This window comes from Prionailurus bengalensis, chromosome A1 (genome assembly GCF_016509475.1).
Source record: "Prionailurus bengalensis isolate Pbe53 chromosome A1, Fcat_Pben_1.1_paternal_pri, whole genome shotgun sequence".
Taxonomy (NCBI): domain Eukaryota; kingdom Metazoa; phylum Chordata; class Mammalia; order Carnivora; family Felidae; genus Prionailurus; species Prionailurus bengalensis.
The window spans coordinates 225522415-225594503 of record NC_057343.1 but is presented as its reverse complement, the minus strand read 5'-3'; positions in this window follow the sequence as shown (position 1 = coordinate 225594503).

The window sequence follows — 72089 nt, the reverse complement described above, 5'->3', positions numbered from 1 at the left end:
GACAATATCGATATTGTAATGTTAATTTTAAATTATAAAACAATCTAAAGTTATATTTTGCATCAAACCTGCTTAAAATATTAATGAATGCGGACATATGTGTGAAGAAAACAATGGTGAAATTTATTTCAGAAAGCCTTTTTTAAGTCCTTTTTCATAGGCTAGAAATCTTGCCATTCAGAACACATTAATGGCTTTTTCCCAGTCTCTGAAAATGCTGGGACTAAAAAATCACAAACACTTCTCATTACTGTGTTCAGGTAGGTCCTAGAAAGATCCACACGTAGCTTTCTTCAATATGTGAATCTCAAATTACTGTAATAAATCGAACGTGAAATGCTTTTATTGTTCTGAAAATTATGCTAGCGTGCTGTCCAATGCTGATTCTAAATAACACAGAAGACGCTGCTTACTTAATCTTCGGCAAATGGGTAATGGAGTTATGATGGATTCTGATCACTGCCAATCACTTCTCCTTTAGAGAGGTTGGAAGAAAGTGGGAACACATACAAATGTGGTCGCTGGTGGGGAGTTACCAGCAAACGCTTGGTGTCTACCCCTTTGTGTCACGGAAGGAGGTTCCCTTCTGATTTGACAGAAAAATAACTCAATCTCAAAAAGAGGATGGAATGTCATAGGCAAAGGCCTGAAGCCACAGAGGCAGTACCCTCATATGATGACAGGGAATTTTATGTAAGAATACTGAGTAGAACACTAAATGTTCTTAAGGTCTCTTGGAGTCCTGGAATTTCTGACTCAGCACATATATTAAATGAACTAACATTGGTCCTGTCTGGGAGAAGGCATGCATTTCTAAATTTGGAATAGTTTAGTTTCAGTTAGGGATGAGTGTGGTGTGATTATAAGCATCTTTATTGTTTACAAGATGAGGTCCTTCTTCCTCCTTCCCACCACTGACTAGTTCTTAGTTACTGTGAATTGATAGAGTGTGTAAAAGATGACAGAACATCAGTGTTTGTTCTTAGCTCCATCATTAAAACAACCATCAACCTCTCCCAACCCTCTGTGTTTGTAAACATTATAACCCAAATCTCAATGCACCACTGATGATTCCCATCTTTACACTTTCCTTTGTTTTGGTTTTTAAAGAGAACATTTCAGTATCAAAACCAGAGCTGGGGAGAGTTCCCAGCCTCTGTGGATAAAAGCTTCTGGATGAGTGCAAACTCTCCTTGTGTCAGCCCCCCTCCCCCGTTATTCTCAACCTAGATGCCAGCCCATTTAGCCTACTAGGGGATCCACACAGTTCCCGTGTCCCCTCTGCCCTCAGAGGGGCTCGTCACTCTTCAGAATGCAGTTGCTTTACAACTCAGCTTTCTGGCGGATTCCATACAAGCTGCAATTTTGTAGATTTTCTGGCTTGTTATAAGAGAAGTGACATTTGCATCTGATTTGCACACAGAAACAGAACTGACCCCCTTTTTAGGTGACTTTTATGCACTACTTTTAAGAACAAGTTCTAAGGACAAGTTCTATTAACTGTTTAATAGTCACCCCTTCATTGTTTGTTCCTTCACTGGAATCTATTTCGTCACTGGATGTTCATCATGGAGCTCAGCACCCAAGGCACCATGGCTGTCTTCACACCTGACATTTTAGTGCCCTCTCTCCCCCCTTGTCTCTCCCCTTCGTTCCAAGTCATGTCACAACTTTTGGGTTAAATCAATAGCCAATGTTTAACTTATGACTATGCGTGTCATGTTTACATTGAGCCAAGAATGTATTATGATGTCATAGTCTCTCTCTCTCTCTCTCACCTCTTTATATAGTATTTCCTGAAAAAAACAAAACAAAACTAAGTTGCCTTTTTCATTTGCTTCATTTTCTAGGACTATTTCTTTTTTTTTGTAAATTAATTGGTTAATTCATTTTTAACCCAAGTATAATTACCATACAATGTTACATTCGTTTCAGGTGTACAGAATAAGAATTCAACCATTCTCTATGTTACTCAATCCTCATCATGATAACGGCACTCTTAATCTCCTGACCTGTTTTTCTCCTTTTGTTTTATGGGTATTTATAGTATAGGAAGCATATCTAAATATTTCACTGGCTGCCTTAAATGCAATTTTTCTGACATTGATGAGTGGTTATATGGTGTTTGTGTCAGCGTAATGAAAGAAGGCAGTGGAAAGGAACAGCTGTTCTTCTATGTTCTTTCCTAGAGATGAGACTACTCTGTTTCAGGAGCCAAAACACAAGTTAACCACCTTTCTTTTCATTCACTGTATCTCCATCCACTCTTTATCTTGGTGTATTTTTTTCAGAGAGCTGGATAATGAATTGCCTGTCTCACATGTCAGTGTCAAGAGAGATCATTTTTAATTGCAGTTTTCTGGATGTTTAGTAGAAAGGGAGAAAATTCCTCACCAAGGTGTATTACTGCTCAGTATTACAAACCAGACGCCTGTCTTAAAGGCATTTCATATAATTTCGAAATAAATTCAAATGCCACAAAACCTAGCTGAATATTTTCTGTTATAATTGAAAACATCATGGTTAAAATGACTAGGCCACTTAAACTGAAAAAAAACAATGATTTAACCATAAAATGTAAAAAGATTTAGAAAAGGAAAGAAAAATATTAAGAACCAATATTAACTAGTGGCAGACTACCAGATCGTGTAGGGGTCATGCTTTCTGCTTTAGTATTTGATAGGTGACCAGGAGAAGGTGATAGTTTGTGTTAGCAATTTGTGTTCAATACCCAGAAATTAAAGATAGACTTAACACAAGGATATTAGAGACATGACAAATGCTTTTATCCATCAAAAGTTTCCTGGCTCAAAATAGGGATGCAGAGAAGGAATAAAATGATTTGCACCGTGTTAGATCCCTGATTAGATGCATTTCTTTACTGGTTTCACTTTCACACATACCACATCATAAGGAAAAAAAAGAAAAGTAAGGGCTACGAATAAGCTGTATGAAATTGAAAATTATTTAACCTTTATTTTTTTAAAGTTTATTTATTATTAAGAGACAGAGCGTGAACGGGGGAAGGGCAGAGAGAGAGGGAGAAACAGAATCGGAAGCAGGCTCCAGGCTCTGAGCTCTCAGCACAGAGCCTGACGCGGGGCTCAAACTCACAAACCGTGAGATCATGACCTGAGCCAAAGGCGGGCGCTTAACCGACTGAGCCACGCAGGCACCCCATAAACTACATGAAATTAAATAACTATCAGCTACTTAATTTATATGGATTACTGGATAATTATTTAATACTTTACCTAAAGGATTTTTCTAGACAAATTTTCATATGTATTCACAGGACATGGGGCATGGTATCTGACTTTGTACATCATCAATAGCACTTTTAGTTTTTAAATGTTAATAATACTTTCAACTGTCTAGAGTGATTTATTGTCATCATATCAAAGTGAAATATAACATTTTCAAATGGAAGGATTAGAAAATAATCAAGAACTGTCCACTTTTTTTGAGAAAGCATTTGTTTCTGAAACTCCTTCACTGAGCAATAACTGTTCAGCAACAGAGAACTACCACGGAATAGCAATTCTCCTGTACAATCTCACAATACTCAATCTTATTGGACTTTCTCTGTCTTAAAACACACAATAGAAATAAATAGTTACTTAGCTGAAGCCTCTAATTTCTAGCAGAACACCAAAATCAAAACTTGCTAATTTGACATTCGAAAAAGTCTCAGATATTATAAAATTGACTGAATTGTTTAAATAAAAATTCAACGTTTATTTGGCTATATTGGGAATATTCTAATTTCTTTCAACTCGAAATGTCTGGCTGCAGACCTTAGGCCATTAGACAAGTATGTTTCTTATATTTATGTGTGTGTTTGTCTGTGAGTACTGTGTGTATATGTGCACACATATCTACGTTTAGACTTTGCCCAAGTTATCTTGAAACAAGGATTTTTAAATCGAGTTATTTATTTGGAAAAAGATCTCAGCAAACATCAGTAAGGTGTAGTAAGAGTGAGGGAGATGAGAGAAATAAGTCAGTGTCAGGGATACAATGAAGAGGTGACCAATGGAGACATTGTGGTCTCCACAGAACTGGGGACTTCTAGAAGATGGTTCAAAATATGCCCCAGAGTCACTCCACCAAAGGATGCAAAACCTGGGATTGCTAATCGACCAACTCAACTCTGCCACAGGTAGAGAGAACTGCTCTCAGGAGCACTACTCCCAGCATTCTTAGTCTGACCTTCCAGTAGCCTGGAGAAAAGTCTCAGAAAGAGGCACAGGTGTTCGCAGTAAGAAGATATATTAGCAAAGAATACCCAGGCTGGACAAGCAGGGCACCAATAGGTCCTAGAGTATATACTTGTGTATTCACACATGTTGATTTGATTTGACTTTTAAAGTTTATTTATTTATTTTGAGACAGATAGAGACAGCACAAGTAGGGAAGAAGCAGAGAGGGAGGGAGGGAGAGAATCCCAAGCAGGCTCAGGACTGTCAGCACAGACCCTGGACACAGGGCTTGAACCCATGAAACTGAGATCGTGACCTGAGGTGAAACCAAGAGGCAGACGCTTAACCGGCTGGAGCCACACAGAGGATGATAAGAGACACTAACACAAATGAAAGCCACTTTAATATCTCCTCGAAAATAATGTAAAGAAAATCATCACCATATGAATGTCAATGATTTAATAATTAAGATAATGAGGTTTTATATTAATTTCATAAAAATATTTGACCTACAGGAGTGCAAGACGAAGAAGGTCGGACAGGCGACAAACATGAACTTCAGCTTTAGGATAAGTGGCGACAAGACCAAGTAGGGACATAGAGGTCAGAAGCTGAGAGCCAAACTCTAAATATGAAATCACTTAAACAGAAATAGTTAAAAGCAATCAGGTCTGTTTTGCAGGCTTTGAGGGAACATTGATCTTACCTCTGAGCCAGACATATGCAGACCAGCTAGGGCCACACCACTGAGTTTCCTTATTTTACTACTAACCTTCTCTTCAATCTTGGAAAAGATACTTAATGCATCCCAAGTTTTCTCAGTTATAAAATAACATGGTCACCTGGAGTAATTTCTAGTCGTCACCCTGCAATATTATTTTCTGATTCTAGGTATTGTCCACATATGTGAGAATACATGTATACAATTAAACGATCCTATGAGAATCACTTAAGAGGGGTACAGTGGTTGGAATGCACATACTTGACCCTCTTTTCCATCACCTTCTTGGGATAAGAACAAGACAATGAGACAAGGCATCCACTGGAACATGGGATGTTTACAGAAGGCTGGGGGTTCCTCTGAGTCACTGGGCAGGAGACCAAGATAAAGGCTTATCGACTCACTGGATCTAAGCAAAAAAAAAAAAAAGGGGGGGGCTCATCCCAGAAAAGAAGGCCTGTTTCTGCTCATAGAATGAAGCCAAAGTAATAAACTTCAAATTTTTAGGGACTTAGGCAGAAAAGGCCATCGGGTCATATCAGGAAAGGACAAAAAAGAGAAAGATAGATACTTAAACAACAAACAAAAACAAAAACAAATGATAATACATTTGGAGATGAACTTGGAGTTCAAAACAGACACTGAAAACTACCGCAAAGAAAAATGATTTTCCTTTTTATTTTTTAAAGAATCAATCAAAAAATAAAACAGTCACTTTAAGGACCAAATGAATGTTCTGGATAATGAAAAGGAGAAACAATAAATGAGTGAAAATTCAAAAGTTAGAGTTTAAAAGATGAGACCTGGATGTAGAGTAGAATTTCAGAGGGAGAAACAGGAGCAGATAGAGAGGAGTCTATTGACTTTGTAAGACAAAATAATTTGGGACCCACAAACACGATCGTCTCTAACATAAAGGAAACCGCATTTTAAGTTTCCAGAGGAAAAAAAAAATACCGAACCGATTATTTATCTGTTGACTTATGATATATTACCTCGACTCATTTCCATTAAAAACTATTTGTAAAGCACAGGATATAGAGGACTTTAAAATCAATACTATGCAGTTGATTTGGAAGGACTTTTAAAGGGCAAGTAATAAATGCAAGATGCAGATAGTGGGTGTACTTGATTCCTTTTATCAAAACAGTAATGAAAATCATATATATATATATATACATATATATGTGTGTATATATATATGTATTCAAACATATATTTGTGAATATGTATACATACACATATGCATATATATGCATGTTTTGTGTGTGTGTGTGTGTGTGTCTTGTGTGGGATGGGTGAGTGTGCATATTTGTGTGCATAAACATAGTCAACATACTATGCTCGTGACAAGATATGAAAATATATTTACAATATTATTGGTATTTGTTGTTCTCCATAACAGGCAGGATTGCTGCCCTGCTCTCTGTCCTCTGCACTTGGAACAGAGGCTAAGACCAAAGCCTCTGCCTGTAAGATACGCGGACTCATGTCAACGGGAAAAGGGATTTGGTGAGCAAGCTTGGCTTATGGTTGGGATGATCTCTTTCACTTATGTTTCATTGACTAAATCAAGCTCCATGGCTATGTGGACATCAGTAGAATGGGAAAGTATAAAGGTTTCCCATAAAGGAACACTTCAGTGGAAAAATAATATGTGCTGAGTCGCAGTATCAATCTACTAAGGGTCACATTTACAGACATATATAAATTTGAATATTTATATTTATATGTCTATAATATGAAAACCAAGACCTTTTTTCCCCTAAAAAACTCTTGTATAAAGATTGCTTTAAAGGGAAAGAAAATCAACAAGGTGGAGATTCTCATATAAAGAACTTATACCAAGAAGACAATGGATGAATGACTAGAGATTACTAACAGAAAAAAACAAACAACAGATGTGTCCAATATGCCCAGACAAAAAATCATCTGTGTATCAGGAAAAAAAAAAGAAAGACAATTTTGGTTATACAGTGGCTCAGAGGATATACAACTATATATTCTCTGTAAAGACAAAAAGGCTGAAACAAAAGGAAGTGTTGAACTGGGGACTAGTACTTTAAATAATAGTATCAACTAATATTGCAGAATTTTTATAGCCAAATGCAAAAATAATTGTAACATAGTGAAACGTATTAAACAAAAAATTTTGAAACAGGATAAATTAAATATGTGTGGTAAGTGAATAGTTAACTGAAAAATATTCCAAATTATCTGAAGATAAATCTAAGAGATGAGGCACACAGATCGGGCTGATGCAAAGTTGTGGTGATAGAAGAGGTATAGATTTATCAAATATATTTCAAGAGGATGGTTGTTTGATATGTTATTACAATAATTCATAATTTACATTTAATTCTGAGTGTTAAAGAAGGTCACCTATATGCTGATGAAATGGAAATATTGGTATATTTCCAAAACTTAAGGAGGTGAGGGCAAGAGAAAGAGAAAGATTGAGATGGAAAGAAGGAGCAAGCATGCATTAAAGATAGGAAACACTAAAAGAATAGGACCTTTTAAATAATAACCATAAAACCGGAATTCAATTCCAATTAAACAAAATTTGTAGCCAATTAATGTTCAGTAACTTAGGTCAATCACTTTATCACTATAGACATTCATGTTTCTCAGATACAGGTGTTCTTTGATATTTCTGTAAATGATTTATGGCCAATTCCTGCAGTTCTTCAGTGGATTTAAAGATACATCATTATCATCTAAGAATGACAACAATGGTGTCGTTATTGCACCTGATGTAGTTAGCATCCCGTGTCTCCATAAACTGTGGACAGGCTGAAGGCGGAGTTTGTTCATAAAAAGAAAAGAAGGCAACACAACAGATAAGGTGTTTTTTTTTTTTTTTTAAGTATCACGTGGGTATGCGAATGCTGATATGGCTGACGTGCAGAACAATAGGACACAAGGAAGAGTCATCTTTGGTCTGGACAAATATCATTAATGCCATTCCCTCCTGAGGAATCTTGTCTGGATGACCTCATTCCAGAAGTAGTCAAGCTGCTGTTGAGGGTATTGTCACAGGTCAGTTTCCAGGAGGACAACAGTAAAACATTGCTTTAAAATTCAGGTTATTGGGTGGTTCAGTCAGTTAAGCTTCTGACTTCGGCTCAGGTCATGATCTCACACTTCGTGAGTTCGAGCCCCGCGTCGGGCTCTGTGACTGACCGCTCAGAGCCTGGAACCTGCTTTGGATTCTGTGTCTCCCTGTCTCTCTGCCCCTACCCTTCTCATGCACTGTCCCTCTCTCTCTCAAAAAAAAAAACCATTAAAAATTAAAATTCAGGTTATTAAATATCCCTAATTTTAACACAGGTGCCCAAAAAACATGTTATGGGAATCATCATATAAAATGGTTGATATAATCAATTTAGAGCATCTCAGTACAGTTCTAAACCATCATGTTTGGGTAATCAGAAACAATGAGCTAAGTTTTTCTATCAAAAGACAAAGAGTTTGTAAAAAATATAAATACAAAAAAAGAGTTTGTTTAAAGCCCCAAATATGAAGTTGTGTATTTATTTTTTTGTTCTCTTTCGTTTCATTTTTTAATGAGAAACCTAACCAAGGCAAAGTTACAAAAAAGATTTAAAATGATTAGGCTTCAAAAATGTTCAGCAACAATAATAGTACTATTTTATTGAGAAAATGTTTACATATAAGAGCATTAAATACTTAATGTGATTAGAAGCTGATATTTCAACATAAGGAGTGAGAGACATAAATTAAAATAAAATAAAACACTTTGTTACTAAACTTGAATTGGAACGTAAGTACAAACTCAGGATGATTTTTTTCTAGAAATTCAATAAAAGAAAATTCAGAAAATAAATACATGAATGAGTGAATAATAAATAAAATGTATGAATAAATGTCCATATATAAATAGACTCATATCTATAAATAGATATAAATATTTATCACCAGGAAATTTCATTTTGTTATATTCTGGACATCGTACCTATAACATTTCATTCCTCAGAGCGATCCCATTAATTGTCAGTAATATCTCACTACGGACACAGGAAAACTTAGATTCAGGGGGCTCTGGTAATTGAAACTCTCACTGCTACTATGCAATGGTAGAATAATGCTCTGCAGAATTCCTGTTATCCATTTAATTAAAGTCTGAACATCCAATCAGGCTACCAATTATAAGTAAATTGAAGGCAAAGGCTTATAAAATGGCTAATTCTTTAAAAAAAAATCAGAAGACAAGTCAATCTGTTGTTAACCAACATCGTTACCATGACCACAACAACAGGTAGTTTATCCATATAGTTTTTCTCTTTGTTGTACCCAAAACTTAATTCCATTGATATTGATCCTAATAAGCATTATTTTCTACTGTACCTTCCAATTCACAATACAATTACCTATATAAACCTCTTGTCCTATAGCAGGACACTTCCGTGATAAATGGATCAAACTCTGGTGACCATGTCTTTTTTGTATATACATTACCAAAGTGCCAAGAGCTGATTCATACCCTGTACATAATTGGTTTCATCCAAGTGTAAAGCAAAAAATCTGTAGCCAGACAAATGTGATAGTAGTTGGGTGAGGCCCAACATGTTGTCTGATAAAAGAGTTTTGCCAACAGCTCACACTGCTTTTCTCAGTGCCTGATATTTGTCATAACATTTGCGACTATTTTTTACGAGCTTTAGAGAAAGTGTAATATAATTTTTTTTCCTAAACTAGGAATGCAACTTTCCATGATGCCTCAGTTTTTATGGTCTCTTCTCTGCATTTAGAAATACAATTCATCAATGTTAAACATGCAAGTGTTCTTTTGTGCCTATTCTATATAAAACCAAAATTGCTTTCTTAACACAACAGCAAGCAGTGCTGTTTTGAAAATGTTAGGAAACTTTAGTGGCTTCATGTCACTGTGTATATGGTTGCCAAGAAAAGACTGGGATCTGGAGCAAATGAATCTCCAGCTCAATGAAGTCCTTTTTCTCCATATCTTCATAATCAGGTCCATATTTACCTTTTTATTTCTCAGGTGACTGGACAACTTTTTGGCAGCCCAGACTTCATTATCCTAGCCGACCCTGGAGTTCCGTTGACCATTTTACATTTATGATGTTATTTTTCTGTTACATTTTGTTTGTTATTCTTCCCATCACTCATTTTTATGCTATAGTGAAACCTTGCTAAATCCTGCTCAATCCTTGGGTGTTGAAATTATAATGCAGCACCAGAACAACAAGGAAATAAGCAACCCTAACAAGTCTAACAAACTCTAACAAATATGTAAATACTACCGCCTGCTATGCCAGGGTAAAACCAGTTAAACCACATTGTTATTGTAGAGCATGGGCCCCTGCAGAGCATGTGATATAACCATTGCAGGATTCTTATGAAAGGTATTATCTGTGTTTTATTTCAAATCGGTGAAATGTAGATACAATAATAATTTCTTAACTATTCAGAAAATGTGAATCAATATTTACAAGGTATTCAGAATATATTTATTCTAAGATTTTTCATAAAAGAATTATTTCATTATGTATATGAAGTATTATGTATAAATGGCACCCCCCTTCATACTATATATTGCAGAGCATTAATGCCGCTATCAGCCCCCGAACAAAATCTTGAGATCATACAGAGTTCGGGCTGATTTCAATGGTGTATTAAAAGTCTGTGCTCTTTCCACCGTACCATGGAAGTGCAAAGTGCTTAGAAATTTTGCAACAGAAAGGAGACCCAAATTGTTTACAAACTGGGTGTTTGCGTGTAGAGGGAAATACAGTGAAACTCTGGTTTGGGAGCATAATTTGCTCCAGAGTTGGAGTCTTCCCTTAGACACAATTGAGAGTAATGTCATATTTTGTTTCGTGACACGAAGGAAAACAAGAGAACTATTCCGTGAGATATAACCCGGTACATAGGTGATCGATGTTTACATCACTGCTGTAATATGCACTGTAACAAAGAGAATTAACCCGAAACTTTAATATTGTCTTTAAAAGATATTTATCATGGTCGTTTAACCAGACTGTAAATTTGTATCTGAAATGAGTAACCTGAGTCAGCAGTTAGGTACCATAATTTCATTCATGTCCTTAAAGTACCTTGGAAAGATATTAAAGCTGTATATTCAGAAATATTACCTGTGCCTCAAAACCTGTTTTCTTTCAATAGTGGTCTGAATTACCAAGTTTGGGACTGCTTGTGATTATGAGCAAAATGTAAAAGGGTTATAAATTCCAAATACACCTGTTTGCATTTTTTAATCTGTTTATAAAAATCCTGTCCTATGTCAAAAATTTTCAGCCTAATTAATATATTTACAAATCACATAGCAGATTTGACCAGAAGTATCACTGTAGGTATCTTTCATGTAATATAAATACATACATATTATATGTATGTATATGCATAATATATACCACAACATTTTAAGATGTTCCTCAGTGATGCCTATACTTTACATATTCTTTTATATAAAGAATTCAAGTGTTTTAGATTTTATTTTCAAGTGTATAAAATACATTATTAAAAAATAGTTAGGGGCGACTGGGTGGCTCAGTTGGTTAAGCGTCCGACTTCGGCTCAGGTCATGATCTCACGGTCTGTGAATTAGAGCCCCACGTTGGGCTCTGTGCTGACAGCTCGGAGCCTGGAGCCTGCTTCGGATTCTATGTCTCCCTCTCTCTCTGACCCTCCCCCATTCATGCTCTGTCCTTCTCTGTCTCAAAAATAAATAAACATTAAAAAAAAAAGTTAGGTCTTAGGGCACCTAGGTGGCTCAGTTGGCTAAGCGCCTGACTCTCGATTTCCACTCAGGTCTTGATCTCAGTTTGTGAACTGACAGCACAGCCTGGTTCATATTGTCTCTCCCTCTCTCTCTGAACCTCCGCTGCTCATATGCACATGCTCTCTCTTAAAAATAAATAATCTCAAAAAAAGTTAGGTCTTTTTTCATGAGAAATTTGACAAATGTTAATGTAGTTTATATTTAAATTATTTTGAAAAAATAATTCTGTAGAAATATTGGACCTGTTTTTCATAAAACATTGCAAAAAGAATATGAATGCCCATACACACATGTGCACACACACATACAAAAAGCCACAGAAAATCTATAAAGTTATCTGGCTTTAAAACCCTTTGGTGATGGCCTATGATCTGTTACCTACATTGGAGATATTACTAGTTACACACAAAAATCATTTCTTTTTTTAATTAATGTATTTCTCCTTGGGTAACTAAATAAAAGTTATATAATTAGAAACATGCCAGTTCAAATATGATGTTAAAACACTTATTTTCTCCTCTTCATGGCAGCGTTTTATAGTGTTTGGGGAATGACATTTAGAAATAATCTCTGATATCATTCCAAAGTTTCAAGCATTCCCTCTTATAATTGCAGTTTTCCCATATGGTTATTGTCTTTTAATCATTTTAAGTGAAAAGGTCATGTGTCAGTTTATTAAATATTGTTGAATTAGTGTCCAATAAAGACCTCAAACAAATCTATAGGTTGTGAACAAGAAACTATTTTCTATTTTCACTGTGCCACACTACACATTTGAATCAACTTACGTAGGCTACATATATGAATTACTTAGAGTTGTGTATTCTTTCTATGTCCAAAGATAAGTTTTTGACAATGGCTTCTAACTCCCATATAAATATTAATGAATAAGTAAGAAGAAAATATGTTTTACGGTGAAGGTGGCTTTCCACCATTACAGCATTTGGTTGATCGCATATTCCATGGAAAATTTCCTAATTACAAAATATCTGATAATGTCACCTATCATAGATAATGGGTAATGAATAAAATGTTGGTGACCATCTTCCCCCTATGTCTCATCACACGGTATTTTCTGTGTGTGTGTGTGTGTGTGTGTGTGTGTGTGTGTGAGAATCTATGTGTCTGTCTCTGTGTATGAAATTTCCTCTTTTTATGAGGATACCAGTCGTATTGAAATAGGGCCCATTCTAAAGATCTCATCATTTTTCTAAGTAAGGTCACATCCGCAATCCTGGAGATTAGGACTTCAACACTGTTTTAGGAGGACAGAACTCAATTTACCACATTCAAGAATCATAACATATGTGTGGTATACACAAGTCTCTCCGGATACACATGAGCAGTATCGGCTGCTTTGCTGGAAGAATCAGAAAGAAAACAATGGGACTCTGATGGTTGAGGACTGAAGAACATGAAAGTATCTAGCAGGTTGTCACTAAAGTGCACGTGGCATAATGTGAGCATGACAAATAAAATTGACAGAATTTTGCAAGTGCCAATTTATGGGTGTTTTAAAGCAGGACCAGAGGTTTGGAAAGAACAAATGCAGACTAGGGAATATGAATCCTTGAAATATCCCTTTAGGACAGCTCCTGCCTTGAAGTGATATTGTTATGAGTATAATCTAAATTAGGTAAGACAAAGACAACAAGGAGAAAGAAAAGAGATGGAACAGATAAAAAGTGGGAGAGTAAATCAGAGGAGGCGAATAACAGGAAGTGTTAAGACATATTTTATCACTTCTTTAAAACAATTGAAAAGGAAACTCTGAGTCCCTGAAGCTAAGAAAGCAATTCTGCACTCTAATCTCTGTTGAAAGTGCAAAATAATTCATATCACCTAAACATAAGAAACAGGAAAACGATTGCAATTTCATCCTATATAAAGCTATTATAAGAAAGAAAAAAAAAAAGACCAAGAGGCAAAAGACCTACAGACCTACAGACAATGAGGGCTGATGACAAAAATATGCCCACGAACAGAAGAAAATTGTAACCGGTCAAAGAAAAAAAAACAAAACAAAACACATTACTCATCACTCGGGGAGGGGGTATTTTATTTAAGTTTATTGCAATAGGGGGAGATCAGAACCCAGTCTGAACTCAACTCTCTGTGGAATCAAAGGGCCAGAGAATTTTTAAGAGCTGTGGGTAAGGCTGTTTGGTTGTCTACTTTTACTAATTGACCTTACTTAAGGAAAAGTAAACTTTCTCTCTTCTTTCTGATAGGCTTATAGCTTGGAGCAAGGAGCCACTGGAATTAGGCTTCTACCCTCTCATAGAAATTGGGAGAGAGGGCCACTGTATTCCTGTTTTTAAGTTTATTTATTTATTTTGAGAGAGAAAGAGAGTGCAGGAGAGACACAGAAAGAGGGAGAGAGAGAGAATTCCAAGCGGGCTCTGCACTGTCAGCACAGAGCTGGATGTGGGGCTTGAACTCAGGAGTGAGAACATGAGCTGAACCGAAATCAAGAGTCCAGAGCTAAACCGACTGAACCACCAGGGCAACCTGGCCACTGTATTCCTAGATGGCATATTTCAACGGGCTAGCTTCCAGGTTTCTGAAAAAAGATAGGCCTGGGTTGTAAAATTGGCAAGAGGTTCTTAAAAAGATTTACGTCTTAAAAGAGCAGACCAAGAAATTACAGGACTTATTTTCTATAGCAAATGATCTGAAACCCAGAAAGAAGGGACCTCTACGGACAGAGGCCATCTAGATACTCTAATGGCCAGGATGGAAGGGAGGTCAAAAGCCTTGGGGTAGGAAGAGGCCTGTCTAAAGTTTAGTCAGACTGAGGGGAATGTTAAGGTCCTCTCACGGACACCTAATATTGTGTGGAATCTGGCTACCCTTTCTGACAAGGAAGCATGGTGAAGGCGCCCAACCTAGGCTCCCTGATTCCGTATCTAAAAGCATGGGCCATACCTCTTAGCCTCTTTGTCACCTTCTCCTCTGGAGAAACATCTTCACCCCTAGAAGGCAGTCTCCCAACAGCTCTGAGGACTGAATCAAAACAGGACCCTTGCTCCTCACTCACAGAATGCGGACCTGGAGCCCTAAAATATTTTCAATGGAAATTCCTTCCTGCCCCACTCACTCCCACTCCCGCTGAAGGTGTGTGAGCTTTGGGAGGACAGGGGTTCCGGCTTGCAGACCTCCCAAAGGGCAAGAGAGGGAGACTGGGTCACACACTAACCCAAGTCCTGCACATCTGTGTCTCCACCCCCTGGGCTGCTGCACGCATAGTACCCCTTGAAATGTCCTCTGGACTCCTGCCCTGACCCTCCCCACACACTTCTTTGACCTCAGGACGTCTCTCCCAGGATCTCAGGCTTAACCACCTACCCAGCCTGGCCTTCAGCCGCACCCTTGGGCACTGGATCTGGTGTGCACCCAGACCCTACTCACTTTGCCCGGGCTCCACACACAGATTGGGCCCTCCTCACCTTTCCCCACTCCCCGAGCTTGAAGCAGACATTCATTCCCCTGCCTTCTGGAGTGTCACATGTGAGTATTGTGGCCTCAGTGGGCCAAGGCAGGCTGTTGCTCAAGAGACCAGGACTAGAAAAGAACTGCCTTCTCAGAAAGGAAAGAAAAAAACTTGGGAGTTAATGGGACCGTCTTCTCCTGGTGACATCAATAAAAGTGCCCTGGAAAGGGCACAGGTGTGGGGAGGGAAGCCAATAGAAGTGAACGAAACCCAGAAAGGGAAAGGACCTGGAAAGGTATTATCTCCAACATTCAGTAGTGAAGTGATTTCAGGAAAGGAAGAGCTGAAAGAAAAGTGACAAACACGAGGTAAGACGATCTATAAACAACTCCTGGATTACAAAAGGAAACTTTCACACCATTTCTCTGAAACAAATATAACATTGGTGTCAAAAGCCAACGCATGTTGCTTCAGGAAGAAATAAAGTCTGATCTGACTTATAAGTGTCAATGGCAAAAATAAATATATTGGCAAACAAAATATTGGCAAATAAAATATTGGCAAACAAAGTTCCAAGGCATTTCACAATAATAACTAGATCACGGCCGATTGCAGCTTATTCTGAGAATGCAGCTGTGAAACTCTGTTAGTATAATCCATGACATCCACAGAGCTAAAAAGAAAACTGTACTGTCACCTCCGTAGATATAAACAAAACATTTGACAAAAGTCATAACCATTCGGGTTAAAAATCACTTCAAAGAATGCTCACAGACGCTCCTCAGTCCAATTGACATCTTATTTCACAAGGAAATATCAGTGTCTTCCCCAGCAAACTCTAGAGCAAGACAAAATTGTCCTGTATCTTTCTTGATGTTCAATATTGTGGTCAAAGCCCCACAGAAAATTAAGTATGTGTTGGTTATTTGAATCCAGCCGACACTGACAATTTTGAAAAACTGGGTATGTGCGAGGTTGTTTACTGTAATATTAATGATTACTGTAATATTAATATTAATGTAATATTAATGATAAAAGATTTGAAGCAGCTTGAATATCCATTAAGAGGAGTCTAGTTAAATGGTTATCTTGCATCCACACATTGGAACACTCTATCTATAAAACCCAATGAAGAATATCTCTCTACTAATATTTCTAACCATATGCAAGATACATTGTTATGTTAAGTAAAGTTAAATGTAAACAGGATGCTGCTTTTTCACATAAGAAACATACATCTAAAATATAAATTAAAATAAAAATATATGGAGGATAAGATGGTAGAGGGTGGAAGTATAGTTAAAATTTAGATATTTTTAGGAGTTCCTGGGTGGCTCAATTCGTTAAGCATCCAGCTTCAGCTCAGGTCATAATCTCACAGTTCGTGGGTTCAAGTCCAGCATCGGGCTCTGTGCTGGGACCTCAGAGCCAGGAGGCTGCTCAGGAATCTGTGTCTCCCTCTTTCTCTCTCTTCCCCTCTCCTACTCATGCTTTATCTCTCTCTCTGTCTCTCAAAAAAGTAAATAAACGTCAAAAAATTAAAATACAGATATTTTTAAAACTATTTTGTTTGGTTGATTAGGCTTTGGATCCATGCAAAAATTTTACACAAACAAAATTAATTTTCAAAATCTAAAATTTAAAATTTCATGAAATAAATTATGTTAATAGTATGTTAATCATAATTAATAATTTTAATTAGAATTAGAGTTGTAAACTTACTATGCATTTTTTAAAATAAATCACACAGATTTCTTAATTCTGTCCATGGGAAATTTTCAGTGGCACTCAGATCGTGGTGTCTAAACTTCCCATAAGCTATTGGAGACTTGGATTTTCCAGGACTTGGGTTGCAACTTTAAAAAAAAAATGGAAAATGATACATCAATATGAATAAGAAGTGCAACAGATGAATATACGGCAAATATATTTAACTCCATCACTGATATAAGGAGGAAAAAATCATTGCTTAATTTTGGAGGAAGTAGAGAACCAACTTATGTTTCTTTGAAATCTCTTGGATAGACCCTGAATTAAACATATCTCCTGTATGAGCAACACCTCAGAGCAACCAAGTGGTTAATGAAGAACATTCATTTCGTACTTAGAGTTGCCCTAGATTATAATGGACATGGAATGAGTAATTAGAATATTACCATTTTTCAAAGTTTATTTTGAGAGAGAGAGTGCTTATGCATGTGTGCACACGAGATTGGGGAGACGGCAGAAAGAGAGGGAGAGAAAGAATCCAAAGCAGGCCCACGTTCAGTGCAGAGCCCAACACGGAGCTCGATCTCACGAACTGTGAGATCATAACCTGAGCTGAGATCAAGAATGGGATGCTTAACAGCCTGAGCCAGCCAGGCACCAGTAGAATATTATCATTTAACGGACATCTGGCTGGCTGTCAGTTAAGTGTCCGGCTTCGGCTCAGGACGTGATCCCACGGCTCATAAGTTTGAGCCCTAAATCGAGCTCTGTGCTGACAGCTCAGAGCCTGGAGCCTGCTTCGGATTCTCTGTCTCCCTCTCTTTCTGCTCCTCCCCTGCTCGTGGTCTGTCTCTGTCTCTCAACAATAAAATGTTCTTAAAAAATTTAAAAGCATCTAATAATTGTGGAGATTTTTGCATCTTTCAACAACAAAATGAGAGACAGCTAGTGGAAGGGAGGGTGAGAGGGAAGGAAAGAAAAGAAGGAAGAAGGAAGGAAGCAAAAAGAAGAAAGAAGCAGAATACTGTCTAAGAGGTAGCCCTGAATTCAACCTGAACGTGAACATGTGACGATAAGTTTATAGAAATGTAGGGATTAGAGGAAAATATTAAATGACACAATGAAAATGAAGTTAGTAAAACATAGAACTCTTCAGGACCATCCACCCGATTTTTTTGGTAAGTTAATTTCAAGGAAAATTATGATATGGAATTTATAATTAAAAGAGACCAAGGAGACCCATAAGGTGACTATAGCACTTGGACTTTATTTGGATTCTGATTCAAACAAGTAACTGTAAAAAGAGGTTTATGTGACAGGTGGAAAAAGCTTAACATTAATTAGATCTTTGATTATTAAAAGAATATATTATCAATTATTTATGCCTGATAGCAGTATGTGTTTGTGTGTGTGTATCTCTTAGAGATACATACTAAGATATAAGATAATTATTTACAAAAATATTGTCTGATATTTGGAATCTCTCTAAACATAATCCAGAAGTGAAAAGGGAATTTTGAGTATAGAATGAATGAAATAATGTTACCACCAACTGACAGTTGTTGAAATTCAGCTGATGGGTAAATGGATACTCATTCTGCTAATATTTTGATTTTTATATGATATTGTATCTTTTCCATATCACAAAGATTAAAATAATTATTTGTAATGATATTTGTAATCTGAGAGCATTATCCACTTATGTAGGCCGATGATTTAGGAAAAACCAACAAAACTATCATCACTTTTAAAAATAACTACTAATAGAGAGAAAGAAACTAATATCTTTTGAGCACCAGCTGTGGGCAAGTCATGAGACCCCACATGTTACCATTGTTATTACATATAGTACTGCCATGAGGTCGTTGTCACTTAAAATTTTACAGTGTGGGAAGAAAGCAGTAAACGTTTGTGAGTCTGACAGATACACACACAGTGATTTGAAGTCCATTTTATTATCCGGGGCCAGAGCACTGCACGCACCTAGATGGGGCTCCTGCCCTTTGCTACATTACTTGATGTTTGTGTCTGATGTTTGAAGGTACAGTGGATTTTAAAGTTCACATAAACCCATGTTTCTAAATACATAAACACCTCTATTCTGAATATTTCTGCTCGAACATAGGTAATCTTTGAAAATCAGAATCATCTCAAAATTGCATTTTCCAGGAAAAAATTCCAATGAACAATAGTTCATGTTTAAAGTGTCCCTAGTAAAAGACTCATCAAAGCCACAGGGAGAAGAACTAACATACACACACACACATGCACGCGCATGTGCACGCACACATACATACACACACATATGCACTTTCTTGGTGTAAGCATAAATTGGTAAAATAAAAACTATGAAGAATATATTGTCACTATCCGTAAATACGACAATTTGTAGGCCCTTCATCTGCAAATTTCTACTTGCACATGCATATTTTATGTACAAATACAGACAAAGATAACATGTACAAGAATGTTTCTAGTTGTGTTATTTGCTATGACAAATTTTGAAATATTATTCAGGAATAGGATAAATATATTTGACTTATTCAATTTGAAAATATAGAGATATGAAAATTAATTTGATTCATATGATTAATAAGTATAAACCTACAAATTATATTAAATACATTACAATGTACAAAAAGAGACAATTTTCATGTTTTTAAATGCACACAATTAGTATTTGATTTTTCTGTTTATAATTTATTTTAAATGTTTATTCATTTCTGAGAGACAGAGACAGAGCACAAGTGAGGGAGGGGCAGAGAGAGAGGAAGACACAGAATCCAAAGCAGGCTCCAGGCTTTGAGGTGTCAGCACAGAGCCTACATGGGCCTTGAACCCACCAACCATGAGATCATGACCTGAGCCAAAGTTGGATGCTTATGATTGAGCCACCCAGGTGCTGCAGTATTTGATGTTTTTACAGCTACCTGTATATGAAAAAAATGTGTGAAAATAATGAGAAAGAAATGTATTCCAACTTAAGCATGCAGAGACTCTGGTGAAATGGAAAAGGCATTAAAATCAGGGATGGATTAAAAGAGATATTTTAATGGTGTCTATAATATTTTTATAGACATATTTATTGTGGTATAATTCATTTACCATAAAAGTTCACCTACTTAAAGTGTACAATTCAATAATTTGGAAATATTTATAGAGTTATGCAACTAACATTGTAAGTTTAGAAACTTTTCATCATTTTTTAAGTTTATTTATTTATTTTCTGGGGGGGGGTAGGGGAAGGGACAGGGAAAGAGGGAAAGAGAAAATCTCAAGCCGGCTCCAAGCTGTCAGCACGAAGCCTGACATGGGGCTCGATCTCACCAACTGTGAGATCACGACCTGAGCCAAAATCCAGAGCCAGACACTTAACCGACTGAACCACCCAGGTTTCTCAGTTTTCATCATTCTAAAAAGACATTTTGTACACATTACCAATTCCTTATTATTCTTATTAATATTAAATGATATAATGAAAATGTGGTAAAATAGCTGAAGCATTTGTTGTGTTTTTGGATGTTGTGTTTATTATTCTTTACATTATGCACTTTCATCTAAAGTAGATCAATACAGGGCACCTGGGTGGCTCAGTTGATTAAGCGTCCAACTCTTGATATTGGCTTAGATCCTGATCTTGCTGTTGGTGACTGAGCCCTACATCAGGCTCTGTGCTGTCAGCATGCGATTCTTTCTCTCCCTCTCTCTCTGGCCCTTCCCTGCTCGCACTCTCTCTACCTCAAAATAAATAAATCAACAGAAAGAAAGAAAGAAAGAAAGAAAGAAAGAAAGAAAGAAAGAAAGTCAATTTAATCATACAGATGGGAAAGATATTATCTTTTGGTTCTCAAGGCCACCACAAGGTTAAGTATGAAGGTGATGGAGTAAGATCTTTTCCATTCACGCTGTCCTCACAATCCACAGTCTCTTACAAGGAACAATTAGATCAGATACTTGCATAACTTCAGGACCGGTGGCAATGTTAAACAATGAAACACAAGCATTAGAATGCAATTGCAAACCTTTGCTGAATTTATTTCTTTTTCAGCTCATGTGCAAAAATGAATTCTAAAACTAAATAAAGAAAAAAACTTGACTGTTTATTAGGTTTAAAATTCCATTTATGCATGTAATTAGAAAGACGATGGCATGGCTTGTTTGTCTGAGTTTGCTTCCAACTGTTAGTCCTGTTTTTGCCAAAATATAGGTTCAGGAGTGGCCCATGATTAATGAAATTACAATGTCAATTACGTATTGGATTCTTTAGCAGGAATATTGAAGTATGTTATTTATGGGGACAGTTCCATCAGTCCCTGGACTGTGTCTATTAACAAAGCCCAATAGACGCTCTTTTCATGAGCATCTTGAGAAATACTTTGGTGAAGTTTATAACATATTTGGGTTGCGCTCTAACCATCTGGGACTATAGTAGAAGGCATTGCATTTAGTTGGCCTCTGTTTTTTTTTTTTTTTCTGGGATGGCAGAAACCAAATGTAAGGAACAAGATGAATACACTTACCACAGTATGGAGTCAGAATTGCTCACCAATATAATTGTTGATGTTAACATTACCGTGCCTCTAATAACGAAATAGAAATAATCTAAAGTCATTTCTGATGTGTATAACTATGAAAATTACAACAGTATTTTTTTTTAATTAATGTATTTATTTTGAGAGAGAGAGAGAGAGAGATCATGTGCAGGAGGGGCAGAGAGAGAGGAGGAGAGAGAGAATCCCAAGCAGGCTCCACACTGTGATCTCAGAGACCGATGTGGAGCTCAAACGTACAAACTGTGAGATCATGACCTGAGCCGAAACCAAGAGTTGGACGCTTAACCAACTGAGCCACCCAGGCCCCTCATCCAACAGTATTTTGAACCAATGTAAAAGTCACCTAATTATAACACTTTGACTTCACATATTCATCAATTCATGAATAAATGAGGGATTAAGCAACCTTCTAGAAACTTATATATTCCCACATGTATTATTAATATCTCTACTATATTTCTCAGCAGAATTGTAGCAGTTTTACATGGAAAATGATCTCCAAGTGTATTTAGGCAGTAACTTTGATCTTGCATTTATTCTAGGAAACAAGGTATCCCAAGGGTGTCTAGTAACCAGAGTGGAGTTTTGTAAAGTTCTAGTGATATGTAGACTTTTGACAAAGTACAACTTGATGGTATTCTACTTAAGATCTTCAATTTTTTCTTAGTTCTTAAGTTTAGAGTTATAATACGTATCATAGTAACTGGATAAATTCATCTATTATCTTTATGGACCATAAAATTAAGAGCAACTATGATAGAAAAGACCATGTTAAATCCTTTAACTTTCTCCTCCTTTCTAAAATAATAAACCCAAATCAATAATGTATGACTGAGCTTCCAAGGAAATGAGAGCTCCATCTGCTAAGATGGATTCATGGGTCTTGATTTAAAATAAGCACTCATTTTTAAATGTAAATATTTCTAAGGAAAAACACAAATTATAACATATTTTTATAGGTTTAATCACATCATCACTACAAAATATAGCTATTGACAGATGTAGTCTTTTTATGGTTCATATCAGTACAGCTTTTGATGCATAATGTGTACTTTTGTAGCTAGTGGATGTCTATTTTTTTTCTACCAAAATAAGCAAAAAAACTCCAGAAATGCTTTTTCCCTCCCCAGAGTCTTGGAAAGAAGTGCAGTTTCCCTTTCTCAACATACAGTTAAATGACTATGTGAGTTTTCCATTGCTGTTGCCACAAATTACCACAAACGAACGTAGTGTCTAAACATGACACATATTTATTATCTTATAGTTCTATAGGGTAGAAGTCTGAGTTTGCTCTATTATTTTCTCTGCCTTGTGACCCAGAGGCTGAAATCCAGGAATGGACTGACCTGAACTCATATCTAGAACCTCTTGGGAAGAGTATGCTTCTAGGCCCATTCAGGTTGTTGGCAAAATTCATTGTTCTTTGCGGTAGAGCTGAAATGCTCATTTCCTTGCTGGGTTGTTTCATGAGCTTATCTCATCTCCTTAAGGTTGCCAACAATCCACTTTATATCAAACCAGCAACAGTGTGTCCACATTAATAAAAGAAAGGATGAGAACTATATGATTCTCTCAATAGATGCAGAAGAGGCACTTGACAAAGTACCACATCCATTCTTGATAAAAACCTTCAGCAGAGTAAGAATAGAGGGAACCACGTCAACATCATAAAGGCCATAGATGAAAGATCCACATCCTCAATGGGTAAATATCATCCTCAATGGGGAAAATATTGAGAGCTTTTCTTGTATGGTCAGGAACAAGATTCTCACCATCGTTATTTAACGTAGTGCTAGAAGTCTGAACCTCAGCAATCAGACAACTAAAAGCAATAAAAGGCATGCAAACTGGCCAAGAATCAAACTTCCAGTGTTTTCAGATGACATGAAACTCTATGTAGAAAACCCAAAGACTCCACCAAAAAATGGCTAGAACAGATACACGAATCTGGTAAAACTGTGGGATACTAACAACATACAGAAATCTGTTCCATATCAGGTCACCTGGGTGGCTCAGTTGGTTAAGCATCCGACTTTGGCTCAGGTCATGGCCTCATAGTTAGTGAGTTCAAGTCCCACATCGGTCTCTGTGCTGACAGCATGGAGTCTGGAGCCTGCTTCTGATTCTGGGCCTCCCTCTCTGCCCCTGCCCTGCTCACATTTTTGTCTGTGTCTCTGAAAAATAAATAGGTTCTTGTTTCTCACTGTGCCCTCAAATAGTGGAAGAAGTGAAGGATCTCTCTGGGACTTCTTTATTAAGGGCTCTGACCTCATGACTTATTCTTTTCTCAAAGTCCCCACCTTTAATATCATCACTTTGGGCATAAGGATTTCAATGTATAGGGGCGCCTGGGTGGCTCAGTCAGTTGAGTGTCCCACCTCGGCTCAGGTTATGATCTCATAGTTCATGAGTTTGAACCCCACATGGGGCTCTGTGCTGATAGCTCAGAGCCTGGGGGCTGCTTCAGATTCTGTGTCTCCCTTTCTCTTTGCCCCTCCCCTGCTCCAGCTCTGTCTCTCTATCAAAAATAAATAATAAACCTTCTTTAAAAAGGATTTAAACATATGAATTTTTGAGGCACACAAAAATTCAGAACATATCCATTGAGGTGGGAGATGAATAGGTGTGGCAAAGAGGGCATTTAGGGCAGTGAAAATGCTCGTGATAAAATGATGGACAAATGTCATTATACATCTGTGAAAACCCACAGAATATATCACACCAAGAGTGAACCCTATGTGAACTATGGACTTTGGGAGATTATCACATGCCTTTATAAGTTCATCAGTTGTAACCAATGTACCACTCTAGGCAAGGGAACAAGAAAGGTGTCGATAATGGTAGAGTCTATGAAGCTATAGAATATATTGGAAATCTCTGCACCGTCCTCTCTGGTTTGCTGTAAACTTAAGTCAGCTCTAAAAGAAACAGTGTTTTTAAATATATTATATTCAGTAAATTGCAATGCTTTAAGTAATATGCTTTTCTAAACTTTGGGCCCCCTGCCATTAAATTAGAAATGCAGTGCTTACAAAGACTTGAGATTTTGGAAATAACATATACACAATTAGATATGCTGCTCTTATAAACTTAACGGATGATTAGAAGAGTTTTGAGAGTTGGAACGTCTGGTAGTTCAGTCGGTTAAGTGTCGACTCCTGGTTTTGCCTCAGGTCATGATCTTGCAATCTGGTGGGTTTGAGACCCAATTGGGCTCTGTGCTGGCAGTGCAGAGTCTGGGATTCTCTCTCTCTCCCTCTCTTTCTGCCCCTCCTCCACTCACACTGTCTATGTGTCTCTGAAAATAAATAAACTTAAAAAAAAGAAGAGTTTTGAGACTTGGTAGGGTTTGAAAATAGAGAAGTTTCTTTATTTAAACTGGAAATGCATTCAGCTTCAACTTTCCATTGTCTGATTTAGTAGATCCAACGTTGCATAGGATGTCTTAGGCAGAATAGGATATGTGCAGATCCTGTGGTAAGCCTTAACACAAGACTCATAAAAACAGTCCCCTGAGATTTTATTCTGAAGCTATGCTCTCTAGAAAGTAATTATTCTTCTTTTGACACATAGCTCATGGATGGCTAGATTAAGTGAAGAATGAATATGTAAGCTATGTGATCTGGGTTGTCTGTCATGAAACAGACAGTATCTCATGTACTTAGCACAAAAATCAGATTCAACCATTGTTTACAAACCAAGCATAGGTGGCAATATGCCAAACCAACTCCTGGAGATGTGAGTTGCATGAATACCTTGCTTAGTCTCTCAGTACACTTACTCTGTACACTTACTCTAAGACATCTCTTCTCTCTTAATCAGCATCTACATTCTCCTACAATCCACTTACTTAATGTGGAAGTTAATTTACATTTGAATCTGTAAGATGCAGTCCAAGCTGGCAGTGACCTGTTATATCTTTTTCAGCTTCAGCCTGGGAAGGCACTGGAGGACAATGGAATAGAAAAATTCTCCAAGATTAAAGAACTTGAAATTGTATGCATATTTTCTATTCATAATAAGAATAAGTCATGATCTAATGTAAAGATTTAGGCTGATGTATGGACAGTTTCTAAAACCACTATGACTTTATATAATTGCCATCTGTAGAATATTCCGTCCAAAAAGAGCAAAATATACATTCTTCTCAAGCACATATGGAACACTCAACAAGGTAGACCATATTCTGAGCCGTCACTAGACATAACAAATGTAAAAGAATAAAAATCATAAAAAGGTATATCCAGACTGTAGTGTACTGATTTTAGAAACCAATAACAGAAATATTGCTGTAAAATCACCAGCACTCATCTAGCATGTAACATATGAGTATAGCACATAATATAGTTGTCAAAGGAAAAGTCTTGAGAAATTTAAAAAAGATGATGTATACAAATTTGTTTGATGCGACAAAAACAGAAAAATTTTTAAAGCTTAGAAAAAATTAAAGCATCAAATGCATATGTTAATAAATAGAAGTGACTAAAATCAAGAATTCAAACTTCCATTTTAGAAAACTTGGAAAAGATAAGCAATCTAAGCCTAAAGTAAATAAGAGAAAATAAATCATAAAAATTAGAGCAGAAACAATGAAATTCAACACAGAAAACAATAGACGAAATCAGCAACCAAAAGCTACTTCTTTTTTTTTTTAATGTTAATTTATTTTTGAGAGAGACAGAGAGAGAGAGAGAGAGAGAGAGAGAGAGAGAGAGAGAGTCAGTGGAGGAGGGGCAGAGAGACAGGGAGACAGAGAATCTGAAGCAGGCTCCAGGCTCCAAGCTATCCACAGACCTGAAGATCATAGCCTGACGAAGGCAGGTGCCTAACTGACTGAGCCACCCAAAGCCCCAAAGCTACTTTTTGAAAAAGTCAGTAATATTGATAAACATTTAGCCTGACCAAATAAGAAATGAGGGAGGAGACACAAAGTACCAGTTTTATAAATGAAAAAGGGATCATCATTTTGATTAACTATAAATATCAAAATGGTAATATATTAACACTATCAACAAATTTATGCCCTGGAATTTGATAATTTAGAAAAAAAAAAAACAATCTTTGAAAGACAGGCTCCAAAACTCATACTGGGATAAATTGATAATCTAAATATATTCTGTTTTAATATAGACTTTGGATTAATACTAAATCATATATATATAAACAATCTGGATATATATAAATTCACTGGTGAATTTCACCAAACAGTTAAAGAACAAACAATTGAAGAATTCTTTTCAATCTCTTCCAAAAAGCAGAAGCAAGATGAACACTAATTTGGTCTAATTTAAGTGTTACTCTCTTAAAGATATTACAAGATATGAAGATCAAGATAAAGGTATTATAAGAGAGGAATTTTACAAGTAAATATTTCTTATTAGCGGAGACACAAAAATCACAAAATCTAATTCTTATTCATAATTAAAACTAGGAATAGATGGGAATTTCCTTAACCTGCTGAAGAACATCAACAAAAAAATACACAGCTAAAATCATGTTTAACGGTAAAGGACTGGAGGGCTTCCCCATAAGTGAGGAATAAATAAAAGATGTGCTCTCTCTCCAACCACTCCTATTCAGCATTGTATTGGAAGTTTTATGTAGGGTAATAAAATAAGAAATGGAGATAAATACATGCAGATTAAAAAAACACATTCTTTATTGTTGACTCCATGATTGTAATGTAGAAGCGTTCCAAAGAGCAGACAAAAAATGTTCTATACTGAAAAGTATAGCAAAGTGAATACACTCAAGGTATATAATAAATGTTCATAGGTCTGTATTGATATACATGCATCATTAAGAAAGTAACTAAATAGGGAATAGAGACAGAATTCTTGTGCAGAATTCTAAATGATTTATCTTGACGCTACAGACTCAAAATGGAGCTCAACTCCCCACTCTTAGCGTCGGCTACGTGCACCAACTTCCTTCTACAAAGTAAAGTAGAAGCAGAGGAGTAACAAAATAATTTTATAACTGAAAAATCTGGTAAGAACACCTCGGTCAAGTAACCGAAGCTACATCAACAGTGAAAATCATGTTGATACTATGATGTGATGAAAATGACACTTTACCCCGGGGGTCTTCCCCTCCCAAAGCTACATTCCCAGTCTACTCATGAGACAAACATCCAAAAACTCCTAAGAAACATTCTGTAAAATACCTGATTACGACTCAAAATTGTCAAGGTCATTAAAAATAGGGAGAGTCTGAGAAACTGTCACAACCAAGAAGAGCCTAGAAGGAATGACAACTAAATGGAATATGAAGTCCCGGATGGAATCCCGGAGCAGAACTGGAGATATCTGAATAAAGTCTGGGCTTTAACAAGATGATACCTAATAACAAGTTATCACTATTGGTTCATCAATTGTGACAAATATACCAGATTAACTAGTGTTAGATGATGGTAGGAGAAACTGGGTGTGTGGTATATAGAAATGCTAGACTACCTTGCTGATCTTTGAGAAAAATGTTTAAAGGTTCTGAAACAAAAATGTTTATTTAAAAAGCAATTATGCTCCATGCCTACAATTTGTTCCATTTACTACATGTGATATATAAAAACACAGATATTTTAAAAGCGTGTTATACAAATAGTTGTGTTATCCTTGTGCGTGAAATTCAAATACCTTGTTTATTTTTATGCAATTTGGCAATGGTGTGACTGTAGTTGTCAGACTGACTTTAATTTTGCACCACGCAGTTAAATTTTCCTAGTCAGGAAAATGATAATTCAATATATTATAGATCTCTGCATCTGCTGAAACTGTAATATCATTGGCCTCATTTCTCTATTCATGCTAACAGCTAAGCTGTTTTTTCCCCTCCTCCTGCCATAATCATTCCAAAGTCTCAACATTTCCCTCACCTTTCTATATGTCACTTATTTTTATAGATAAGCTCTATCATTTATAGAAGCAAAATCCTAAAATTCACTTAAAAGTTAATATGGTTTAGAAATCTTATGAAGGTTGGAGAACTAATTCATTACTACAAACAATAATTTCTCAATTTACTCCACCAGGCATCCTTTTGATCAGATTCATCAAACAGCTAGGGAATTAATTTTATTTCTCTAATTTTCTCACAAAGCAAAATAATAATAATAATAATAATAATAATAATAATAATAAATAACCTTTGGAGGCTATACCTGGGGGAAACACACATATATTTTTATGAACAATTATAAAGTGGTAAGACTTTCCCCTATATGTTTTACTTCACATAAGTGCTCAAAGAACAGCCTAAGTAGGTTGGAACACATGTAGAGAAAGATCATTAGTGCTGTGAATCCAGATGAAAGTAGTATTAATTTGGGTAGAAACAATGTGAGAGAAGTTTCATCAAAAGAATGAAATCAAACTCGATTTCGAGGATTCATTTTGGGGGAGACAGAGTGTATTATATTCTGAAGACAAAATCATGGATATTCACATATGGTTGCAACTATTCTAAACTGGTGTTTGATATAAACAAACACATGGGTACTTATAAAACAATATGATGAAAAATAAGACAGGAGAAACAGAGGGTGTTATAGATAATTAGAGCAAAAGGACTGTTAAGTTAGATTTAAGGTGTCAGGAATTGAATATCTTTTCTGGGACAGTTTATGTTGGGGCTTAAAGAATGAGTTGAGGGGCACCTGGGTGGCTCAGGTGGTTGAGCCTCTAACCTCAGCTCAGGTCATGATCTGGGGGTTCATGGGTTCCAGCCCCGAGTCAGTGTCACGCTGACAGTGTGGAGCTTGCTTGGGATTCTCTCTCTCTCTCTCTCTCTCTCTCTCTCTCTCTCCTCCTCCTCCTCCTCTTCCTCCTTCTCCTCCTCCTCCTTTTCTCTCTTTCTCTGTCCTTCCCCACTCATGTTTTCTCTGTCTCTCAAAATAAATAAACTTAAAAAAAAAGAATTAGTTAAAATTAACGAGGCAATGGAGGATGGTAATATTTCAAGGCACTAGATTCATGTCTGTTACTTGGCAATGGGTTGGTTCCTCAATTAAGAAATCCATAACTGTAGAGACAGGTGGGAGGGCAGTGAGAGCTGAGCCACTAAGGCTGTCAGGGGCTATATTAGGTGGGGCTTCGTAAACCAGGGTCAAACACTTACTATGAGACAGATGGAGGACAATTAACATTTTTAAGCAGAGAGGAGGCACAGAGAACACTCAGACGATTTTGCAGAACTCTAGACTAAACAATGAATATATAGAGGCAACTACAGAATAATGGCAGAGGGGAATGCAGGGAATTACACAGAGCTGAGAGACTGTTATTAAAGAAGTCTTATTGGTAGGACTTGATTAGATATGAGGTTGAGAGAGATACAAATTGAGCACCTTTCAATATAAACTCTCAGATGTTTGCTTCAAATCATTGATCAGATAATAATGTCATTTATGAATACAGATAACACAGGCAGAAGTGTACGTTTGGGATAAAAAATCAAGGGTCCCCCTGTGGACTTGTACATTGTGAGACATTTATATTACAGTATCAGGTAGGTAATTGAATAATTAGGTCTGTTTCTTAGGACAACAAAGAAAACTAGAGATAGGATTTGGGAATCCTTCTTCTGGAGATGATATGTAAAGTCACCAGAGCACGTGATATCTACTATAGCTGAAGGCAGATGAAAAGTAGAGGCATCAGTCTAACTTCTGTAAAAGTCAAAGCTGTGTTTGCTGAGTGAGAAAGGGCATGGGGTGTTGTACCATGAATGGCAAATAAGAAAATACTTGAAAATGTTTCAGTACAAACAGTGTGTGTGTGTGTGTGTGTGTGTGTGTGTGTGTGTGTGTGTAGGGGGGGAGCCAGTGTGCTAATGTGCTAAGTGGTTAAGTAAGAATAGATATTGAAAAATGACCCTCAGTTTAGTAAAAGAAGCTCACTAACATCAGCAAAAGAAATTTCATTGGAATGTTGAGGCTCAATTTAGAATTATAGACAATTTGGAATTCCGGGAATAAAAGGGACCTCAGAATAGAGACAGTGGGGTTCGAGGCTGTCTTAAGACTATGATGGGTATGGCATAGGGTGGTAATTGGAAGGAACAAATGATGGATGAAAACCTATCTTTAGGGGAGACACATAAACACGTTCACATATTTAAATGCTCTTTTGACATTAAGAAAGAAAACAATTAAGTGATATTAGCAGGGGTCGTAGAAATGCCGTAGAAAGGAATGTATGTGAATTCATTGGGACTTTTCCAACTGACTTTTCCATCATTATATTGATTCAAACATATGAACCAGAGCTTCTCAATAGCAGTATTATTGGATTTTGGGGCCAGACAGTGCTTTGTTATAAGATGCTGTTCCTGTGTGTCATAGAATATTCAGCAGTATCTCTGACACCTACCTCCTAGATGCTAATACACCACCCACATCATGACAACCAAAAATGTCTCCAGACATTGCAAACCCACCTTGGGCGGGGGCAAAGTCACCCTAGTTGGGAACCACTGACCTAAGCTACAGAATAAACTTCAAAACAAAAATTCTAACAGCTTTCTAGCTTTAAAATGCAATTCTGAGTATGTATCACTTTTAATTGGTCTCTAAACGTGAAAGGAGCACACATTTTAATATATATTTTATTTGGGAAAGCTTTAATGCCTGAATTCTAATAAAGTGAAATAGTTTTGAAAGTTTACATGGTACTTTATATTAGTTATAGCTTGCAACTCACTTCATAACATTTTTACTGTGTGGAAACTACAGTTCTCCTCGGAGAAACCTAATTTAGAGGTTAGCGTTCAAGTTATGTATACAGCCTTAGGAAAAACGTGGGGTGAGAAATGGGGCCTATCTCCTGGAATTTAATGTTACCTATGGAAATGAAACTATCCAGTATAATTTGGAGGAAAGAGGATTATAACCCTTAAAGTAGTACTTTGGAAGAAATAAAGAATTCAGAGTCAGAGATAAATTAACATTTACAAGCTACGTTTTCCACAAAATATCTATCATAGATTCTGTCAAATCCTTTATCAAAAAAAAAAAGAAAACATAGTTAGGTATACTATGATTAAAAATGTTATTAAAAATGTTTTAAATGTTATTTAAAAAATGTTTAAAAATGTTATTTATATATTTAAAGATATAAACCCTTGCTTCACTCTTGGCCCATTAGGCTCTTTTCAGTAGATTCCTTTAAATCAAAAATCCTGAATATTTTGCATGACACATATCCTTTTGGCGGTTTGCAGAATGGACTCCTCAAATTGCATGTATTCACTTTAAATCTACGAAATACAATGTAAAAGATCACAAAGGAGACTAATTATACTGAAATACTGGTGCCAGGTGGTAATATAAGTCCTTATAAATGCATTAAAAATAGTGTCAGTTATAATAACAGCATAATCTCAAAGCAGGGATTAGCATATACACTATATTATAATTTATACAATAACTAATATGAAAATATTTGTGGTGTCTGTAAGTTTCAAAGTCAAAGTTACTGCCATTACTGTGATTTCCCTCTGCAAGATAAGGAAATACTAAAATTCATTTAGGGGTTACTTAAAATGAATATTTTTTTTCAGATATCAGTTAATCGCTCACCTAATTTTATCCTTTGATTCATTAGAAAAACATACTTCCAAAGGGCATTTCTATGCATCTTAGAAAATTGTTATTACTATTTGCATAGCTTAACAATAGGGTGGCAATCTAAAATTGGCTCTCTAGTTTTTTTTGAAACACTTATTAATAATTGAAATGGGAGACTTTTCAAATCTGTTCTGATCAGCCCCCAGGAGTATGTGCCAGACTGTTTGCTGTTCAGTAATGAAAACAACTATTTATTAGCTGTTTGCTTGCCAGAGAGCCGCAGTGTTAGTCTCAAAATCAGCTTAAACTTCTTACATGTGCAAAGGATTATAATAATCATTGTAGTCTCATTGTTTTCCACTGATTTCAACACATCAGTAATTTCCACGTTATTTGATTCTACTTCTTCAATTTTCAGTATCTTTGACTTCTATTTCATATTTGAAAAAATCCTTAGATTATCTGCCATCAGGATTTCTTGGTTTTTGTAAGTTGCCTATGGCAGGGTTTCGTGAACCTCTTTTGTAAGGCTCTCTCCTGCCGTTCCTTATCTGAATACTATGTCTCAAGTCTCATGAAGAGATTTGTTTCTCTCCAAGGTTTCCCATCTCCGTGTGGATCCACCATCCATCCCGCTGCATGACTCAGACTCCGGAAGCACTCTGTTTTACCCCTTATCCAATCAATTTTTAGTTCCCAATGATTTTACCACAAAAATATATTTCTTTAATTTACCTACTTGTCTTTATTCACCACTGTTAAATGACTTTAGCAGAGACGCCTATTAATCCCCTGCTCTGTTTCTGATTTTTTTGATAGTGATAGGATTTCTAGCTGTGCATAGAAGTATTCATCATGAGATATGAGTTCCTAACATCCCTTGTAGTTTGATCTGGACACGCGATTAAGATCTGTTCAATATGTACCGAGGAAAAGTGATGTGGGTTGCATGTAGACCATGTCTCTCAAAAAAGTCTTGTGCCCCTTCTATCCTTGTCCATTTCTTGCTTACTGGAAGGAAGATAACAGTGTTGAATCACCTTGGGCAGTACAGACCAAGACATCTTACAAAAGAAATTGACACAGAGCATTGAATCTTTGTTTAACATAGTTAATTTTAATATCCTATTTTTACTGTACTCTCTGGGCAGAGCCAGACGTTGGTCAGTCTTCTTTCTTGAGTGTACAATTAAGTCCCGACTCCCAACTACTTCTTTTATGGACCTCTCACATTCCGGGCCCACCCGCCTCATTGCCCTAGTGCCAGAAACCAGACAACTAGGGACAGTCTTTATATCTCAGAACCCACCGAAATTATTCAATTCATCCAATCCACAGGGATCCCTGGATACCTAGCTAACACTACTCCATGTGCCATCTATACACTGTCCCCCACAGCTCCAGGGTGCTGTTACCTTGTCCCCACATATAACCCTCTGTGTGCCTTGCCTGGCCGACCTCCTATTTAATGCCTCAAGTACGAAAGAATTCTGCCTTTCATCTATCCAAATGTCATAGTGCTGTTTCCCATCATCACAAGATACTTTAAATTTTTTTTCAACGTTTTTTAATTTATTTTTGGGACAGAGAGAGACAGAGCATGAACGGGGGAGGGGCAGAGAGAGAGGGAGACACAGAATCGGAAACAGGCTCCAGGCTCTGAGCCATCAGCCCAGAGCCTGACGCGGGGCTCGAACTCACGAACCGCGAGATCGTGACCTGGCTGAAGTCGGACGCTTAACGGACTGCGCCACCCAGGCGCCCCCACAAGATACTTTAAATCGTATAAAGCATCTTTCCACTTTGGAACCTGATACTCTGGATTATAACTTCTTTTGACTATTTTGTGCCTTGACCCTTACGTGCATAAGAAGTGTGCTTCTATGTTTCAGTACTATTTGTGTTTTGATCTTTGTTAAAAGGACTTAACATGTGTTAAATACTATATTAAGCATAATTATGGCTTCCAAAGTAGCTTCATGCACAAGGAACTTTGAACATGTAATTAAAATTACTGAGTAGTTGGCATTGAAACAGAGAGATGATCCTGGATTATCTGAGTAGTCCCAATGTAGTCAAATAAGCTTTGTGATGATTAATATTATATGTCAGCTTGGCTAGTCTATGGTGCCAGATGTTTGGTAGTCTAGATGTTGCTGTCAAGGAATTGTGTAGAGGTAATTAGTATCTAAAATCAGTTGACTTTGGGTCAGGGCAAGAAAAATACCATATGATTTCACTCACTGGAATTTAAGAAACGAAACAGATGAACATGGGAGAAAAAAAGAGAGAGAGGGAAGCAAACCATAACAGACTCTTAACTATACAGAATAAAGTGAGGGCTGCTGGAGAGGAGGTAGGCAGGGGATGGGCTAGAGGATGATGGTTAGTAAAAGACATATAACTTGCGTTATATGTCAGTGATGACTCACTAAACTCAATGCTGCTGCAACTAATATTACGTTGTATGTTAACTAACTAGAATTCAAATAAAAACTTGACACATAAAAAATCAATAAAAGTATATAGATCATATAAATTATCGGTGAACTTTAAGTAAAGGATATTACTCTTGATAATGTAGATGAGGCTTGTTTCATCGGCTGAAGGCTTTACGATTGCAAGTTTCTCAGAAAAGAAGCAATTCTTTCTCCAGGCTCAAATATAGAAATCCTGCCTGAGGTTCCAGCTTGGTGGCCTGTCCTACACATATCAGACCCAAGACTCTAACTTCAACTTTTAACTGAGTTTCCAGCCTTCCATGCAGTAATACAGTTTTGGGACTTACAACCCTCATCATCATGTGACCTTGTGAGCGAATTCCTTAAAATTCCTCTCTCTTCTCTTTCCCTTTTGTATAATAATATAATATAATATAATATAATATAATATAATATAATATCATTAATATCATTAATATCATTAATATACAATATATAATATAAATAGTGATATGATATAACATAACAACATAACAACACAATATAATAATGTACTATAAGGTGATGTAATGTAATGTGAAATCTGTTCTTCTGGAAGACCCTGGCTGATTCAAGCGTTTCAAAGCAGAGGCAGAAAGGAAAACAGAGACATCAGAACACAAGAATTTGATGTGCTATGCTGTCTTGAAGATGCAAGGGGTCATGTTTACAAAAACGAAGCTCAGCCATACAACCACAAGACTCTGAATTCTAATTAAATTCTGCCAACATCCAGAACGAACTTCGAAGCCCCTTTCCAGAGCCTCTAGATACAGGATTTTTTTGTTTTGGCATCATGTTGGTGACATAATTTAAATAAATAGGAAAGAGTAGACTGTATGTGATTAGCTACATCACCATTTTCCAACATACTTACTAAAACATTTATGTCCTGAAATATCACATATATTTTGAGAAAAACTGTCTACAAATGTTGAAAGTCATTTTTTCCTCTATTATTTAACTATGAGGCTGGAATTTAAAATATTTGAACTTAAAAACTAGAACACTAGTATTTTTTAAACTTTGAAGCAGTTTTTATTTAAAAGTATAAATTGTGTCCCTATGGAGACTAACACTTTCTTTTTATGAGGCTATTACTTAAGCTCATATAAAATAAGTATCTATCCGTGGCTAGGATGACCATATGTCTCAATGCATCCGGGTCAGTCCTGATTTGAACATAATACTAGCATAATTATTAATAGCATCCCTTTAACTTTCAAATGTGTCCTAATTTTTCCAATATATATATATATGTATATATATATATACACATATATATACATATATATACATATATATATACATATATATACATATATATATGTATATATATATATATATATGGTCACTGTTCTTATCATACAAAAAAAGCCTATTCATCCTGTGCTTATATATTTACACACACATTTAAGTATGTATGTATGTATGTATGTATGTATATATGTGTTTCTGTATCTGCTTGTTCGTGCTTTATTTATAAAGTGGCCATTATTGGCAGGGAAAAGTATCAGTGTGAAATATCGTAATGTTAAATAGATGATTTCAATTGGATGGTATATAAAACAAAAGCTAGGTGAGCATGCACTCAGGTAAAGAAGGCATGAGAGAGAGCCCCTGAAATCCTGGAGGTACTATCTACCTTATACAGGAAGAGAGCCTTTAGAGAGCAGGGACAAAGACCACCAGTGGGAGAGCCCTGTGAAGTGGTAAGAACGTAGCACCATGGGCATGCAAACATGAGACAGTGAAAAATGATAAGGGAGTAGTGTACATCCTTGGACTGCATGAAAAGAGAAGGAAGGGCAAATGGAACTGATGGACATACACCCCCAGGGGAACCTCAGAATGCTAATTTTGACAGAGATGAAGATATGAACTTCACGTTGTTACAAGTAACGCGAGGTCAGAGCTACCTTAGTTTGACCATTAACTAAAATACAACCCAAGTTTGTATCTAATTTGGTGAGATAAATCATCCCAGTTAGACAAGCAGGTGAATTAGTAAGTGGATAGATGGATGGATAAAAGGAGGGAGGGAGAAAGAGATGGCAAAATGTAGATATAAACATTAATAACAGGGCAGGCATGCCCCATGATTTCTAAACATTTAGTTCACAAGCTAACTTCCAGAACAAAATCTTGTCAGTTCCATCTACTACTACTGACAAATATTAGTGATGTTTTATAGTCACTTTTGTTTCAGCCATTTAGTCGTTATTCCTTGGAGTGCTTGACATGGTGGTTTTTTGTTTGTTTGTTTGTTTTTAGAAATTAAAAAAAAACTGTTTACTTCATCATTTGTAAAAAGTGAAGATGCTATGACAAAGATGAAAGTTCTAAGAAGCTTAGGGCCATGATTGTAGGGGCGCCTTGGTGTCTCAGTCGGTTAAGCATCTGACTGTTGATTTCAGCTCAGGTCCTAATCTCATGATTCATGAGTTCAAGGCCTGGGCCAGGTTCTGCACTAACAGAGCAGAGTCTTGGGATTCTCTCTCTCTCCCTCTCTCTCTGCCTCTCCCCTGTTGGTGCCCTCTCTCTCTCTCTCTCCCTCTCTCAAAATAAATAAATAAACTTAAAAAGTAGGAGCCTAGGACTATGATTGTATTGAAAGTAAAATAAAGTGATGAAAAAACGATTAAATGTATCCATGTGAATGAACCAAATTATATAGTAGGAAAGATTCTGAACGACAAGGAATGAATGATACCGAATGTGGAAAGTTCTATGAGTATGCCATTGACAATGATTATCAAGACAAATTTATGATTAAAAAAAGGCAACATAAAATAAGAGAAGAAAAAAGAACACTACGTAAGTAGACATGAGCCCTAAATTTTATCAAAGCAAAACAAAATCTTAGTTACCCATTAAAACAAAGAATCAAAAGGAGGAATTACAACATTGCAAACTTGTTCCAGATAGCTTTATAGCTATAAAACTTAACGTAATCCACCATCCCACCATCCCATTCATGGTGATAAAGGCAAATCCATGATCTTTAAGGTGTTTCAACAGCATTATATATATTATCGAAGAAGCTATTTGAGGAGGGAGGAAGAATTATTTGGCTCACCAAACATTTAGTATAAATGAAATTGATTTGCTTTGGGAAAAGATAAGTAAAAGAATGAATATCACAAAGGACAGATTAAGTATTATTGTTAAAAACAGTTGAAGAACTTATTTTTGGAGACCCAGGATTCATTTTTCCTGTGGCTCTATTCCCCAGTGTATCTCAGATGACGGACAAGGAAAGAAAGGACAGCACCTAGGTTTTGTGGGTGAAACCCAGAAGTAGTTAAATCATTTAGATCCGTATTTCAGTGGCCAGAACTCAATTACACAGGTACGATACATTCTATCACCAGGGTTGAAGGGACATGTAGTCAGTCTATCTGAGTGCCCAGAACTAAAGAAAATCAGGAGTTAGTGAAACACACTAATATCTTCTAAATAGGTTCCAATACTATTTTAAAACAAGTCTGACAATAAAGTTGTTTAGGAGAAAAAAAAAACCTGTATTTCTTTTTGGTTTTGTTTCAACATTCTTTATTAGTATATAGCTGGTTTTCTTAAAACATCATAATAACATTTGCTGTTAACATTTATAAGTTTGGGGGACTCACTGAGGTTTTCCTTCAGCCATGGTAGTGATTAATCCAGTCAACGTTACCATAATATGTGAAGAAAGGGGGTAGTCACACTTTTAGAGTTGAAAGTTCAATGTATGAAATATTTTGGTTTTATTACTGAAATTCCATGTCATTTACTTTTTCTACTTCATCTGGCAAATAGTATTATTAGTCTTTTAATCTAAAATGCTACAAACCTGTCCAATTTTTATACCTGTCCATTATTTATATTAATAGCAGATATTGTGTTATACATTCTAAGGCTATGCTGTTGTGTGTATAAAGCTTCTTAAATTCATGGTGGATTATTCAAATATAGTTCATAAAATAATATGAATTATTCAGTCAGTCTTATATTTAATTGGATGTGAATTGGCTATTAATTTTGCCTCTCAGATTTAATGCTCTTTATATTTGTTTGAGGTATTTCAATTCATTTTATTTTATATGTTTACTTCCAAACATTTTTGCCAATGTATTTCTGTGTGCCTCATCTAAGCACCATATAGATTAAATTAAGTTCTATTTTTGTCTTTCTTTTTAGTTAGACCATGTAATTTATTACATACATTACTACTGTTTCTGTTTTATTTACCATATTTCCATTTTATTTCAGTTTATCTTATGGTTCAGTAGCTATTTTCATATTTTAGTTTCATATTTTTAACAAAAAGCCTATTTTTGTTTAAATTTATCTCTACTTTTAAAATGCTAATGGTTTTCTTTATTTTTATATTTTTCTCAGTGTTATATAGAAAAGCAAAGTAATATGATTTTTTATGTAATGTGGAATCTGAAGTACTTTTTGCTATTTCCCTTTATTCTCCAAATCCTTTTTTTTTTTTTTTTCATACTTTCTAGTCCATATTAATTTACTCGGGTGAGAGACTATACTTTCAGGGATCATTTCTATTGTTCACTAATTTGCTTGGGTGAATTGAGCCACTCTACATCCGTATCATATTTTAACAATAAGACACCCCTCAGGGTAGGTAACTTGTTTTTTCCCCATATTTGTGCCATTCTTTTGCATGTAACATTGTCCATTAATTTTAATTCCCACCAGTTTGTATTTATTCCACTTTTCCCATTTTAAGTTAATTACTTTTATTTATTCATGAGTGAATGGAAAGATTTCTATAAGATTTTTTTCTTGCTGATGTATTCATTGTCTCCCAACTCTTAGTAAAAAAGCTTACCAGAGGTCTTCACACAGGTGACAAATGACAGAGTCAGAATTTGAACCCAGGCTGCTGGGGCTCCAGAGCCTGTTTTTGCCAACACTGAGCTGTGTGGCCACATTAACTGGCAATATACCAAAGTGGTTTTGTTGTCTTTATACATGAACAATATTTTGTTTATATATACATAAAAAGTTTGGTAAAGCGTATTCTATCTCAATACCCTTTGCTGTAGAACTCATGTTTAAAATATGCCTTTTGGGGGGGCACCTGGGTGGCTTGGTCAGTTAAGCATACAAATCTTGATTCAGCTAGGGTCATGATCTCATGGTTTGTGGGATCAAGTCCCGTGTCAGGCTCTGCACTGACAGCATGAATCCTGCTTGGGATTTTCTCTCTCCTGTCTTTTTCCCTCCTCCCACCCCACACACTCTCAAAATAAATGAAAAACATTTTTAAAACTCTTTAAAACAAATAAAATATAAAATAAATCTTTTTTTTTCTTTCTAGAAAAATGACAAAGAATTTCCCTGGTTGTTTTTCTGTTTGTTGTTGTTGTTAATTTCTTGTTTTTTGTTTTGTTTGTTTTTTTGTTTTTGTTTTCTTGGTACTTTATCATTCTTTTTTTTTTTAATTTTTTTTAACGTTTATTTATTTTTGAGACAGAGAGAGACAGAGCATGAACGGGGGAGCGTCAGAGAGAGGGAGACACAGAATCTGAAACAGGCTCCAGGCTCTGAGCTGTCAGCACAGAGCCCGAGGCGGGGCTCGAACTCACAGACCGCGAGATCATGACCTGAGCCGAAGTCGGCTGCTTAACCGACTGAGCCACCCAGGTGCCCCAAGGTACTTTATCATTCTTAACCCAGTGTCTGCATTTGCCAACGACCGTGTGGATGAAGTGTTCTTTGCTTCTTTATCATCATGTAAGTACTCCAGCTTTCTCCTTTTGGAAGGCACACTTGGGAATCTTTATCTCTGGCAAAGGTGCAATGTCATGGACCTGATTGTCTGATGGTAGATCATCTCCTATTAGATTACCTGGTCTTCTGGCTTAGACATTCAGAAAGGGCACAGGTCAGATGTAAGAGGCTGCATTCTCATTACTCTGACCCCAGTGTTGGACTACTTTTAAACAGACATTCTGGATCTGTTATTGTTGTTATTTTCTTAAATAATAATTGTTCCAGAGGACAATACTATTCTCATCTTTATCACCATTGTTATAGGGATTTAGACTATCTAAGCAAATGATGATAGGAAATGTCAGAACTTTGAGAATATAGTCTCACAAATTGGGGATGACTACCTTTATTTAGTAATTATTTTCCTTAGGCAACTGCCCAAGATTCTGAACACTGTGATTTATTAAGACAGTGTAATTAACCCAATGCCTTTCCTATGTATATCAATATCTATTTATGGTGTGGATTATATATTTAATATTATAGTGTATATGTAATCAGATTATCTATGTTATAGTATATAATATTTATCAGCAGCTGGCCAAACATTTTTATTCTGGTGCAACAATGTGCCTCCTATTAATTTCTTTTTTTTTTTAAGTTTATTTATGTATTTTGAGAGAGAGAGAGAGAGAGAGAGAGAGAGCATGAGTGGGGAGGGGCAGAGAGAAAGGGAGAGAGAGCAGACTCAGCAGTCTCAGTGTGGAGCCTGACACAGGGCTTGAATTTAGGAACCGTGAGATCATGACCTGAGTCAAATCCAGTGTTGGACCGGGCCACCCAAGCACCCCTCCTCCTATTAATTTCTATGGCCAGTGCGTTCAAAGAAAAGGATTGCCCCTTGACACCAGCCTTTGCCGTATGCCTCACCTCTGTGCAGACACTTATCAACTATCAAACATTGGCAAGCTATTACCTTTACACTTTTTGTATTCTTGTTTATCATTTCAGCTTTTCTGTTTTGTTTTTTTTGTTCTTCTTTTGTTTTGTTTTTTGTTTTTGGTACTCTTGCATTCTTTTTAGCTTTTCAACATGGCCATGCACATTTTAATAGGAAGTTACCAATGTCACTTATACGGCTTGAGGTCCAGGAACATTTTACTCATTTTATAGAATTGTTTTAAATCAGTCGGATGGAACAGTTTACTTCGACAGCTCTAAATCCTGGCATATTCCATTGATGTCATATAGAGAACTAAGTTCTTATGAGGTTAGGAATTTAAGTCAATTCCGGCTTCAGAGCTTTCTATTTAAATACTGCATTTTCCCTTGGGTAGTTGTAGGCGAGGGTCCCACTGATGTATGCCTAGACCAAAGCTTCATTTCTACAACATACACACAACTTTTCCCATTTTTGTTTACATAATGGAACGTGCTGTAGTGTATGAATAATATCCACTATTTAATCCTGAAGCACAGCATTTCAATTTACTCATTCTTATTCTTTGATGCCTAATAATACACATATTTCTTTTTTAATGTCTTTTTCTTTTTTTTTAATTTTTTTTTCAATGTTTACTTATTTTTGGGACAGAGAGAGACAGAGCATGAAGGGGGGAGGGGCAGAGAGAGAGGGAGACACAGAATCGGAAACAGGCTCCAGGCTCTGAGCCATCAGCCCAGAGCCTGACGCGGGGCTCGAACTCACGGACCGTAAGATCGTGACCTGGCTGAAGTCGGACGCTTAACCGACTGCGCCACCCAGGCTCCCCTTTAATGTCTTTTTCAATTTAAATTCCAGTTAGTTAACTTAGAGTGTAATATTAGTTTCAGGTGTACAACTTAGTAATTCAACACTTCTGTACATCACCTTGTGCTCATCACAAGCGCATGATAAGTCTCTGACTGACTTATTTTGCTTAGCATAATATTCTCTAGCTCCATCATGTTCTTGCAAATGGCAGGATTTATTATTTTTATGGCTGAATAATATTCCAAAATAGATAGATGATAGATAGATAGATATACAACTTGTCTATCTATATACAAGTATATATACACAAGATATATATAGATATAGATATAGATATAGATATATAGATATATATAAATATACAAGTATATATACAAGTATATATACAAGTATACACACACACACACACACACACACACATATATACTACTTCTTTATCCATTCATCGATCGATGGACAGTTGGACTCTTTCCATACTTTGGCTATTGTTGATAATGCTGCTATAAACATTGGGGTGCATGGAAACCTTTGAATTAGCATTTTTATATTCTTTGGGTAAATACCTAGTAGTGCAATTGCTGAATCATAAGCTAGTTATATTCTTAACTTTCTGAGAAACTTCCAGACTTTTGTCCAGAGTGCCTGTGCCAGTTTGCATCCCCACCAACAGCGTAAGAGGGTTCCCCTTCCCCACATCCTCACCAACACCTGTTGTTTCTTGTGTTGTTCAGATTTAGTCATTCTGGCAGGTGTGAGGTGGTATCTCATTGTAATTTTTATTGTATTTCCCTGATGATCAGTGATGTTGAGCATCTTTTCATGTGTCTATTAGCCATCTGTATGTCTTCTTTGGAAAAAGGTGTATTCATGTCTTTTGCACATTTAGTAAAAGTTTGTAAATTATTTAAAATGACAGTGTTCTGACCCTCATTTCCTTTTAATTTTGAAAAATGTAGTTTGACTCCCTAGCACAGACTTTTATATGTTCATTTACTTATTCTATCAACAAGTAGATATCATATATCTGTATTACTTGCTTTAGAAATGCATAGATTAAATAGGCATTGTTCCTGGTCTCTCATGGTTGATTTTACTGAACATTCACAAAATATTTAAAATCTAATGAGAGAGAGAGAGAGAGTAATAAAAATCCTAAGTTTTTAGCAGTACTTACACGGGAGGTTAGAACAACTAAATGGAACAGGGAAACCTTATTTTTATAGCTAATCCCTAAATTTGCTCTTGGTGGATAAATTGAATTTAGATATATGTCAATGTCCAATAAGGCATTTCAACTTGATCAAGAGTTGACGGCAATGAAAATAACTTGTTTGGTATGTCTTATATTTTATCGTCTCTTTTGTTATTCACTCCACATCACATTAGAGAGACACAGCCAAAACACCACAGAATTTGTGTACTTCAGTTTAAATCTATTCTTTTCTTCGTGTCGTTTTTAAAGCCAATTGCTCTCATGGCATTCCATACTCTGATGTTCTCAATAATCCCAGTATATCCTGAGAACAACAAACCAAGACTCTCATAGCAAGTAGCCTTGAAAAATGTCTTTCATAATCAACAGGTTTATCCCAGATGGACAATTATTTTCCCTCTAGTCTGTTTGGTAATGAAGACTGATGTGTCTTTTGTTTTTATGTTGTTGTTGTTATTTTTTATCATTGTCTATGAAAAATTATGTGTAAGCAACTATTTTATGTCACTGTGACATTAGTGTGAGCCTATCTCATATTTGCAATATAAATGGTATTAATTTTATATGACATTTTGAGAGTGATAATTCAAGGGTTAATGACAGTGAAGAATGTAACTGAATATAATTCATTCTCAGAGTAATATAGAAATACCATTAAGTGACTGTTAAAAACATATCCCTATAAATTCTATTAGAAAAAAAAAATGTTGATGATAAAACCTTAGGGAAAACTAGATTGTTTCCATAGTAAATAATTCTGTGGAAACAAATTTAAGACACATACACTTTGTTCTACTGGGGTTTTGAATAACTCAACAGAATATTTCAGAAGAAGCCACAAGTGTGTTAGGAAAAGAAACTAATGCATGGTAGATGCCAGACTAATCAAGGAAAACAGTACTACAGCATATGTTGTTTTCTCTGTAGAAAAATCCAAATGGGACATTCTGATGACTGAGGCTGAAATTAATTTTATAGGCATTAACATTTGTGGGTGTTTCACACATGCAAGTACAGAACATTTCCCTTGATGGTAGAACAAAATGTGCGTATCAAGAGGGACATAAACTGAAACTCACAGCTCCTTCCCATCAAGAGTTTTACATCAACCTTGTTTTGGTTATTCTTCCCAAATTTATACAAAACATTTGAGTAAAATAATGGTGGATATTTTAAAACTAAATGAATACTAAATGGCTCAATATTGCTCAAACATTTATTTAACCTCAAGAAGGGTAGTATTGGTTGGTCGGTTGGTTGGTTGGGTTTTGAGAAGCACATATTGACATACCTACAGATATATGCTTTCTATTCTTCACATTTATGTGTTTTTTGGTCATAGTAAAATATGAAGACATATTTAAAATTAATCCATAAGTTGAAAAGGTTAAACTTTTAAGGAGCTTCATTAACAGTCACTGAGGTTTAGAGAATGAGGAGTATGGTGGTCAGAGGTCACATCACTGAAAATATGTAAAGGTTAAGCAGTAAGTTATTTTGTGAGCAGACACTCATTGATTTAGGTCATTCATTTTAGTGTTTTTTTTTTTAATATCTTATTATTTTTTTTTTGGCTTTCCTTTTGTCTTATTTCATCTTTCTCTTTATCTTATGTTCTTTTATTCCCTGTATTGAGATTATTATTTACATTAAATTTACCTCTATGTGCTAAGAACTTATGCATTGTTATTAATAATTTATTTAGCCCATAAATTTTAATAAGTATACTTAGCATATCAAATGAAAAGGAATCTTCATTTCTAGCCTAGGTAGATCACATCATTCATCTTATAATACTTTAACTTCATTATTTTCCCATTATGTGTATGCTATTGTATTACATTGATGCATTTATTTGTATTTTGTATTTATATATTGTTGTTTAATACAGCCAATGTTTGCATAGAATTAGCAATGTATTTACCACTTCTTTGTTCCTTACTTCTTCTATAGCTCAGAATTTTATGTCTGAGTAACAGTGCTTTGAAATATTTTTCATTAGGCTCTATTTTGAGAAAACTCTGTCCATGTTTTCCCATTCCATTTATATATAATTTATATGAAAACGCCAAGGACTTATAATAACTAAAGAAAATATGAATATAAAATAGAAGCTAAAAAGCAGTTCCTATCAGAGATATGATAACAATAATTAATGCACTGTAAGAAAAGAAATATTGATCAATAAAACAAAATAGGGAGTCCATAAACAGAACAGCAGAGTATAATAACCTGTTTCTAATAAAGATACCATTGCAATTGAATGGGTCATAATACATAGTTCTGGGTTATTTGATTATCTGTGTAACTTGAGATCGATTATATACCTAAATGTGAAAAGTAAAACAATATGCTTTCCAGACAAAATTAGAAGGAACTATATTTATGGGTTTGAGTTCAATAACTGTCTCTTAAACATGATAGTTTTCCAGTGCTGCTACAAAAGTTACCATAACCATAAAGGTTCAAAACAACACAAATACATTATCTCACAAATCTGAGGACAGAATTCCTAAAATCAAGATATAGGGAGGACTGCATTCTTTCTGGATACACTGGGGAAACTTTTATTTTCTTAGATTTTCCCAGTTCTACAAGTCACAAGGATTACATGGGTAAAGGCAGCCTTCTCCATCTCCAAAGCCAGTACTGTGGAATTGTTAAGTCTCTCTCCTTCTCTCTTCTCTCTCGGTTCCCTCTTACAAGGGCATTTATGAATATGTAGGGCCCACCGTACAATCCAGAACAATCTCTGTATCTCAAGATCCCTAACTTAACCAACTTAATCACACCTGCAAATTCTTTTTTTGCCCATATGATGACATATTCAGATTCAGGAAATTGGACTGTGGAAATTTTGGGGGATAACTTCTGGTCCTGAGAGATTCATGTCCATCCACATATAAACACTCACCCATTCCTACATTCTGAGAGTCTTAACTCATCAATTCATAGCCTAAGATTTAACTCGATCTCTAGCAGCTCAAAATCCTCCAATCTTGTAATCCAAATCAGACTGGTATGATTGTTCCTGGAACAAACTTCTACTCCATTTGTGGGCTACGAAACTAGACAATATGTTATCTGGCTCTCAACATATAATGTTGGGACAGGCATAGTATAATAGTTATAAAGGATCCCTGTGAAAAGTGAAAATATGTAAGGACAAAAGGAGTCACATATCAAACAGTTTTGAAATCAGACTAGGCAAGCAGCATTAGGTGTTATGGTCTAGTAATAATTCCCTGTGGCTCAAAGCACCCTCATCTAACTCATAGTTCTTCCCTTGGGATCATCTATCCTCCCTCAGGAAGAGTATTATGTGTTTATATCTGATAAATTTTATTTATCTATTTCCTTCCCGTAGAATTTTCGGATTCTTAACACCCTTCTTTTGTTTTATGTTCCTTCTGTCCCTTGTAATCCATGCTGGCAGTGTCTCTGCTGGTGAGACATTTTCAATAACTTTCTGGGTTTCCTGTGTATTTTGGAGTAACTCACCAGTTTAGACGAAAGGCTCCTCTGTTAATCTTTCCCAGATCATCTTGTCTCTATTTCCGGTTTCTTTGCTAATATGGCTAAGGAGATCGATAAATTGTATGCTCAATCTATTGAAAGAGACATTTTATGATTGAATAGTCTGATCCTTCCAGGGCACCAGCCAAAGGTTGTCCAACTACATCCCCAGATTTCTCTACAGAGCATGTTTCCCGACAGAGAGTCTCCTAATTGTAGCATTTTTTGAAATAATTTGGTTAAACTGAGAACTTTCATAATCATGAATTCCTGACTACCTTTTGCTGTCCTGTTCTTCCTTCCTTTCCTATGTAAGCAACATTTCACTATAAGCAGCAAGAAGAAACTAGGTCACACTTTTAACACTTTGTTTGGAAATCTCAGCTAGATATCCAAGTTCATCACTTCCAAGTTCCACCTTTTATCAGCCACAGGATGTAATTTACAGCTAAGTAAGATTTCTTCCACGGTATTAAAAGGATTTCTCCTCACCCAGTTTCCAAGAGCACGCTCTTCCTTTGCTTCTGAGTCTCTTCCAGCTGGTTTTTCAATGCCCACATTCCTACGCCAGTTTATGACGATGTAAGTACTCTCTAAGGCACGGTAGATTTTTCTCTAGCATGTTCCTCGCTTTCTGAGTTCTCACTAGCAGGCTTCTGTGTATCCACATTTTGCTAACAGTCTGTTCAAAGCAAACTAGCCTCTTTCTATCATGTTTCTCAAAAATCTTTCATGCTCCACCCTTTACTCAAACGCTAAAACAATCTGAATTTGTAGGTGTTTGTTAGCACAGAACTCACCTCCTGGTACCAAAATCTGTATTAGTGTCCTGCTCCTGCTTCACATCTGACTGCAAATGCAATAGCTTCAAATACACAAGTGCATTATGAAGCCAGAAGTGCTATAATCAGCCTGTCAGCAAGGTTACATTCCTCCTAGAGGCATGAGGGAGAACCAGTAACTTAGCATTTTCCAGTTTCCACAGGCTTCCTGAGACTTTGGCTTGTGGCCCTTCCCCGCATCTTTGACACCAACATCACTTCTTATGACTGTCACTCCTGTTGTCTCATCTTTTCTGACTCATATTATGTCTCCCTCTCATAAGGATGTTTGTGATTACATTGGGCCCATCCAGATAACCCAAGATACTCTGCACATCTCAAGACTTTTCAATCAGCCTGCAAAGTCCCTTTTGCTAAATTGGTAATGTCTTCATAGGTTACAGGGATTAGGATGTGGCTGTGTTTATTTGTTTGCTTAATGGAGAGGGTGTGGTTCTCCCTATGACATGATCTTATTATTAAAATAATAATGAGCTAGAAAGGACAGATACTTTCAAATTCATTAAATAAATAATTTTTTATTAATCAAATACATCATAAAGTAAATGAAAAGACAGAGAAACAGACAGGGTGAACATACACCTGTCAAGGACTCCTAGTCACTACACATAAAGAATTTTTGCAGGTTAATGAGAAAATAATATTCAAAAAATGGTCAGCATGGACAAATCTTTCATAAGAGAATTTTTTTATTTGTTTATTTTGAGAGAGAGAGAGAGAGAGAGAGAATGGGCAGAAGAGAGGCAGCAAGACAGAGAGACAGAAGATCCAAGGCAGGCTCTGTGCTAACTGCAGAGAGCCCGATGTGGGGCTTGAACCTACAACTGAGAGATCATGACCTAAAGCAAAGTCAGAGGCTTAACCAACTAAACCACCCAGGTGCCCCCACAAAAGAATATTTTTAAATCAGAAACAAGCACATAAACGTAGTCAATATTATTAGACATCAGGGAAATGCAATTCCATGTTGAAATAACATCATATACAAGTTCCACCTTTAAAAGCTACTAATTTGGCTACAATTTAGTTATTTGCCAATACGCAAACTAGAATTTTCATAGTTTAACATTTCTTCACCGTGGAGTTTTTCATCAGTTTTTTTTTAAATATTGCTTTAAAATATTATTTACCTTGATCACTGAATATTTTGGAGCCCCCAGGTGACTCTTATTTACCTCACCCAAGTCCCAGCCCTAATTTAAAATACAAAAAAGATAAAATCAATAATAATAAAGGTCAGAATACTGGTTACCTTTTGGGAAGGTGGCATTGATTAGAAAGTACCTTCAGGAGACCTTTGGGTTCAATATAATAATTGTGAGTTTTGGTTGTTGGTTGTAACTATGTTAAACTTCATCAAACTATATTATCTGTACATTATACCATGTAAAATTGTAAAAAAAAAACAGTTAAGAATCTGGATATTTAAAAAAATAATAGGTTTTCAAAATGTGCCTAGTATCTTCATGTCTTCTTTCTTATTTTCAGTTGCCCATTCTGTACCTCCAAAAAAGTTAATCAAAATTTCCATGTCTCCCATGAGGGGATAAACTTATATTTTAGCATGCTTTTATATTGGGAATTTAGAATTTGGTAATCATATTTCTGTGGGAGGGGGTTTCTATTAGATTCCAGAAATTGTAGGTACTCTACAGTTTATTTCATGTTCTCTGCTTCTTGAAAAGCCATGAAAAACACAAACTCAAATTATCTTATGTTGAAACTGACTCTATTTAGTGTTCTTCTTGCTTTGTTGTGTTATTGATCCCCCAGAGTTCTTAGTCTCTGAAAAAATTCTTATTTTCTTTATACTTTATTATTATTATTATTATTTTAATGTTTATTTATTTTTGACAGAGAGAGAGAGAGAGACAGAGCATGAGTGGGGGAGGGGCAGAGAGAGGGGGAGACCCATAATCGGAAGCAGGCTCCAGGCTCCGAGCTGTCAGCACAGAGCCCGACGCGGGGCTCAAACTCACAAACCATGAGATCATGACCTGAGCCGAAGTCGGACCCTTAACCGACTGAGGCACCCGGGCGCCCCTATACTTTATTATTGAAAACAAAAATATACATATCCGTCTGTTATGGACTGAATTGTGTCTTCTAACGACCAGTCCCTAAATTCATGTGTTGAGATGCTCACCCCTAGAACCTCAGAATATGATTTTGTTTACAAACAGAGTCTTGAAAGAAGTAATTAAGGATGAAGGGTATCATGTGGGTGGACCCATATTCGAAATGATTGGTATCTTTATATGAAAAGGAAGTGATATCAGGGATCCATGCACAGGGAGAAAAAGTCATCTGAGGACACAGCAAAAAGACAACCATCTACCATCTATAGAAAGAGGCATGAGGAAAAAACTAAAGTTGCGGACACCTTCGTCTTGAATTTCCAGACTATAGAACTGTGAGAAAGAAAGTTTCATTGCGTAAGCCACCTTATCTGCCCTGTATTTAGTTGCGTCAGCCCTAGAAAATGCACTATCATTTTTTTGTTCTTTTGGGGGAAAAAAAGTGTGTTTTAACTGAAGTGGTGCTGGATTAATGCAAAATTATGGAATGTCCAATTTTAAAGTATGTGTTTAAAATATATAATCTGCATGAATATATGGACTTGGGATTTAGATTTGATTTTTTTTTTTTTTATTTGACTGAGAAGTCTGAGTAGACCTTTTTTCTTCAAAGGATTTTGTCTCAGACTGTTTGGGATCTACAAGAATTTTTCTTTTTCAAAACTTTTTTGGTTTTTCAAAACTTTTCTTTTTTTTAAGTTTGAGTATCTTTCTATTGTATTTCAATTCTGCCCTTGAAAAAGACAATTAATTTGCGAGTTCTCTTCTTTCTTATACAGGTATTTATGCTGTAATGCGACATAATATATTCCTGAAAAACTTTATATTTTCTAAGAGTGAGAGATGAATGAACTCTGACAGAAAAGATAGGACAATCAAAATCTTGGTGGCTTTGTGGTGTGGGGAAGAAAGACAAAAGAAAACTTAATTTTCCTTACTATTTTACTTACTATTTTCAAGCCCGTGGCAGGTCCTTGAAACGTGGACAGTGGCCTTCCCCTAGGAACTCAGCTGCCTCAATGTAAATATTTTGCCAAGGGTGAAAGGCAAGGTTGGCTTAAAATTATTCTGACCTCCAGCATCCTGTAAGTCTCTTTTAACATATAAAAATTCCTTTGCAAACTTGCTTTATCTCTACCCCCTAAGATATATGTTAGCATTCATCCTCAAAGCATATGGCCCACTGATACACTGAGGGACTCATTACTAAGATTTTATTACACAGTAATAAATGACCTTTTCCTAACAATAGCTAGACCCCTCAAAGTCCTGAAAACCTTGCTTTCAATTTCCTTAGAGACTTATGCTATCCCAACTCCTTCCCAATTTGAAAGTACATAATCAGTCACCTGTCACAACCCCAGTGCAGTTCTTTCTTTCCAAGGGCCCTGTCCCTGTGCTTTAATAAAACCACCTGTCTGCACCAAAGACACCTCAAGAATGCTTTCTTGACCATTCTCTCTAAACCCCACTATTTCCACATCATTTGTAAACGAAGCAGTTATAATAGTAATTTTTAAATTCCTTGAGGAAACAACACTGAAGGGGCGCCTGGGTGTCTCCGTTGGTTAAAGGTCCTGCTCTTAGTTTCCGGTCTGGTCATGATCACACCGTTTCGTGAGTTCGAACCCTGTGTCAGTCTCTGCTCTGGCACCGTGAAGCCTGCTTGAGATTCTCTCTCCTCTCTCTCTGCCCCTCCCCAGCTTGCTCTGTCCCTGTCTCAAAATAAATAAATAAAGATAAAAAAGAAAGAAAACAACAACAGAGTTTAAAGGGATGCAAAATACTAATGAAGGCATATACTTTGTTTCGTAAATATATTAAGTTCACCTTCAAACTTTTGGTAAAGGTAGCTTGAATGAAAATGCATGCAAGGCAAGGAAAGGTTGAATAAGCTGGCTGTGACAAATACACAAAGATCCCACAGTTGACGTGGGAAGCACTTTCTCTATGGACCACGTGGCTAACCTGAGCGAAGAGGAAGAAAGCAGGCTGAAGGTGCGTAATGAATCACTGTGTGCCTCTGCCCTCCTCAGCAATGTTAATATACGTGCAGTCCGTTGCTATCACTAGGTGGTTCAAAATATTAACAGGCTAGAAAATAAAAACCGTTATCCAACGTGTCTTCTGCATTATATTCACATCACTCCCCTATTCATCATTTATATATGAAAGAATTTGCATAACAGAGATGCATGTTTTAACAGAACAGAATGCAAAAGCTTTCAGAATCTCAGCGTCTGATAACATTGCGCTTTCATTGTTTCCCCCCTTAGCTGCAGGCAATGAAGGCTAGATCCGTCTTCTGCATTATCTCAAGAAACAGTTTTACCAAATGCGCGAGGGTATCCTTCTCCTATGCCTTTGATAAATATTTCTTTGCCACCAGCTGTGTGAATTGGTAAGCCGTTTTTGTAGCAAATGTCTATATTAGGAAAGATAACACAAGCAGCTATAACAAACTCCAAGCTTTCAGTGGATTCATATGTAGAAGTTTAGTTCTTATGCTCTTAAAAGTTCAAGATGGAAGTTTGGGGTCAATTTGAGGGTGAATAACTTCTGCTTTACAAATTCAGGAAGGGATTCGTCTGAGGGCTACTGTTCCATCTCTGTGCATGACTTTCAAAATAAGTTGCCTTCAGTATTCAGCTACCAAAAAAGGGAAGACAAATTTTCCAAGACAAAATTGAAAAGGCACAAAGGCTTTTAACCAGTTCAGCCTTGAAGTGAAAGCCATTCCTTTAGCCCACATTCCATTGGTGAGGATTAGTCACATGGCCCCATCCACAGTCTGATACAGCTGGAAGTGTAGTCTCCTACAGGACAGCCACTCCAAGACCACACTTATATAAAATTGAATGGGAAAACTTTATTTATTTCCTTAAAAAAAAATCAGGGGCACCTGGGTGGCTCAGTCATTTAAGTGACCGGCTCTTGGTTTCAGCTCAGGTCATGATCTCGGGGGTTGTGGATTTGAGACCCAAATGGGGCTCTGTGCTGGCAGCTCAGCATCCCTGCTTGGGATTCTCTCTCTCTCCCTCCCTCTCTTGCACTGTCTTTCTCTCAAAATAAATAAATAAACTTAAAACATAAATCAGCTAACATTCCTATAGTTGTGCTTGAGGATTTTAAAGAGTAATTGAAACCTTTCAGTACTTGTTTTCCTATTATATTCAACATAAATAAGAACTTATTTTTAACCTTAAGACAATGCATACTGGCTGAGAATGGGGTCTTTGAAACCAGACAGCCTAAATTTGAAACCTCAATGGGCCACTTTCAATTTTCTTTCAAAAAAAAAAAAATACAAAGCAAAGCAAAACAAAACATCTAAGCATGGAACTTTCTCTGGTCAAATCTAACAAACACTTAAAGATGAAATGACACCAATTCTACACAATCACCTCCGGGTAATCAAAGATGAGGCAGTACTGCTCTAGCCGTTTTATAGTCGCATTCTCCTAATATAAAAAGCAGAGAATGACAAAGAAATAAAACTTCAGGCTAAAAATTCTCATGAATATAGACATAATCATCCTTAAAAAATAATATGGTACCTAGCAATATATGTAAAGGGACAAGTAAGAAAGGAAAAAAAAAAAGAGCAAGAGGAAGAACAATGAAAGGAAGAAAAGAAAGAAAGAGAGAGAGTGAAAGAAAGAAAGAAAGAAAGAGGAAGAAAGAAAGGGAAAGAAAGAAAGAAAGAAAGAAAGAAAGAAAGAAAGGGAGACAAAGGTAGGAATAAAGAGAGGGAGGGGGGAGGGAAAGAAAAATGGTGGTTGCCAGGGATTGGGGGTAAGAAATCATGGGGAGTTATTGTTGAATGAGTAGAGTTTGAGCTTTGCAGGTTGTAGAGTTCTGTGAACGGACGGTAATGATAGTTACACAATAGTATGAATGTGTGTACTTAGTGCCACTGAACTTTACCTTTAACAATGGTTAGAGTAGTATATTTTATGAAAATGAAAAATATATAAAAAGATAATAGCAAGTAAGGGTGATTCATCAGAGAAATGTAAGTCTGGTTCAATATTTGAATACTAGGGAATACAATTCAGATTAGTTTATTAAATTAGAAAAAAATATAGATGCAGAAAATGCTACAAAATTCAACATCTACTAATGATCATACACACCAGCAACCTAGGTAAAAAAAAAGGGATATTCCTCAATCTTATAGAAGACATCTATCAAAATCTACATGTAAAAGTCTATAGGCTCCAGGATCCTGGGACAATGAGATGTCATATATAAAAATAAGAACTTTGAAGCATGCCTCATACCTGATAAAATTGAAAATGGACCACATAACTAAACATAAAATGTTAAATCATAAAAGCATATATATATAGGAGAAAATCTATATGTTCTATGAAAAAACGTGACAAACTGGACTTCTTCAAAAGTGAAAACTTTTATTCTGAGGAAGACACGATCGATGGAGTGAAATACAACATACATGACTGGGAGAAATTATGTTCTAATCACACGGCTTTATTAGCTGAATAAAGCTAATACATCCAGATTGTATAAAATACCCCTAAAATTCAACCACATTCCAATTAAATGATGGATAATATATTTAAAGCAGAAAATAAAGTTGGAAGTTGAAGTTTAGAAAAGCATACCATTATATTATATATGTATATATGTGTATATTTATATATACCACTTTTTCTTTATTTATTCACCTGTCCTGGATAGTAGCTTCTGTCCTTATTTAGGCTGCAGTGAAGACTACCTCAATGAATATGGGAATGCAGATATCTCTTGGAGACTGTGAATTTATTTCCTTTGGGAATATACCCCAATGTGGGATTGCTGGATTCTATTATATATTTAAATGTATACAATTTTTATTTGTCAATTATTTGTCAATTAACACATCTGGGGAAAAATTAGAAAAAAGAAAAGTAAGCTGCTAGGAAATCTTAAAATTATATATACGTATGTAAGAATTATATTGGTAGGACAAGGTTTTATATTATGCAGTATTTGAAAGTGGTAATATTAGGAGAGTAGTTGAGGGGCACCTGGGTGGCTCAGTAGGTTAAGTGTAGGACTTTGGCTCAGGTCTTGATCTCACCCACGTTGGGCTCTGTGCTGATAGTTCGTAGCCTGGAGTCAGCTTTGGATTCTGTATCTCCCTCTCTCTCTCTGCTCCTTCCCCGCTCACACTCTGCCTCTCTCTCTCTTTTGAAAATAAATAAACGTTAAAAAATTAAAAAAAAAAAGTGAGAGTAGTTGATGTGATGAATGGTTTGATTGATTAATTTCCTTTCATGTAGGTCTTTTGTTGTGTTTTCTGACCCCCAATTTCTTCTAGGTGCTCGTTTCTGTTTTTATTTTTTAAGTTATAATATTTGCAGCAAAGTCTGCTATGGAGCAGTAGGAAGTATGGTACATGTTGGTGGAAGCATGTGTAAGTCTGTTGGTTAACAACATCTAAATATGTATATTAACTTCTGTGGCTCTCACACACCTCACAAATTTTCCAGTCTCTACTCATCACCAACTCTAAAGCCACTTCCATATTTTTAAGCACCCTACTTCCTGCCACCAAAATCTGTATTAGTTTCCTATAGATACTTAAAAAAAAACAGATTTGGTTTAAAAACAACAGAAATTTATTATTTTGCATTGCTGGAGACTAGATCCTAAACCAAAGTGTTGCAAGGATGCACTCCTTCTGGAAACTCTAGGGGGGATTCCATTCCTCGCCTGCTCCTTCCAGGTTCTAGTGGCTGCTGAGATTCCTGGACTTGTGGCCATATCATTCAAATCTCTGCCTCTACCTTCACAAAGCTTTCTCCTCTGTGAGGGTCAGTATCTCAGAACGTGCATTTGGGAGCCATCTTGATAATTCAGGGGAGACTCCTCCTCTCAAGGTCTTTAACTTAGTCATATTTTTTCCCCACATAAAATAATATTTACTTTTATTCCATATCAGACAATGTTCACCAGTTTTGAGGGTTAGGATGCTAACATATACTCAGAGTACAGTTCAGCCCACTGTAATAGGTATATTCACACAATAGTAAGCGAAAGCTAATGGATACAATTAACATTTTGCAATGAATCTATAATCCCATGTATTTTTATCCATGTTTCCTCATTGTTCTGCACGTTACCTTTTAAAATTGAGTCTATAGTTATAAAATACACTGTTGTGTTGAATTTGATTAATTGAAGTGATGCCAACATTCACATTTCATTATAAGTTTGGGGAAAAAAGTATTTAATCGTTGACTTCATTATGAAATCCAGTGATTTTTTCCCTCCTCTGTGCTCTTTTAGGAACTGAAAATACTTACAGTCACTTTTTTTCTTTCTTTCTTTCTTTTTTTCTTTCTTTCTTTCTTTCTTTTTTTTTTTTTTTTGTCACCATCAGCACTAATTCTTTACTACTTACCAAGGTATCGCTCCTGTCTGAATGAACTGCCTGCTTCTTCTCCATATCTGATCCTCCTCTCTGTGTAACATTTTGTAGCTTCCCAGAGGCACAGTGCAAGCAATTTATTTTTCTCTGAAATGTTCATTCTAAAAGAAGCCAAAAACTTGTCACAAGTTGAAGGCAAAGGGCGGAAGAATGCTTTAAAAGTGTGAGGTGAGCCAGGGGGCAAGATGGCAGAGTGAAAGAGCACAGTCTTTGAAGTCAGACAGATCATTAGCTGTAGACCCTTGGGCACATGCGGAACTCTCATGAGCTGTAGTTCCCACAAGTGTACAATCAGTGTAATTATGCAGTCAATGCACATGGTTTCTATAAAGATGGTCAGATTCCACGTACATGGTTAATATTGGTTATTTAACATTACTGAACTCGGGTGTATAAACAGCCTAGCACAAGGCCTCCAATGAGAGTTTTTTGTTTTGTTTTTGTTTCTGTTGTGTGTGTGTGTGTGTGTGTGTGTGTTTCATTTCATTTATGTATTTCTAGTGTATTGAGATATAGTTGACATATGGCACTGTGTAAGTTTAAGGTATAAGCATAATACCTTATACATATTGTGAAATGGTGACAACAATAAGTTTAGTTAACATCCATCATTTCATAAAGATAGAAAACATTTAAAAGAAACAAAAAGGTTTTTTTTTCCTTGTGATGAGAACTCTTAGGATCTACTCTCTTAACGGTTTTCAAACATACAACAGAGCAGTATTAACTGTAGTTGTCATGGTGTGGAGTATATTCCCAATATTTATTTCTCTTATAACTGTAAGTTTGTACCTTCGATTACTTTCCTACAGGAGTAGGGAGTAGGCAAATTGGATGAGGAAAACTTTAAAAAAAAAAGTAGCTATTCTTTGATCAGCTATGGGATAGAATATTATCATTATGTCATGACAGGTTACAATAACACCACCCAAATCTCAGACACATGGTAAAATAAAGGTAATTTTTTTTTATCAAGGTCACTGTGGAGTACCATGATAGCTTCTGTTCATAGAAGTCACCCTGGGACTTCAGGGACCCAGCTGGTTAGAACTTGAGACTCAATACCACGCACGGGTAATTTGAAGCATGGTGATAAGTATAGGGTGACTTGTATTCTGGATTTTAATATCTCCACATTAAAATTACTCATATTACTCCCAATCTCATTTTAAGGGCCCTCATATCACCAGGAACATATCCAAGTTCAAAGAGCATCAGAAGGTGCAATTAAAAGTTTTAAAAAATGTTTTACTTATTTTTGAGAGAAAGAGAGACAGAGTACAAGCAGGAGAGAGCAAAGAGAGAGAGGGAGACACCGAATCTGAACCAGTCTCCAGGCCCTGAGTTGTCAGCACAGAGCCCAACACAGGGCCCGACCTCACAAACCCTGAGATCATGACCTGAGCTGAAGTCGAAGTTGGACGCTTACCAGACTGAGCCACCCGGGCACCCAGAAAGCACAATTTAATCACATAGGAGAGAGCAAGAATATTTATATAATGCTCTCAGAATTATTTCCAAGCATATGAACAAAGGACCTAGCATTTGGAATATGATTTTTCACTAATCAAATCTTAAGTGTAAAATGGGAAAATATTGAAGTGGAAATAATGCAGAGGATTTTACTAGGATATAACAATAGCAACTTTATGAAATGTGTGAAATTCACTGACATTTTTCCAACTTCATCTCAATCCATGGGGAGATCTGACCAGGAATAAGTACACTCACATGATGAAAATATACCAGGTTGTAATTGTTAAAATAAAAATTTCCACGGACAATTTACTGACCTGGTAGGCACTTATCCAGTGATTCATGAATTGGACAGCATCCAATCTAACATATAGAAAGGAGCTTTAGATGAGCTGTACAAAATGAAATATTTTTATAGACCAAAATGGGCAGGAACATGGTAGTCATATTTGGGCATTTGCTGATTGATTAAAGCAGAGTTACTTTCCTTACGTGCAGCAAAGGGAAGTCTTGGGACTTGATCACATAACTTGTGCTGAGCAAGTAAGTGCAGACTGACTGTTTGACCTATGCCTTCCTCCTCTGAGAGCCAAGCATCTCTGGTTTGCTGAGATGGGCTTAGCATGAGTGACTCCACCTTGAACCTAATCCGTACATTAACACACGAGATACACAAATAGCAAACTGAGAAAAGAATATTTGTCATTGAAACTCAAAGAGGCCCATTTAGAATATTTATGGAACAAGTAATATGGGTGAGACATTGTCCTACAGTGGTCTGGAGATGGTAGTGAATAAAACAGACACAAAGCCCAGGTGCTTCTCACGTTATAGATCATCTGCTAATGTTGGTTATTTAATATCAAAAGAAAAATAAGTTTGGATTTTTGTTATACGAAAGAGGCACCACATACTAATTCCATGAGATTTTTCTTGCGAGTAAAAGGCTGAGGGGGATATCCAAAACCTCTAGTGTATAGAATGGTGTATAGAAGGTATAGAATAGGCAAACATCAACTCTACGTCCAGGCTATCTGAGATTAAATTAGGGTCACAACCATTCCAACTATTACCAGTTAGGAGACCTTTGGTAAGTCACCTTACCAATCTTTGGCTTTGGTAACTGGCAACGGTAGCTGATGATGAGAATGAGGTCTTTCTCAAAGCCTATTGTTAATGGTCTAATGACCAATAAATGGTCTAATACACACGAAAGCACTGAGAACAGTGCCTGGCATAAAATATTCTTAACTCTCCCTGTTAGGTATTTGGGAATGGCAAATGAATGTGTAAAATAAGATATTTCTCATCCAGAAATAAGGCAAATGGAAGCCTTCCATCACCCTCTCTTCAACGTCACCATAAAGAACTGTTTCCATTGCACTTTGGGGTGATGGAATGGTAGGCGTTCATTGTTAATCACCAGTAAAAGTTGAAAACTTCCCAGAGATTTGCCGAACATTTCTTTGGAAGGATGAAAATCGGTTCCTAGCCCATCAGTAGTAGTTGAATTGATGCTCTGATTTGATTTGTTCAGTAGCTTGATTTTGCAATATGTGGATTACCTTATTAGTGTATCATGTCTTCCTCACTAGAATGTAAGCTCCATGAGGCAGGAATTTTATCTATTTTCTTCTATGTACCCAGTATCTAGAATCTAGAATACAGTCTGACTATATATGGTAAAACACATATTTACATTCACGATTCGGTGAGCAAATTCATCTTTCTCAAATCTTTCTGAGACTTTTATAGAGACAACCTCCTAGTAAAGATTCCACCTTTAAAAATCTCCTTGATTTGAGAATTTCTGACAATGTATCAGACTGTTTAACTCTTAGTAATTAGAATTTCCCCTTTTTAAGTGGTGGATTGCCACGGATGCCAATTATATTTTCATGAAGAGAAGCAGCTGGATGTGCAGGCGACTTATTTTTGGTTGAATTTCTAAAAATAATTGTTTTCACCTGAGTTGAATTTGGTTTCCTTCCAAGAGCAGGGATGCATGATAAATCATATGGTTGTCTTCAAAACTGGGTCCATGAAAGGTATAATTCACACACAGTAAAAGAAAACTTTGGATTTACAGTTTTGCCAAATATATAAAATTGGGTAAACACCACCATAATTAAGATATAGCACATTTCCATCACCCCCAAGGTTCTTCGTGTCCCTTTTGTTCAATTTCCTCCTTTCATGCCCACCCTGTAGCCACTAACCTGAAAATGGTTCTCAGAGTTTTGTCTTTGAGTCTGCCATATAAATAGAATCAGATGGTTTGTAAATGATATTTGAATTTTGATTCTCTTTTGGACTTCTGCATTCTAAGTGGATTCAGAATTCTGTAATTTGGCTGAAAAAGAAGTGGTGTGTGTGTATGTGTATGTGCGGAGACAGAGAGAGAACGTGTAAGGTGACAAAAATACTGACATATTACAAGTGGTTTTATATTGTGGTGACATTTGCTTTTTTGTCATGAGCAGTTGATCATTTGGCACATGGTTTCCTTGTATACAGCTTTTGTTATCTGGTTTAGCAATCCATGACTAAAATATTTGAGGCGTAAACATAAATATGACAAATGGAGTTTTTCAAAATGCTTTATCATCTCTCTATCTCTCTGTCTTTCTATCATCTCCCTCTCTCTTTCTCTAAGTGATCTCCTCTACTCCCTCTTACCCCCCCCCACAGATCAGCAGTTCACTATAATTTTCTGTTTTAATATAAGCATTCTCCTCAGGTCACAGAAGCTTTTTTTTTTTTTTCTTTTGATCAGCATTGATGCTTGTCTCTCTCTTGACCAATATTATGCCTTTCATTAAATATTTGCTTATACATCATTAGTTTTGAGAAAAAAAATGTATCTAGATTTCAAAAGAAAGCTTTCTACTCATCAATTCCTCACAGACAAATAATTCATTTTTTTTTCTCAGACTATGGAAATAAGATAACAGTATTTTCTTTGGAATCTGTGGTTTCCTGCTTAGTGAGATTGCTCAGCAAATCAAATGATACAATGAGACATAAGTCAAATTAGGAATCACTGTGCAATTGCAAAGCGTCATTTTCTCTGCCATTATTCGAACTGTCCCTTGTTCTGCTGAAAGTTTCCTGACGGGTTAAATCTTCTAATCTTCCTCTGCTCCAAATTCATCCCTTGCCTAGCTCTAAGTTTTATCTTTTTAAAACACAGTTCTAATCCTATTATTGTCCTGCTAAATTTTTCTTGATAGTCTCTCTCCACTGACCTAACTAAACCCAGATTTCTTATCCTGTCACTTAAAACCTTCTGCAAGATGGTTCTAAAAAAAAAAAAAAAAAAAAAAAAAAAAAAAAAAAAAAAAAAAAAAAGTTCTTTGTTTTATCTTTCCATTTCATTCCGACACATCCTTATGCTCTCATTATACTGCATTTTGTGCTATTTGTAAAATGAACCCAAACTTTGTCTTCACTTGGAAGACCCTGGCACATTTGTAATGTGAAGTATTAGTTTCCTTCAACTAAACAGGAAGGGAAGTAGACAATATCAAATTTCTAATTTTAAGATGCTTTTGAGTTAAGAAATAAGTAAATAATAGCTATATTATTGTGTTATTATTTTAGTTAGCTATTATAAATCATATTTAGATTAAAGTTGATATTATTAAGCATTTCTTGTATGCCAGGTATGTGTTTGGTAAATGATTATTATAACAAACAATAATTGCAGTATTATCAATGCCGTTACTTAAATGGATTGAATGATCATTTTAACACTAAAGTTTAAAAAATTCTGACGACGAATGCTTCAGATTTTTGTGAAAATTGTGAAAGGAGATGGGAAATTGGGTAAGTCATGAAAGAACGTCTGTGACAGTTAATAGTTGAAGTCTAAATCCTAAAATCTAGGTAACTCTATGTTGCTGCAGAATCTGTTACCAAGAATTCCTGTACCATGATAAGTTTAAAAAGATGAAATCTAATGAACCTATTTCTCTCTATCATGCACACTAATGTCTACCCCAAACCTGCATACATGAACATTTTGTAGATGGGAGTGGAGGATGTGTGAAGATATTCAAGCATCCACATGTGCACTGTGGATTCATGAATTCCAGAATGCACTCAAAATACTGTGCTGAGCCCTTAAACTATTGCTCCTGATGTCAAGAAATCCTTAACTGAAAACATATATCATATAATTAATGCCTCAATTTGAATGGAAACAAACCTACTTGTTATTTTGAAACTAAAGAACGTATAGACTACGAATCACAATTTGAGAGAATAACTTCAGAGTATTTCAAGTGAATGAAGATACGCAATTTAGAAAGAACTATATCTTCTCTAATCATTTTCATACCTCTGTGCAAAATTATCAATGGTCATATGCAACTGTGTCTGTGTGTTAAAACCAAAGATTCTTTTTCTGAATAATTGTACTGATTGTGTACATAAGTTAATAAAGAGAGAGTCAAATGTATGCAATTAAGACTTTTTGATTAAGGTACATATGCTAAATATCTGTCCATTATTTATTTATTTTTCTAAATTCGCTGAAGTTTTATTTTTATATCAGTTTGATATATAGTGATACATACCCGTATGTTTGTAATATATGCATAGATATACATATATATACATATATATGTGTGTGTGTGTGTATATATATATATATATACATCATTTCATAGCAGTTGTTAGCACTGCTTGAAGTATCTTTAATTGGATTAGTCTAAAAATACCAAGGAGATATACTTCTGAAAAAATGCACAATAAAATACATTCCGATTTCTCTTCACTACCTTCCTCATGACAGGTTTGCTCAGACATGATGACAATTCACCAGGTAATGAATTGGATACTTATTTTGTTAAATTTTACTGATGTCCGTGATATATAAGCAGTCAAATGGTGTCTACAGTATTGGATTTTTTTCCCTTTAATATTCTTATGGCTAGATATTTACATGGGACAGTGCAGATTAATGGTTAAATTCATGAAAGTTAAATTCATGAGTCGAATTACCTAAATTCAGTAGTGGTTCCATCACTTTCTAACTGTATTATCATTAACAAGATACTCAAACCTTCTGTGCTTCCGTTTTTTCGTATATAACATGAAGCTAGCTAGCAATCTCATAGTGTGTTATGAGTACTAAACAAAATAATATTTGCAAAAACCTTAGATCAGTGACTGACTCACAGTAGGTATGTTTTATAAGTGTTAAAGAAAATAAAATTTTTCATTTTATTCCATGCGGGTACTTAAGACAGTGAAGTTTTCCCATCATACCAGCCATATAATTTAATGAGATTGAATTTTTTCCCCATGTCCACTGCTTATCCTTTTTCTTGAGCAAGAATTTCGTCTCTGTTCCATTCATAGGTAAAATCTTTCATACATTTAGAGGTGGAAGACCTGATCATTGTTCTGTTTTGGGGTGCTTTTTAATTTCTCTTTGTGCTTATGAGACAGAGAGACACAGAGAGAGAGACAGATAGGACAGAGGTCTGTAAACCTAAAGCATCTGCAAAGTTATTGCTTTGGTAGATATTTATATATTTATTGATAGCCTATCCAACATTTGCACCAGGAATAGAGAAATGATGTATAAAGACATGATCTATGCTTTTAAAGAGCTTACATTCTGAAGTTTTTATATAATCTATTCAATATTGAGGCATCAAAACAAATAACATTCCAATAATTGCTATATCAGCCTGATCTTCTCTCCATTAGTATTTAATGCATCACTTCATGGACTCATTTTTTAAGGATAAGGAACAAAAATGTAACACTGTCATTTTTTTTTCAAATTGAATCATGTAAAAATCAATGCACCATTATATGACTCCACAGAAAAGGAATAAAGCTTAATAAAAAAAAAAATAGAAGTAACATGCATTAAGAGTAAAAAAGCAATATCTCACAAAAATAGAATTGCAATTAATAAATGGCAATTTATTTAAAAGCCAATTTAAAAATAAATATGGAATTTTAAATTGGAAAGACAGAAAACACATTAAAGTGTTAATGGGGGCTTTTCAATATATTGCTTACTCTGAAAAAAGAAAGTTTTCCATTATATGCCTTTAATTAAAGACAGCAGATTGGAACTCCACAATCACAAAGAAAATGGAGATTCCAATGAATAAATGAAAGAGTTGCAAAACAGAAAAAAAAATCCAAAATTGTGAAGGGCAGAAATCAGAGAAGGAAGTCATACCTGAAGCTGAAGATTTGATTAAGGAGCACATTAGTGTAGGTAAGGGGCAATCAGTGCAAACAAGGGACTAATGTAGCGCCATTGAAATACAGAAAAGATACGGAGGAAGGAACGGCAGCTATATTTTTCATTTGCCCCTAGCACAGCATTTTCTTCCTGCCTGTTGTCAACCTAAAGAAAAGATTGCTGGTCGAGAAGCAGTAAACCTGTACTCCCAGCTAGTATATTTCTGTTTAGTACCATTTCCTGAGCAAATGAACAAGGTAAATAAACCTGAAATTGAGTGATCTAGGTAAAAACAATCAATACTTTAGAGGAAAAAAAAAAAAAAGGAAAGAAAGCTTCAATATATTTAGTGTATGTGGAAATCTTCATACATATTTTAGAATCAGATCTTTCAGTACAAGAATAATCTGAGAAAAAATAGAAGGTCTTGAAAATTGAAAATTTATTTTAAGCATCATAATATAACATCAAGGTAATTAGCAACAGTGCTAAGAACACCTTTACCACCACCAGCAAAGAAAAGAGTAAAAATCGTGGAGAACATGGGTGATCCAGTCAATTAAACATCCGACTGCAGCTCAGGTCATGATCTCATGGCTCATAGGTTCGAACCCCACGGAGCCTACTTTGGATTCTCTGTCTGCCTCTCTCTCTCTGCCCCTCCCCAGCTCACACCTGCTCTCTCTCTCTCTCTCTCTCTCTCTCTCTCTCTCAAAAATAAATAAACAGGGGCACCGAGGTGGTCAGTTGGTTAAGCATCCGACTTTGGCTCGGGTCATGATCTCACAGTTCATAAGGTTGAGCCCCGCATCAGGCTCTGTGCTAACAGCTGGCAGCCTGGAGCCTGCTTCAAAATTCTGTGTCTCCCTCTCTCCCTGCGCCTTCCCACTTATATTCTGTCTCTCTCTCAAAAATACATAAACATTTAAAAGCTAAATAGTTTTTTAAAAGAAATAATAAAAATGGTAGCAGACTTTTCAATAGGAGCACGAGATACTAGAAAACAATAAAACAATGCCTCCACATATTTTAAGAATTTTTTAAATGTTTGTTTATTTATTTATTTATTTATTTATTTATTTTTGAGAGAGGGATAGAGAACAGGGGAGGGGCAGAAAGAGGGGAGACAGAATTCCAAGCGCAGAGCCCGATGCGGGGCTTGAACCCACGAACCATGAGATCATGACCTGAACCAAAACCAAGAGTCGGAGCCTCAACCGACGGAGCCACTCAGGCGCCCCTGAAGAGTATTTGTAATGTCGAACAAGTATCCTAGAATATTAACTGAGTATAAGCACATCAGGAAAAATTTGCTTCCATGAAGGGCCTCAGTGTCCATCCCAGTTTTCCCTTCATGAGGACTGAATATGCTCCAGCAAAATGAGAGAGTAACTTAAGAAAGAGCGATGTTTGGAATAAGTGGAGTCAGTGTGAGAAAGCAGTTGAGCGAAGCCCCTGTGTGCCATCCAAGACATTGCCCTTAATGAACACAGTAGCCAGCTCACATTAGAGCGGGATATCGGCAAACTGGGCTGGACGAAATAGAAGGCTGGGTAAAGAGGAAGTTGCCTTATAGCTTTAAATAATTTCAATCCTAATATTAAGGACATTATCGAGAAAAAAAACATTATATGCATGATATTTTAGTTTATAAATTATAAAATTATTCCAGAAGAAACATGCTTAAAGAATAAAGGTTGTGTTTAAAGTGATCATGCATTGCATTGCTCTCGTCACTAAAGAGCAGAGGACAGTTCTCATATGAGCACATTAGTGAAACTAATTTAGCACAATGCTGTTTATTTTAGGGGGAGGAAATGTAAGTGATATGAGCAATACTAGAGTATAAAATGATCTCATTAACTTATCTTGGGCTTTACTAATGCCTTGGTTCACACTGTTTGGAAATATTGGAATAATGCAAGCAAATCATAAAGGGGAAACAGGTACAGTGGGGTGAGTGAAAGTGTTTATTCTGTTAACCAATGACTCTCTGACCTTTAAGCCATCAAGGGTTATTATTTTGAAACTCTTGGAAGAAAAATTACAAAAAGCATAAAACATCTCTGGCATCAATGCCATAAGGAAAATCAGTAAAATTGTTCATGCTTCTAAAATACATTGGTTAGAGAAGAACCCTGAAGTGACTCATCACAGTCCTTACACCCATTAATCCACCATCCTGGAAGGTCAAGAGCATATTTATAATAGAATGCAGTAAATTTAGGTTTAATGGAATAGCCAGATACACATATATTCACATTTCCAAAGTGTATTGGAAAACAGACACATTTCTAGCTGTTTCAATACAACATGTTCATCATATGTCAAAGCTCTAGTCTAGTGATACCTGTTACTAAGTAATGCTTGCTTGGGTTTGTTTCCCTGTAATCATCTTACTTACTGCAATAGTCTAGTGCAAGTAGAGATTACTTGGAAGAAAATCGTCCTTGTATGACTAAAGTTTTTAATAAGCACTGTTCCTCCCTTTTACAACTCAAAGTCTTTTATATCTACAGCAGATTAGGAAACGTCTACATTCTGTGGATGTCTTCATTATAATTGAAGTGAAAACTACCCACTCATTTTATTCATAATAACTTCTGTCATCACATTCTCTTTCATCACTGTGTCTTGACTAATAACTACTGGGAGATTAGGAGTTGAACAAAAAAATAAGATAAAGGATTTATAGGATAATGATCTCAGTCGGAATAAAAGTGATGACAGCAAAGTCACTTGTCATCACAATAAAAAAAAAATAGGTATTTGTTGACCCATGAATTTTCTATTAAACCCTAACAAGTTTCTACACACTTAGCAGCTTACACCGCACAAATGTATTATCTGAGAATTGCCTTGAGGAAGGTGCCTAGGCAGAGATTAATAGTAGCTTCTGCTCAGGGGCTCACATGGAAGAAGCGAATTGGTTAGTCAGACCTACGGTTTCCTTTGAACCTGAGGTTCCGCTTCCAAACTCATTCAAGTTGGTGGCTGACTTCAGTTCTTGGAGGCTGTAGGAATGAGGTCCTGCTGTTTTGGGGGCTTCTGGCCAGGGTTTGCTCTCAGCACCCAGAAGTTACCTTCAATCCTAGTCATAAATCCCTCTCACACCACGACTGCTTGGGTTTTTAACCTAGAAAGAAATTCCCACTTGCTCCAAGTCACTCTATCCAATATCCTAAATTGGAGTCTTATATAATAGAATCTAGTCAAGAGAGTGAAGAACCCCTAAGACTCACAAGTTGTGCCCACCCTCAAGGGGAGGGGAAAACATGGGGTGTGTATCCCAGGGTACAGAGAACCTAGAAGTCCCCTTAGAAATTCAGGAACAAAATCCAAAAAACATGCCTTAATGTCAGCAATATTTCAGTAACTAAGAACTGTGTTGGGGAACCTGGGTGGCTCAGTCAGTTAAGCGTCTATCTGACTCGTGATTTCGGCCCAGGTCATGATCTCCCCGGTTTGTGGGATCCAGACCCTGTCCAGCTCTGTAGTGACAGCGCAGGCCTGCTTGGGATTCTTGCTCTCCCTCTCCCTGCCACTCCCCTTCTTGCACTCACAGTCTCTCTCCCTCTCTCTTTCTCTCTCTAAATAAATAAATAAACTTAAAAAAAAAAGAATTGTATTAAAACACTATTAATGCCCTTAGTGATTCTCAAACCTAGCGTTTGTTTGAAACAAAGGTTAGGCTTTAAAATATAGGGATCACTTGGGGCGCCTGGGTGGCGCAGTTGGTTAAGCGTCCGACTTCAGCCAGGTCACGATCTCACGGTCCGTGAGTTCGAGCCCCGCGTCGGGCTCTGGGCTGATGGCTCAGAGCCTGGAGCCTGCTTCCGATTCTGTGTCTCCCTCTCTCTCTGCCCCTCCTCCGTTCATGCTCTGTCTCTCTCTGTCCCAAAAATAAATAAACGTTGAAAAAAAAAATATATAGGATCACTAATTTCCATTCCAGCCAATTAAAGTAGACTTTCTGATAATGTGGCCCAACTATATTTTTAATATTTGTCAAGAGATTCTAATATGCAACCAGGGTCAAAAGCTACTTTCTTCAATACAAAAAGCATGATGATCTATGTTAATATAGTTTACGTGTTCCCATGGGTCTTAGGTTTGCCTTTTTCAAAAAAGAATCTTTATTTTTTTTCTTTTTCTCTTTTTAAGTTTTTATTTAAATTCCAGTTAGTTAATATATATGCAGTATTAATTTCAGGAGTAGAATTTAGTGATTCATTGCTTACATTAACACCCAGCGCTCCTTAAAAGCACCCTTCTTTTTTTTAAATTTTTTTTCAACGTTTATTTATTTTTGGGACAGAGAGAGACAGAGCATGAACGGGGGAGGGGCAGAGAGAGAGGGAGACACAGAATCGGAAACAGGCTCCAGGCTCTGAGCCATCAGCCCAGAGCCTGACGCGGGGCTCGAACTCACGGACCGCGACATGGTGACCTGGCTGAAGTCGGACGCTTAACCGACTGCGCCACCCAGGCGCCCCAAAAGCACCCTTCTTAATATCCGTTATGCATTTAACCCATCCCATCTCTCCCCTCCCCTCCAGCAACCCTGTTTTTCTCCATAGTTAAGAGTCTATTTTACGGTTTGCCCCTTCCTCCCCCATCCCATGTACATCCGTTTTGTTTCTTAAATTCCACATGTGCGTGAAATCATATTTAAGTTTCTACCTATCTGGGATTTCAAACTGTATCTGAGGCAAATTATTCATTTTGACAGAAAATTAGCAGAAAGCCTGGTATATTTTAAGAATGAATTAGGGGTGGCTGGGTGGCTCAGTCGGTTAAGCCGCCCACTTCGACCCAGGTCATGATCTCATGGTTTGAGAGTTCAAGCGCCGCATGGGGCTCTGTGCTGACAGCTCAAGAGCCTGGAGCCTACTTCACATTCTGTATCTTCCTCTCTCTGTGCCCCTCCCCTGCTGGCACTCCGTGTGTGTGTCTCTCTCAAAAATAAACATTAAAAAAATGAATTATTGGGGCTCCTAGGTAGCTCAGTTGGTTAAGCGTCTGACTCTTGATTTCGGGTCAGGTTGTGATCTCAGATTTCATGAGATCAAGCCCTGCCTCTGACTCTGTTGACAATGCAGAGGCTGCTTGGAATTCTCTCTCTCTATCTCTCTACCCCATCCCCCGCTCCCTGAATAAATAAATAAACATTAAAAAAAATGAATTATGTGTTTGTAGGATAAATTGTTAAGGGCAATTGTTTAATTTATGGAAGGTATTGGCATGTAGTACAAGCCAATGGAATAGATAATAGGAAGATAAATAAGAGAAAGAGGCAAAGAAAATTATTTAAGTGTATGTGTGTGTGTGTGCATAATATAATATTGAATACATACTAACATAAGGTAAAATCGAAATATTTAAATGATTAATTGCTGGGGCGCCTGGGTGGCTCAGTCGGTTGGGCGTCCGACTTCAGGTCAGGTCACGGTCTCACGGTTTGTGGGTTCGAGCCCCCCCGCCGGGCTCTGTGCTGACGGCTCGGAGCCCGGAGCCTGCTTCGGATACTGTGTCTCCCCTCTCTCTGCCCCTCCCCTGCTCACGCTCAGTCTCTATCTCTCCATGATGAATAAACGTTAAATTTTTTTTTAAATAATAAATGATTAATTGCTAGTTTTAACAGATGAGAACAATGAAATTTTGAGAAATTAAGTATATTTTTCTGATCTTATAACTAATAAAGGGTAGAGGGATATTGAAATTAAAGTCTTTCTTATTGCAAAGCCAGTGACTCCCTGATGCTCAAATAAACCCTTCATTAACATTGCATTATATGGGAAATTCCTTCCTGGTTTTGCACAACACTTAGGTACAGTCTATATTTTACTGCTGTTTCTGCTACTAGGTGTAATTTTATGGGGAAAAAAACTAATCTTACTCTTCTGCTGTAGACTTCATAGTATTAATGAAACGATGTATTTGGAATGTGGATTTAAAACAGTCTGAGTCCGTGAATGGAAGCAGAAGATCTAAATGTTTAATATTTCAGAAAATATAACATTTTATATTTTCAGAAAATATTACATTTTGTGTTTCAGGAAATATAGCATTTTATATTTCAGAATGTATGACCGGGAAACGAACATAGCTGTAAACTCATGGACTGGTTGATATTTCAGATTAGGGAGGTATTATTGCAGAATATATAAATTCAAATTCCACACAAACTGAATGAAATGGTATCTCAGTGACATGTGTGTGTAGGGTTGGTAACTATTTTGCATATGCAGGTACCCTGTCTTGCCTTTAATTTAGGTCATACTTAGATTTGAGTATATCTCTTTATTGTCTCCAAACCGTCAGATTCTTAAATATTGCTGCCTCAGAATAAAGGGTATATAAGAACACTGTAGAAGCCCGGAGTTACTGGAGTTTGAAATGAAATTCTGGAGGGGCTTGCCAAGTATGTCTGACTTTTTAGTTTCCGATGCTTGAGTGGAAGATGCCGAGTAATTTATAGGATGAGAGATGGCCTCAAGTCTGAGAAAAGCGTCTATTGGTGAGAGTAAATATACGTGTTTGTTTTGGGGTTTACCAATCATAGACAAAGTGTGTCTAACACAATACCTCGCACATAGGAGGCGCTCCATAAGTGAAAGTCATTTTAGTAAATTAAAATTGTATCCATTATAGGATATTTAAGACTTTTAAGATATGTTTTTCATTTGTCATATAATTTCCACGGCATTTTGCAGTATTGAGAAGTAGTTGAGAATTATATTGACCCTTGAATGTGATTGGTAAACATGGAGAAGATGTCAATATAATACAAAATTTGCATTGATTCATCCGTTATTCTCCCCAATCCTTTACTGTTTCACGTCATTAAGTAACATCAAGTAGATTCAGAGCACATCAAACAACCAAACGCAAATGGTAGCAATAGAATACAGTCACTCACACATCCTTTCACCCTGTATTCCTTCTGCTGGGCCCACACTGACCTCAGATATTATCTTACAAGTGCTTATTGCACGAATCTGTAATCTTTGTGCTGCATTTTTTGTTTTTGTTCCCCACGCTTCAGAAACCTCAAGTGGTTTCAGCTGCTCTTTAAAGGTTACGCCCTTTATGTATCAGAGTGCTTATGTATTTATTAAGAAATTCACGTTTTTCTACGAAGTGATTAGGGTTGCTCTGTTTTCCTTAGTACTCTTATCACAGATTTGCATTTATTCTTTAGTGGTCTTTCCCTAAGCCACATTTCCTCCAGGAAGCCTCTTCTTTTTAGAAGAATTGTGGAATTTTTAGAATAAATTTTGCTGAATGTGACATTTACGGAAACGTTGACTTGTGCTGTTTCTATTTAGTGTCGTGCTGTGTAGTGGGAAAATCACCTCCAGTGGAAAGCATAGTATGGCATTATGATGGTGCGATTAAAAATCAAGTATGTGAATATTTAATACGTATATATACAAGTTAGCAACTTTGTAATCAATCGACTGCATTTAAGAAATATTTTCAGAGCCTCATTTGTGCCAGTTTCTGTCTTACGTGCTATGATGAAAATTCTTTTGAAAGAGGTTAGATTTATCCGGTGCCTTTGTGAAACTTCTATTCTAGCTGGCAGGACAGAGATAGAGATGGGAAATTACAGTACAATACAATAAAGGGATCTTAGGAGTGGTGTAACGTATTTGATGGAATAAGAGAGTAACACTATTATGATTTCTGAATGGAATAGAGCAAACCCACACTCACTAGTTTTATTGGGAAAGAGATTTATTAAATAGCACTAAGTCACTTACAAATTTTCAAGGCAAGCCAAAAGAATCAAGTTTGGCAGGGGCTCAGTCAGGAATGCTGTCTAAATGTCATCACAGGGCGATTCCAGTGATGAATCTTTGCTGCCTCTTCTGAGCCTAGATGCCACTGCTTTCATCATTCAAGGTGGGCACAGAGTATGATACCTCTGCTGCCTTATTTATATCCAAATAAACTTAGTGAGAGACTTTTTTCTACGTGGCGGTAGTTTGTGTGAATAGAAGTTCTACGAAGAAGTGCCTGTCAGATGTATTTTGTATTACATGCCTGAGACACAGCTAAATATTCGAAAAGTACGACTCTGGTGTCTACTTTTGAGAGTCATGGAATCTCATGTTAAATTTTGCCCGGAGAAAGAGAGTGTATACAATGCTGGTCAACCCATTATATGGAGAATTATCCAAACTGCCCATCTCTTAGCTCGCCAATATAACTCATCTAAACTGACACAAGACAGCAGCAATGACATTGGAGCCATGAGAACAAAAGTTAGAATGTTCTTAATTAAATGAGACTTAACTAACTCTTTTTAGTTTGTTTGTTTTTTTTACATTTATTTATTTTTGAGAGACAGAGAGAGACAGCGTGAGCAGGGG